General features: G+C 37.6%; 3 protein-coding genes and 1 long non-coding RNA gene across 5 annotated transcripts; all 4 read right to left on the bottom strand.

The window, feature by feature from the left end:
• Nucleotides 1–14,687: 14,687 nt before the first annotated feature.
• Nucleotides 14,688–16,964, bottom strand: LOC121981318. 2 transcript variants are annotated; one of them, XR_006111796.1, is made up of 5 exons: nucleotides 16,598–16,964; nucleotides 16,399–16,489; nucleotides 16,207–16,299; nucleotides 15,901–15,963; nucleotides 14,688–14,915 (listed from the first exon to the last, which is right to left on the bottom strand). It is a non-coding gene; the product is annotated as an uncharacterized LOC121981318 (long non-coding RNA). The 2 variants fall into 2 exon arrangements; XR_006111797.1 differs by having other exon boundaries at nucleotides 16,399–16,529.
• Nucleotides 16,965–28,928: 11,964 nt separating this feature from the next.
• Nucleotides 28,929–30,130, bottom strand: LOC121981319 (late embryogenesis abundant protein At5g17165-like). Its single transcript, XM_042533773.1, has 2 exons — nucleotides 29,878–30,130; nucleotides 28,929–29,368 (listed from the first exon to the last, which is right to left on the bottom strand). Exons 1-2 carry the CDS (start codon nucleotides 30,042–30,044, stop codon nucleotides 29,089–29,091), a joined length of 447 nt encoding a protein of 148 aa, XP_042389707.1. The 5' UTR covers nucleotides 30,045–30,130; the 3' UTR covers nucleotides 28,929–29,088.
• Nucleotides 30,131–31,641: 1,511 nt separating this feature from the next.
• LOC121979866 (TATA-binding protein-associated factor BTAF1-like) lies at nucleotides 31,642–45,571 on the bottom strand. The gene is made up of 11 exons (XM_042531851.1): nucleotides 45,468–45,571; nucleotides 42,189–42,678; nucleotides 42,015–42,083; nucleotides 40,397–40,501; nucleotides 40,086–40,310; nucleotides 39,749–40,012; nucleotides 39,617–39,666; nucleotides 36,787–36,896; nucleotides 36,633–36,715; nucleotides 32,224–32,436; nucleotides 31,642–32,089 (listed from the first exon to the last, which is right to left on the bottom strand). Exons 1-11 carry the CDS (start codon nucleotides 45,569–45,571, stop codon nucleotides 31,922–31,924), a joined length of 1,881 nt encoding a protein of 626 aa, XP_042387785.1. The 3' UTR covers nucleotides 31,642–31,921.
• Nucleotides 45,572–54,230: 8,659 nt separating this feature from the next.
• Nucleotides 54,231–64,091, bottom strand: LOC121981320 (TATA-binding protein-associated factor BTAF1-like). The gene is made up of 5 exons (XM_042533774.1): nucleotides 63,866–64,091; nucleotides 63,637–63,731; nucleotides 61,082–61,302; nucleotides 60,935–60,992; nucleotides 54,231–54,454 (listed from the first exon to the last, which is right to left on the bottom strand). The coding sequence occupies exons 1-5, from the start codon at nucleotides 63,912–63,914 to the stop codon at nucleotides 54,368–54,370; spliced, it is 510 nt and encodes a 169-aa protein (XP_042389708.1). The 5' UTR covers nucleotides 63,915–64,091; the 3' UTR covers nucleotides 54,231–54,367.
• Between the last annotated feature and the right edge of the window lie 7,998 nt (nucleotides 64,092–72,089).

The following is a 72,089-nucleotide window of genomic DNA, read 5'->3' on the forward strand; positions in this document are numbered from 1 at the left end:
ACTTATTTGATCACATCAAAACTACTTTGGGGTACCAACAATCTCTCCCTTTTTGATGTGAGCAACCCAAGTTAAGTTAGGGTAAACCAACATAAAGTAAAAGTAATAAATTTGTAATTAAAGTGCAAAATTTTGAAAAAGTTTAAACTACCTTCCCCTACACTTAATCTTCCCTTCTCCACATTTAATCATATAAAAAATGGGGTACCCAACAAAATCTAAGGGTGACTTTTTCAAAAATAAGAAAGTTTTTAATTAAAAAAAATTGATTTTCCAACATTTAAAAAACTTATCAAGTTTTTGAAAACTTTAAAAATAATTTTGATATCACTTTAAAAAAAATACAGTTATTTTAGAAACTTTAAGTTTTACAAAAAAAAAATCTAAGTAAAAAAAAATTGAGTAACTATTTAAAGCATTAATTACAATTAAATACTTTATCAGTTAGTCAGTTAAATATTTATTTCATTAATTGGCTTCCAGGTTATGCCGAGGTACTAGGTCTTCTTAGTTATTGGAGCAATAATCACTTTCTAGACAAAGCCTCTTAAGGAAATTAAACATTTAATCTACTCTCTGAAAGCCCCAAGTCCAATTAAATTTTAATTTAGATAAGATTTTGGAACCCAATATAGGTTCCAACCTACTGGATTAATTAAAAATCTTTTGGGTATATATTTCTTTGAAATTGTCTTAATTTGTCTCTTGTGGTATTTAACATATCAGTTCAAATTATTATATCTTTTATTATTTTGATTAAACGAGCATGCACGATTTTCAAGTATGCTATTTCTATTTGTAAATTATCATTTTCCAATTTTATTTTGTCAAACTCTTTTAATGGACAAGATTTGGCTAGAATTAATTTTAACTCTTGATTTTTTTTTCTAGCTTACAACAATTTTTTGACAATAATTTAACAAACTTGAATAATTTATCGAGAGGCAGAGATCGTACCTGACTTACCTTGTCGATCCCATCATCTGTAGTTCCCTCTGAACTGTTGTTTTCTTCCAATGTAGCTCCCCCTTCATCGATGCTCATTTCGGACGAGTTTGCTTCGTGTTCATTTTCTTGATGGCTTGCCATTAACATAAGTCCGGAGAAAGCCTCAATCTCTGATTCGGACGATGTTTCATCCCACATAGCATTTAGTATTTTGTACTTGTTAGATTAGACAGACTTCTTGTTCTTGCCCTTGTACTTGTTCTTCAACTGAGGACAGTTGTCTTTAACGCGCCCTTCTTCATTGCAGTGGTAATTTTTTAAATCATCTTACCATCATTGTCGTTTTGTCATCGTCGAGAGAGGATTCTGAATCTTGTTCGTCCATTTTTGCCTTAAAGCCAATGTTGTGCTTTGGCTCCTTCTTTGAATATACACATCTTGTTTCATAGATTTCAAAAGTTGAAAATAACTCTTCTAAGGTAACAGATTCTAAATCCTTAGATATATAGTAGGCATCTACTAATGATGCCCATTTCGCATTTCTAGGGAATACATTAAGAGCGTACCTTGGCGAATCTCTATTGCTTACCTTTTCTCCGAGATTTGAAAGTCTGGTGATGAGCTCCTTGATCCTTGAGTGAAGATGTGCTATAGTTTCGTCTTCTTCTAATCGGAGGTTGCTGATCTAGTTGCAAAGTAAGTTTCATCTCGCAAGTTTCGCCTCCGAGGTTCCTTCGTGAAGTTCTAAGAATTTTTCCCAGAGCTCCTTGGCGAACTCGTAAACTTTGATCCGGTTGACTTCTTGTGGTGGTAGGATGCTCAGCAGATGAAACTCTGCTTTGTCGTTTGCCACAAAGTCGGCTTGTTCCTTCTTCATCCATTGATACTTTTCTTTGACCTCGGGTGTTTCAAAACCAAATTCCATTATTAACAATAAATCAAAGTTTGTTTTGAAAAATACCTCCATTCTCTTTTTCCAGCTCGCGAACTCCCCCTCGAACTTTGGTGGGTAGATGTTTGGTCCGGTCATCTCATGTGCTTCGTTCGGCGATTAGTCCTCCTAAAGCGTCCTGGCTCTAATACCACTTGTTAGAATCCTTAGTAGCTAGCTAGAGGGTGGTGAATAGTCTTTGCACAAATTAAGCAAACACAACCTGTTGGTGCGGGAAGCATCCGACGATCGAACTCGTGTTTTGATAATGGCAAATGATTCAAAGTTAAGATGTTTTGTAATCTAACAAGTCTGCTTGAGGATTTCAGGAAAGTCCTAGCTACGGTTAGGCAAAGGGAAAACCCATGGGGGTGGTAACCCTAGGTCATAGGGGGTGGTAACCCTATGCGGAAAGTGTCGGCAGGTCGATGGCTTCAGACAAAAGTCCTAGGGGGTGGTAACCCTAGGTGGAAAGTCCTGGTGTCGCGAACCAAGTGAAAGACTGGACTAGCTGGGAAGCGGATGTCCAGCAGAAAGTCCGGAAGCGTCGAGTGCTGAGCAGAAGTCCAGTCGATCTGGAGGATCGCACTGGCAACAGGTAAATCTCCTGAGTGGAGTAGGTGAGAACGCGTTCCCCGTAGAGGGAACAGTAGGCGTCGGGTCGACCTAGGGTTTCCGGACGGAAATCCGAAGTCAAACTCGGACAGTCCGTAGACTGTCATTATCATATCTATTATATTTTATGTGCTAACTTTGTGCTGCAGGGTATATTTGGGACTAATGTATCTTGCAGGGACCAAAGTGCAAAGATTAACCTCGGATGAACAGTGTCTGAGGCGCCTCTATGGAGCTTGGAGGCGTCTCGGGTGCAAAAGCTGACCTGGCTGTGAAGCTTCAATGGAGGCGCCTTGATGGGAGTATAAGGCGCCTTGGAAGGCGCCTTGAATAGGGTTTTAGGCGCCTTAAGCAGATGAAGTTCGACCAGATCAAGTTTAATCCACGCGGAGGACTCGGCAGCATGGAGGCGCCTTGAACAGCCTTCAAGGCGCCTTGAACACCCTTTATAAGGGGGTTTCGACCAGCACTTCAAATCAACAACTTCCAAGCTTCCATTCTGTTGTGTTCTACTCAAGTATTGCTTTCGAAGTGCTGTTGCAACATTCTGACGACCCGGAGCTCAGATTTCTTTTCTACTACTGTTGTCGGTATAATCTTAATTGCAGTTACATTTGTAATTAGTTTGTAATATTCATACGAGCTATAGTTGTTGCCGCGGAAAGCAATCAAGGATCGCGGGCCTTCGAGTAGGAGTCGACTTAGGCTCTGAATGAAGTAAACGACCGTGTTCTTGTGTTTGTTTCCTTTATTCCGCTGCTTTAATTACTCGACGAACATTTTACGATTCCGATAATCGAACGATTTAGCCGCGAGCGCTATTCACCCCCCCCCCCCTCTAGCGCGTCTCGATCCAACAATTGGTATCAGAGCGGGGTTGTTTTGAATTGGTGCAACCACCATTCAAAATAGTTTTTTCATGGTATTTTGTTTATTTTTCTTTCGGAGTCAATTAGAAATTAGCTAAATAGCTAAAATTCTAATTCTTTTCAAATCGGTGTTGCTCAAGGTTGGTCAATACCACTTGAGCTCGTTATTTTTTCTTCTTCCCGCACTACTAATCCAAGACTCAGTCTTGGAATAGATTTTCTTGTTTGTGTTTTTTCAGATCTAAATGGCCCAACAAGAAGGATATAGCACTGTTCGTCCCCCACTATTTTCCAGAGAAGACTTCGGATATTGGAAGGGGCGAATGGAGATATATCTGAAGATCCAGTTCGACACCTGAATGATAGTCAAGACAGGACTGCAACTACCAACTGATGCAGACGGCAAGCCTACATCCTGTGAGAACTGGGAGTCAGCCTTTATCAAAAAGGTGGAAGCCGACGCCAAAGCCACCTGCACCATCCAGTGCAGTCTTACCAAGGAAGAGCTCAATAGAGTCGGTCCGTTCTCTTCCGCAAAGGAGCTGTGGGAAAAGCTGATCAAACTTCACGAAGGCACCTCGGAAACCAAGGTAAGTAAGCGTGATTTATTACTTAATAAACTATACAATTTAAAAATGCAGGAAGGCGAGACGGCAAGTTCATTACACGCTTGAATTCAAGATATTCTGAACTCCCTTCATGGAATCGGACAGAAGGTAGAAAATAGGGACATTATAAGGTATGCTCTTAACTCGTTTCCTAGGAGTACATTGTGGGCATCGATGGTAGATGCCTACAAAGTTTCCAAGGATTTGTCTTCCTTAAAATTAGATGAATTATTTAGTGAATTTGAACTTCATGAACAAACTAATGCACAGCCATCCGAGAAAGGTATAGCTTTGATTGCAGGTACTAGTCGAACACGCGAACCGAGATCCCGACGAAAAATTGAACCGGAATCAGAAGACGAACCTGACTCAGAAGATTCAGAAGACGAACTGACCAGCAAACTAGTGAACCTCGTCAAGAAGCTCTACAAGAAGAAGAAGGGCTTCAACAAGAAAGACCTGAAGAAGGCAGTACAATCCAAGGAGGCCCAACCTAGCTCGAAGGTAAAGTTTGAAGTTACTTGCTACGGGTGCAACCAGAAGGGGCACATCAAAGCCAACTGTCCCAACCAAAAGGAAGCCCAAAAGCAAAGAAGAAAGAAGGCCCTGAAGGCAGCCTGGGACGAATCTTCTTTGGAGGACGACGACGACGAACTCGATCAAACGAGTTTACTCGCACTGATGGCCCGGGACCAGATCGTCGAGAGCGAGAGCGAGTCAGAGGCCGACTCCGAGCAAAGCCACGGATCCGCATCCGTTTCCGAAGGGCCAGACTCCACTGTAAGTATTCCGAGGCTTAATAATTTAGTCAATTATTTATTACGCAAGTTAGCTAAGTCAAACCTTAGGATTAAATCACTTCTAAAGGAAGTAGTTGTCCTTAAAGAAGTGACTAATACTAAATCCTTACCTGATCAAGTTCAGACTGGAAATTCAACTCAAGTTCAAAAACTTGAGGAAGAAAATTCTAGTTTGAAAAATCAGGTAAAAGATTTAAAAAATACCTTAGAACGGTTTTCTCTGGGCTCCAAGAATCTGGACCTAATTCTTGGGACACAAAGAGCCGTCTACAACAGAACTAGACTAGGATATAAAAGTAAATATAGATCTTATTTATCCTTAATAAACAAACAAAGTAGTAATTCAGTTCAAGCATGGATCCCCAAGTTCAAATTGATCAATCAAGTTGGACTTGGCCAATACTGGGTTCCGAAGGATCAAATACACTACCTCGATAGACCATATCGAGGCTATGATCCAGGGGGAGCTAAAAGAAAAATGATTTTAAAAATTTAAAATTCAAAATTCAAAATCAAATTAAAAATTTCAAAATTCAAAATCAAATTAAAAAATCGAAATTAAATTATAAATTCAAAATTCAAAATCAAACTAAAAATTCGAAATTAAATTATAAATACAAAATTTAAAATTCAAAATTCAAAATCAAATTAAAAATTTCTAAATTCAAAATCAAACTAAAAATTTGAAATTAAATTATAAATTCAAAATTCAAAATTCAAAATCAAATTAAAAATTTCAAAATTTAAAATCAAACTAAAAATTTGAAATTAAATTATAAATTCAAAATTCAAAATTCAAAATCAAACTAAAAATTCGAAATTAAATTATAAATTCAAAATTCAAAAAATAAATGGAGGATCCAAACTAGCTGGCACCTCCAACTGAACTACCCGACAATGTAACTGAACCTAATCTACCCGAAATGGGTAAACAAGAGTAGACTACCCGGTAGGGTAATTAAGGTTAGATTAAAATAGGCTAAGTTGAATTTGAACCACAGTACTGGTGAAGTTTTTGGATGATAGTACGTTAGGGAAGCTTGGGCATCGCATGTCTAGGAAGATATGGCTTCGACCTGGTGCATTTGGCCAAGTGGAACTGACCGAAGCTACCCTTAAATGGATCCTAACTAGTTAGACCAAGGATTAGTATTAAGTTCAATGCGTAGGACTATTTGGGAAACCTCGAAGGCATGGTTACTTTAATGAGCTCCTTGTGACTCACCATAGCCCAGAAGTTTATCCAAAGAATGTTTACTTGTTGAACTCAAAGCTAAACCTGAATCTAACACAAAGTTCAACTAGACCCTTAATTCCAACAATAATTCATCTCACAACAATTATAGGATTCCCTGATTAACAATTTAGATCGGGTGAGATGACTAAGAAATAAACTATGAAAATTGACTTAAACTTAAATCAAGTTAATCAACAATTAAATTATCTTTAATTAAAAAAATTAAAATATTTTAAAACTCAATTTCAAAATTATTTTAAAACTCAATTTCAAAATCATTTTAAAACTCAATTTCAAAATTATTTTAAAACTTCAATTTCAAAATTATTTTAAAAATCAATTTCAAAATCATTTTAAAACTTCAATTTCAAAATTATTTTAAAACTCAATTTCAAAATCATTTTAAAACTTCAATTTCAAAATTATTTTAAAAATCAATTTCAAAATTATTTTAAAAATCAATTTCAAAATCATTTTAAAACTCAATTTCAAAAATATTTTAAAACTCAATTTCAAAAATATTTTAAAACTCAAAATATTTTAAAACTCAATTTCAAAAATATTTTAAAACTCAATTTCAAAACTCAATTTCAAAAATATTTTAAAAACTCAATTTCAAAATTATTTTAAAAATCAATTTCAAAATTATTTTAAAAATCAATTTCAAAATCATTTTAAAACTCAATTTCAAAAATATTTTAAAACTCAATTTCAAAATTATTTTAAAACTCAATTTTAAAATTATTTTAAAAATTCAATTTCAAAAGTTAATCAACTATAAAATCTTTTTAAACTTAATTCTTTTAAAAACTTAATTCCAAACACTTCTCAAAACGTTAATTTAAAACAACAATAGGGTTAATTCCTACTTAGATTGGATAAGATAGAAAATCTAAGGAGTCTACTTCAATTTAGCTATCTTTAAATCCATTAAACTGATTCAACTACTTCATGTGTAGGAATTGGATCAATGGATGTTGGATAGTGGATACTCCAGACACATGATTGGAGATAAGTTGAAGTTTACTAAACTCAAGTACAAGAATTTAGGATCAGTTGCATTCGGCAACGATGGTAAACTTAAAGTAATCGGAAAAGGTAATATTGAACTTAGTTCCGATTTCATTATTCGAAATTTTTTATTGATTGAGAATTTTAATTTTAATTTACTAAGTATAAGTCAATTGTGTGACAGTAGATATCTAGTCAATTTTGATAAATCTGGGTGTCTAGTTAAAAACATCGAAAACCCTGAGATTAGACTTAAGGGACTTAGAAAGAATAACATCTACACAATTGACCTATCAATCTCCTCAATAAAGTGTCTCTTGACACAACAAGAGGAAACCCAACTGTGGCACAGAAGACTAGGTCACACTCACACTAGACTCATTTCAAAAATGAGTCAAAATGGTCTAGTTAGAGGGTTGCCCAAATTAAAATTTATTGAAAACTCAATCTGTGATGCATGTCAAAAAGAAAAACAAACCAAGTCAACCCACAAATCAACCAACCTAGAAAGAACTAACTCCATACTTGAGCTCCTTCACCTTGACCTATTTGATTCACATGGAGCCAAATCACTAAGCAAGAACCAATATTGCTTAGTAATAATTGATGACTACTCTAGGTATACATGGGTAAAATTCCTAAAAATAAAAGATGAAACCTATGAAATATTTAGTAATTTTTGCAAATTAACGGAAAATGAGAAAGATACTAAAATCAAAAGAATAAGAAGTGATCACGGGGGGGAATTTGAAAATCATAGGTTTACTCAATTTTGTAAAATAAATGGATACCAACATGAATTTTCATGTCCTAGAACCCCCCAACAAAATGGTCTAGTGGAACGTAAAAATAGAACACTACAAGAAGCCGCTAGGACTATGCTAAACGAATATAATTTAAATCATCACTTTTGGGCTGAAGCAATAAATACTACAAATTATATTCAAAACAGAATTTTAATTAACAAACTTCACAATAAAACACCTTATGAACTTTACTACCATAAAATTCCCAATTTAAACTATCTAAAAGTATTTGGATGTAAAGTTCACATTTTAAATACTAAAGATTACTTAGGAAAATTTACACCCAAGTCTAATCAAGGGATATTTTTAGGATACTCCTCTACCAGTAGGGCCTTTAGAGTACATAATCAAAATTCCTTGAAAGTTGAGGAAACAACTAATGTAATATTTGATGAAGAAAATAACCTATCCAATATAAATGAAAATATTGACATCACCCCAAGAGCTATAGAAGATGATGAAATCCAACCTAACCTTAATGAGTCAGAAGAACCAATTTCTGATCCACAATTGAGACTAACTAGAGTAAATATCTCTCACCCACCTGATCAAATTTTGGGTGACCCAAACCTAGGAGTCAGAACTAGATCATCCTATCGAAACCTTAGTCAGATTGCCCTTATTTCTAAAATTGAACCTAAAACTATAGGAGAAGCCCTACCTGACCCAGACTGGATCATAGCAATGCAGGAAGAATTAGCACAATTTGAGAGAAACCAAGTCTGGGACCTTGTACCTAAACCCATAGATAAATCAATAATAGACACCAAATGAGTTTTTAGGAACAAGTTGGATGATCATGGTGATATAATAAGAAACAAAGCTAGGCTAGTAGCCAAAGGGTTTAGTCAAGTCGAAGGCTTAGACTATGATGAAACCTATGCTCCAGTAGCTAGACTCGAGTCCATTAGGATGTTATTAGCCTATGCAGCAAATAAAGGGTTTAAGTTATACCAAATGGACGTTAAGTCAGCATTCTTAAATGGATTTATCAAGGAAGAGGTCTACGTAAGCCAACCTCCAGGATTTGAAGACTTAGATTACCCGAACCATGTATTTAAACTAAAAAAGGCATTATATGGACTAAAACAAGCCCCTAGAGCATGGTATGAAAGATTATCTAATTACTTAATATCCAAAGACTTTAACCAAGGACAAATAGATCCGACCTTGTTCGTAAAAACTATAGAAAAAGACATCTTTATAGCCCAAATTTATGTTGACGATATAATTTTTGGCTCAACTAACTCAAAATTTTTAAAGGAATTTGTTAAATTAATGGAAAGTGAATTTGAAATGAGTATGGTTGGGGAACTCAACTTTTTCCTATGCTTACAAATAAAACAAACCAAAGATGGAATCTACATTTATCAAACTAAATATACTAAGGAGTCAATTAAAAAATTCTGCATGGAAAATTCAAAAATTATAAATACTCCAATGGCAACCAACATTAACATTGACTCTGACCCTGAAGGAAAACAAGTAGATCCAAAATACTATAGGAGTGTCATAGGTAGTTTACTTTACCTAACTGCAAGCCGACCCGACATATTGTTTGCAGTAGGCATGTGCGCAAGATACCAATCCTGTGTAAAAGAGTCACACCTAACATATGTTAAAAGAATACTTAGGTATATTAAAGGAACTCTAAATGTAGGACTTTGGTACCCAAGAACTTTCACCTTTGACCTTTATGGCTATTCTGATTCAGCCTATGTCGGGTGCAAATTAGATAGAAAAAGTACAAGTGGTAGTTGCCAGATTCTAGGTCAGTGCCTAGTAAGTTGGTCAAGCAGAAAGCAACATTGTGTTGCTCTATCTACTACAGAAGCTGAATACATAGCCCTAGGAGAATGTGCATCTCAACTGTTGTGGATGATGCATACGTTAAAAGATTATCAGCTCAATTAATCTGACCAAAAATCTTATTCACCATTCTAGGACTAAACACATAGAGGTAAAACACCACTTTGTAAGGGATCACGTAGCTAAAGGTGAAATTGCACTCAACCATGTTGAGTCCAAATCAAACCTAGCTGACATCTTTACAAAATCCTTACCTGAACTTGAGTTCAGTGCACTTAGAAGACAAATAGGAATGTGTTGGGTAGAGTAGGTGTCTCATTTTGTTATCTTGTTTATTCTTCAAAATCTAGGAAAAATAACTTTCAAAATTCCACCTTATTAGATTTTTCAAAAGTTGGACTTAGCCTAAGCTTTCCCCCTAGAAATCATGTTCCCCTAGAATTAAGCCAGAGCATCTCACAAACACCTAGGTATACCTTGATTGTGTTTCAAAGACTTAGAATGGTGTGAGATGCATAGGGTACAGCCTGGACTCAAGAATGCTGATATCTGTGCATCAATATGAGTCTGGGCATTAAACATACAATATACATCAATCAAGTCAAGTCCTCCAGCTCTAGTCAAATTTAACTGGACCAAATTGACTTAACTTGACTAACCATGTGAAAGCTGTTGCCCTATAGGCAATTAAGCTAGTAGCTAAAGGTTAGACAGTTGGTAAAGGATACTCAGTTTTCTAGTTAAGCATGTTTTGATCTTTAAGACTCTGATACCTCTTAAAGTCAATCTATTATACTTGACTCATGCTTGGACTTAAGGATCAACTGACTTTGGACTTAAGGACTTAAAGATTCCACTTCAAACTTTAAAATTTTCTCCTAAGTAAAAATCAGATTTTTACTAGCTTTTAAAATCTATCAAAAAGATCCACTTCCTAACAGTTTTATAATTTTAATTAAGTTTCCAAAGAGCTAACCTCATCTTTTCACTTAACTAAAAATAAGAAATGACTGTTAAGTGGTCGCAAAATCTAGTTAATCAAATAACTATTCTCGCTTATTTTTTGATATATGGCAAAGGGGGAGAGTAGCAAAAATGTAAAATTCAAATTTAAAATAATATAAAAGGGGGAGAAACAGTTAAGGGGGAGCATATAGTTAGCGCTAAACTTTAAATTCGTAGGGTTTACTTTAGCAAATTTGTTGTGTTAAAAGTGTTCATTTATTCTTAGCAAATTTGCCTGTGTTAAAATTGTTCATCTATTCGTTTGTTTACTTAACTTTGAATTTGAGTTGTCATAATCAAAAAGGGGGAGATTATTGGTGTGGAAAGCATTCGACGATCGAACTCGTGTTTTGATAATGACAAAGGATTCAAAGTTAAGGTGTTTTGTAATATAACAAGTCTGCTTGAGGATTTCAGGAAAGTCCTAGCTGCAGTTAGGCAAAGGGAAAACCCTAGGGGGTGGTAACCCTAGGTCATAGGGGGTGGTAACCCTATGCGGAAAGTGTCGGCAGGTCGATGGCTTCAGGCAAAAGTCCTAGGGGGTGGTAACCCTAGGTGGAAAGTCCTGGTGTCGCGAACCAGGTGAAAGACTAGACTAGCCGGGAAGCGGATGTCTAGCAGAAAGTCCGGAAGCGTCGAGTGCTGAGCAGAAGTCCAATCGATCTGGAGGATCGCACTGGCAACAGGTAAATCTCCTGAGTGGAGTAGGTATGGGCGCGTTCCCCGTAGAGGGAACAGTAGGCGTCGGGTCGACCTAGGGTTTTCAGACGAAAATCCGAAGTCAGACTCGGACAGTCCGTAGACTGTCATTATCATATCTATTATATTTTATGTGCTAACTTTGTGCTGCAGGGTATATTTGGGACTAATGTATCTTGCAGGGACCAAAGTGCAAAGATTAACCTCGGATGAACAATGTCCGAGGCACCTTCATGGAGCTTGGAGGCGCCTCGGGTGCAAAAGCTGACCTGGTTGCGAAGCTTCAATGGAGGCGCCTTGATGGGAGTATAAGGCGCCTTGGAAGGCGCCTTGAGTAGAGTTTTAGGTGCCTTAAGCAGATGAAGTTTGACCAGATCAAGTTTAATCCACGCGGAGGACTCGGCAGCATGGAGGCTCCTTGAACAGCCTTCAAGGCGCCTTGAACACCCTTTATAAGGGGGTTTCAACCAACACTTCAAATCAACAACTTCCAAGCTTCCATTCTGCTGTGTTCTACTCAAGTATTGCTTCCGAAGTGCTGTTGCAACATTCCGACGACCCGGAGCTCAGATTTCTTTTTTACTACTGTTGTCAGTATAATCTTAATTGCAGTTACATTTGTAATTAGTTTGTAATATTCATACGAGCTTATAGTTGTTGCCCACGGAAAGCGATCAAAGATCGCGGGCCTTCGAGTAGGAGTCGACCTAGGCTCCGAACGAAGTAAACGACCGTGTTCTTGTGTTTGTTTCCTTTATTCCGCTACTTTAATTACTCGACGAACATTTTACGATTCCGATAATCGAACGATTTAGCCGCGAGCGCTATTCACCCCCCCCCCCCTCTAGCACGTCTCGATCCAACACAACCTTTCTCGAACTTATAACTTAATTAAAAGAACACTTGCATAAGACTAATAAAGAAACTAAAAGGAAATAGGCACCGAGAATTTACTTGGTTACAACCGGAGAGGTTGTTAATCCAAAGCATATGAAAAAACACTCTAAAAATCTCCTCTAGGTGGAGAAGCCTCTTACAGCATTCAAAGCTCACAAAGCAAAGCTAAACTCAGACAAACTCAAGCACAAGTGTTGTTACTATGTGATTCGTATTCTTTTTAGCTTATAGGAGCAAGGCTGCATATATAGGCCTGCTCGGGGCGCCTGGAAGGGTTCCAGGCACTTGGAATGAGATAAAATTTTATTCCTGATGCAACGGTACATGCCACATCAACTTTGGATTAAAATTGGGTTTTGGGTGCCTCGAATGGGTCCGGGGCCAATGAATCTCTTATTCATTTTGGTCGGCCACACATGGAATGCCAAGGGTCTTTGGCTCTTGGCATTCCATGCCTCTTGCTCTCCCTTGATGATGTGGCAAGGATGTATTGGTTAGTCATGCCATGTAGAATGTGTCAACCTTCATCAAGTGGCATTTGGTCAAGTCAAACTTGATGTTTCAACTTCCCATTTGGTCAAGTCAAAATTGACCACTTCTCTTCCTTGTTGAGTTAAATCCAACCTTTGATTCAAGTCAATTTCAATTTAATGAATCTTATTTTATTAATATAAATTGACTCAATGAATCAACTTTAAATTAGACTCATTCAACAATTGAATCTAATTGAGTCTAACTCAATAAGTCTAATTTGAATTAATCCTAATCCAATCTTTGGTGCATCACATGAACCTAATCCATTTGGTTCATCATATGAACTTAATCTCCATCCACTTGTTCTTTGTGTGTGACCCAATAGGTTCTTGCAACGTTGGCAATGTTTCTAATCCTATTTAGAAACATAAGCAATGAGCGGTATCTAGCAATACATCATTGCTACCCAAGTTACAAGAATGTTGAGATCCAACATAACTTTTGTGACTACTAATTGTGACTCTCACAATATGTGACAATGCCCTTCTATCCTTAACATCTAGATTGATTAAATTGAGACATAGACCGTGTTATCCTCTAATCAATCTATATCTTGAACTCCAAGTAGACTCACTCCAATCAAATGAGCTCAATATCTCATATTGACTCATTTGGGCATGGTCACGCACTTAGTGATCTCACTCTATCAAGAATAATGATGTCACTCCCGTCATATAAGAGGGATAGATCTCATCTACATCACTCACATCCCTCCGCATAATTTGTTACATACCCAGTAATCGTCTTTATAGTCCACCTAGTTACGGGTGACATTTGACGAAGCCAAAGTATGTAACTCCTTATGTAGGAAACCATGGTGACTTCAGGTTCAAGGACTCATAGTCATACTAATAGTCACATGAGAAAGTATATGACACTCATATAACGATCCATGATACTTTCTCATGGCGGGTCATTCAGTATACATTCTCCAATACATACTCATGTGTCAACTTGATATCTCTATATCCATGACTTGTGAGATCAAGTCATCGAGTTGACCTACATGCTAGTCTCATCGCATTAACATTGTCCCTGAATGTTAATACTTGATTAGGAATGATTAAGAGTAGTGTTCTCTATATCATCTCACTATCGATTCAACCAATCGATTGATATAGATAAGAACTTTCTATTCAAGGACGCTATTATACTTAGTTATGTGGCACCAATACAAGTAAGTATAATAACCATAAAGAAATGCTTTTATAAATATATAGGAATATGATACATCGAGTACATACAACAATCATCATATGATTGGCTCTAGGGCTCTAACTAACACCTCCAAGGCACCTCCGTGCCATGAAACCTTATCCGTAGACCTTATCTCTTCGAGGGTGCCTCCACCCTATCCAAGGCACCTTCCACGTGGATCCGAAGCACCTCCAGATTGGTCATCCAAAGTTAATTTTTGTCATTTAACCCTACAAAAGTGCATTAGTCCAAAACTAAAGTATAACTTATAAGACAGAGTTAGCATAATATAGAAATGCCATTATTAATTAGATCTCATCTTACCAAGACCAGGATCTAGTCATGATCTCAGTTTATATTTCTAAAATGAACCTAAACTGGACCAACGTCTACAGTCTCAACTAGGGCTCATCCTCACTGGATCACTCTCATCCAGTGACCATTTGTCATCCTTGACTTGCCCTTTGATCCACCTGCTCTTTCCGCCAGTTGTCAGATCCGTAGATCCAACTGGACTTGTCACGTCCCGAGAGCAAGGTTGTCCGACGAAAATCGGACAGCACCTCCCCTGAAGTGGTGACAAATGAAACCAATATACATAGCCGACAGATATACATATGCAAAACACAGCCAACACGGCTGGAATAAACCATAACCATGCAGATAGCATGCATCCCACATGGCTGCAAAATCAAACACAGTGGAAAACAGATAACAAACATAAAATAACAAAACTACTCACCGCGGGTCGTCCCGGCTTGACTCTTCGACAAAAACAAAACCAAATACAAGTTAACACAAAGTCCACAATGGGTTATTACAATACCAAGTTCACAAGTTCAAATCACAACAAAACGATAAACCAAAACCAGAAATTCATCCTCGGTAGTGACGTGGGACTGGTAGTCATGATCCTCCTCCAAGTGTACTGGCATCATCTATAGGCTACCTGGCAAAATAACCAGTTTACGGGGTGGTGAGTATTAAAACTCAGCGGGTAATAGATAGATAGTGCACGAGTAAATAAAGAGTCAGGAATACAACAGGGTATAGTCTCTGAAAGATAAATAGTAGATACTACTGTGTAAACAAAGTGTGTATATCCACACCTGATACCATATCCTAGACTAGTAGTATAAGGTCAGAAGTAACACAAACTGCTACAATACTGTTCATAACTGCCAAGATCACATGTAAGGTATATTGTCAATGTAAATAGTGTCCAAGCATATATAATAGGTATGTGGTAACAGAACTGCATAAGTAAGCATATAACAGCATAATCAAGTATAACAGAAAATAACGTATGCACGGATGGTCACTCCTGCCCACCCCTCTAGTACCATGACCCCAGTATGGTCGAGAGGTCGGGACAATGACAGACTGTACACCACTCCAGCTACCACTACTCACGAGTGGTAGAGGGGGTTGTTGCATAGTAGCTAAATAGCTATGTCTGCAACGGGGGTCCCTGCTGTCCGTGACTCCAGCTATCACTATCCATGAGTGTGCGACTGGGGGCACGACAGAACAAGCGGCACGCTGAGTGGCCGAGCATGCGTCCCAGGCCAACGATCCTCTCAACCACAAGGGAGACATGATCGCCGACATGCATGCTATGACATGATGCGTATAATACAACAGTCATCATATATATATAACAGAAATCAGGTATGCTACATGAAGTTGCATGCTTAATACTGAACGTAAATAAACAGTAGTCAAAATAGGTAAGCATGGTGTCTAGTATCTGCTAATTATCAGGAAATACAACGTGAGACTATATAGATACAAATTCGAGCATCATGAAGATTGAGTGGATAAAGTATCAAGCACAAGAAAATAATACGAGTGGAGTCAAGGTAATTACTACATTTATCCGAAACCAACTCATGCACTAAGATCAATAACTAAAGAAATAAGTCAAGAAGTACCTTCCTCTAAATGTAGGCTAAATCCAATGTCACTTCGTCACGACACCCACCTCGATCAAAGTCCTGCATCAACGTAATCAATTTTAGCTAATCCAATATACAAAACAGATAATTAATCCGGCTCATTCATTACCCAAATAAACCCACACTGATCTACCCAAACACGAATCCATACCCCTAATTTACACTACACCGTTAGGGTTACTAAATCATGAGTTTATTCCCTACATACAACATAACATTAATATAGATTCAATCCACACTAAGTGTTCATAACTCAACACTTTACTTCTACTATAACCTCACCTCGGATTGACCCCCCAGCCCAGAGCTACTATTTCCGGAACAAGCACAGTGCTCCCTGCTGCCAACAGATCCACAATCAGAGCCTCTCCAAAACTACAAACAGATGCAATTCACTCTAATCAGCACATGAGTCATACTGGAACCCAGCATCTAGAACTACTGATCTACAATCTAATGCTGTAGATACCTTACCTACTGCCTCACCGCCGGAAATCACTTGTTGAGGATGCCCGCCGGATGATAGTTTGTTGCTGGAGATCTTGGTCGAGTCTCACTGTGAGACCTTGCCAACACACAAACCTCAATCAGCTAATCCTCCCAACCTGGCATCAAATCACAGGCTTTCCAAGGCTAAAGAACCCTAACCGAGACAATCCATAACTCAACCTACCTTGATGCCGGAACCTCCACAATCGACGAAGAGAACCCTGACCAGATCAGCCCAGCTGTAGCTCGGGAAGATGAGACCCCGTTTGTAGCGCACCCTCTCCACCAAGATCAGGCCCTTGGGACCGACAATTCAACCACAGCAACTCCGGAGCTCGGATTTTCTCCTCTTGGCCGAAGGTTCCTTGCACGAAGCAGCAATCCGAGGAGAAGAACCTTTGGTGACGCTATAGACGAGGGGTAGAGGGCTGGGCGGCTTCGGCGCACGGCGAACTAAGCGTCGTCGTGAGCTCGAGTGCGGATATGTCGTCGCAACGATGGGTCGGTGAAAATCGGGCAAAAGGCAAACAGGAGAGGTGGCGGTGATAACTTAGGGCTACTATTCCTCTTTATAAGGGTTTATAAGGTAGGGTTTTGATTAAAATTAATCTATTATTAACTCCTCAATCAATCCCTCAAATGGTGATTTCCGTACCACTTAATTCTTGACGATTTATCCCCTTAAACTCTACCATACAACCTCTAAATAGCTCCAGAAAAATGTGCAAAAATTCCCATAAATTTCAGTAGGTTATTCTCCTATAACCCATTATTATTTATTTTGTCGTATCTCACATTCTCCCCCTCTAATAAAAAATTTGGTCCCCAAATTTACGTCATAACTGCGTTAAACAACAAATAAAACGTGTAATCAACACCACTAATTAAATAACTTTACATACCTTCATTAAACAAATGTGGATACTGCGCACGGATCTCATCCTCCAGCTCCCAAGTTGCTTCGTCATCTGAATGATGTTCCCATCCAACCTTGACGAGCTGGATTGTCTTATTTCGCAGCCGGTGTTCTTTGCGATCCAATATCCGTACTGAAACCTTCTCATATGTTACATCTGGTTGAAGGGTGATCGATACATCTGTCAAAATATGCGTAGGGTGTGGCACGTACTTCCTCAACATAGATACGTGATATACATCATGCACCCCGGCAAGTGATGGTGGCAGTGCCAATCGATATGCTACCTCACCAATCCTCTCAAGTATCTGAAAGAGTCCGATGTAACGAGGAGCTAGCTTCCCTTTCAATCCAAACCTCCTAACTCCCTTGGTAGGAGACACTCGCAGGAACACATGATCATCTATAGAAAACTCTAAAGGTCTTCGTCTCCGATCTGTATAGCTTTTCTATCGGTCCTGGGCTTCTGACATTCTGCGTCTAATGGTGTCTACCAACTCTGCATCTCACTGAATACGTTGTGGGCCCAAGACTTATGATTCTCTAGCCTCTTCCCATAAAGTAGGCGATCTACATGCTCTGCCATCCAAATGGTGCCATCTGAATCGCTGAGTGATAATTGTTGTTATATGCAAACTCCACCAAGTGCAAATGATCCTCCCAGCTACCGCCGAAGTCCATAACACAAGATCTCAGTAGATCCTCCAATGTCTAGATAGTACGCTCTGACTGCCCATCGGTCTGAGGGGGAAATGTTGTACTAAAACGGAGTTCCGTACCCATGGTCTGCTGAAGACTCCGCCAGAATCAAAAAGTAAATAGTGGATCTCTATCTGATATAATACTCAGAGGTATATCATGCAATCTGATGATCTCTCTGCAGTATAACTCTGTCAATCGATCCAACGAATCTGTCCTACGGATCGATAAAAAGTGTGCAGATTTAGTTAACCGATCAACGATTACCCAAATCACATCATGTCCCTTCCGGATCCGGGGTAGCCCTACCACAAAGTCCATCGTGATATGCTCTCATTTCCATTTCGGTATTTCTATCTTCTACAGTAAACCAGTTGGTCTCTGATGCTCCGCCTTTATCTGCTAACAGACCAAACATTGCGCCACAAATGTCGCAATGTCCTTCTTCATGCCATTCCACCAGTATGATCGTTTCAGATCCCTGTACATGCGAGTACCTCCTAGATGAATCGCAAATCTAGATCAATGTGCTTCCCGTAGCAAGTCCTCCTGAACAGGATGCAACTTGGGAACACATAATCTTCCACAGAAATACAAAATTCCACTATCATCACAGGTAAACTCTGTCTATTGTCCTGAGATAATTCTGCTACGTAAAAACTGTAGATGCTGATATGTAGCCTGAACCTCTTTGATACGCTCCACTATAGGTGACTGGGCAACCATGGTGACTAGCAGGCCTCGCTCTGTCTATGCTTGCTCCATCAACCCCAACTTAGAGAAGCTCTGTATCAATTCTGTAACCATCACTCGGTGGCAAGCCAAAACATCTCGGGATTTCCTGCTTAAGGCATCGGCCACTACGTTGGTTTTTCCCGGGTGATAATTAATTGTGCAGACATAATCTTTCAAGAATTTCATCTATCTTCTCTGTCGCAGGTTTAGTTTCTTCTGGATAAACAAATACTTGAGGCTCTTATAATCTGTGTAAATCTCAAAGGTGATCCCATACAAATGATGTCGTTAGATTTTCAGTGTGAAAACGATAGCTGCCAACTTCAAATCATGGACTGGATAGTTTCTCTCATGATCCTTTAGCTGACATGAGGCATATAACACCACTCGCTCGTGTTGCATAAGTACTGCCCCTAATCCCTGATATGATGCATCCGTGAAGAGTACAAATCCATCCACGCCAGAGGGAAGCACTAATACTGGTGCAGTAACGAGCCTCCACTTAAGCTCCTGGAAACTCTTCTCACAAGACTCTGTCCGGCTGAATTTCTCTCCCTTCCGGGTTAGTCGTGTCAACGGTAGGGTCATGCTAGAAAAACCTTCGACGAACCTCCGATAATACCCGGCTAATCCCAAGAAGCTACGAATCTCCTGTACCGTCTTCGGCTGCTCCCAGCTAGTGATGGCCTCAGTCTTCTGTGGATCAACTGATATGCCTCTGCTGGAAACGATGTGCCCAAGAAATCCCACTGAAGGTAGCCAAAATATGCATTTACTAAACTTCGCATAAAGGTGTTCTCACCGTAGCATCTCCAAAACTATGTGAAGGTGTCGCTTGTGTTCCTCCTCAAATCGGGAATATATCAGAATATCATCAATGAACACAATGACAAACTGATCCAGGTACTCAAGGAACACTCTGTTCATCAGATCCATTAACACTGCTAGAGCATTGGTAAGCCCAAATGGCATTACCAAGAACTCATAATGACTATAACGAGTGCAAAATGTTGTCTTCGGAATATCTACATTTCTAACCCTGAGCTAATGATAGCCTGAGCGCAAATCAATCTTAGAATATACACAAGTATCCTTCAATTGATCAAATAAATCCTCTATACGTGGTAATGGGTATTTATTCTTAATAGTCATCACATTCAGCTGTCGATAATCAATACATAATCTCAGTGATTCATCTTTCTTCTTAACGAAGAGTACTAGGGCTCCCCACGGAGAAACACTGGGACAAATAAATCCTCTGTCCAACAGCTCCTGCAACTGAACCTTCAGTTCCTCTAACTCTTTTGGCGCCATGCGGTAGGGGGTCTTGGATACCGGTGAGGTTCCCGGAACCAACTCAATCGTAAACTCGACTTGCCTTTTCGGAGGCAAACCGAGAAGTTCATCAGGGAACACCTCTAGAAATTCTCGAACAATAGGAACGTTCGAGAACGGTGGTAATGCATCCGAACCAGCTTTAACCATGGACTGCAAATATCCCTGACAACCCTGTGACAATAATCTCCTCACTTGCATTACTGATATGACTGATATTTCATCACCCCTGATCCCAACGAATACCCATGATGGTAGACCAGGAGGTCAAAAAGTGACTACTCTCGCTCTGCAATTGACTATGTCATGGTTCATGGCCAGCCAATCCATGCCCAATATAATGTCAAATTCCACCATTTCTAATACCTGCAGATCCACCATAAGAGTCTGACCATTGAAGTCTAAAGGGCATCCCTTGACTTCCAGACTAATACTTAGTACCTCACCAGATGGTAGAGATACTGTTAACCCATGAGTCCATCGAATAGGCAGCCTCCCGATTTTACCCAGAAACACCTGAGATATAAATGAATGGGAACTACCAGTATCTATCAATAGATTTGTAGTAAATGCATAACTGAAATAGTACCTCAGAAAATCGATCCTTCAACCCACTGTGCCTCCTCCCATGTGACAGCATAAACACGCCCCACCTCTGAGCTCGACTGTGACATACCTGGGGTGGTCTGCGCTGGAATCGGAGGTGCGGGAGCCGGCTGTTAATACTGAGACTGAGGCTGCTGCTGATATGTTGAATAAGGCTGAGGTGGATGAAAATCTTGCTATACTGGAAATACCTGATGAGAAGATACTACGGCAGAATACTGCGTAGTCGCTAGTTCTTGACCCTGGATATGATATATCTGTCCCTGAGAAGGCGGCGGTCGCTGCTAACGTGGAGCACTCTGTGTCTTCTGAGATCTTCTCTGTGGTCGTGACTGTGAGGGTTGTTCCTCCTGAGATGTAACTTTAGGAGCCTCCAACTGTGCTTTCAGAGTACAATTCTGACTCTCATGCCCTGGACGTTTACAGTAGAAGCATATAGAATGATCCAATGGACAGGTGTTCCTGGTGTGACTCTTGGAACCACACTGAAAACACATGGTTCCACCAAAGTCCTTCCGGTCATGATGAGAGGAACAAGAACCTCCATCCGATGTTCGCCCCATCTTCTAAGGCCAAGAAGATCCTCCGGGAGTAGTTCGCGAACTATGGCTCCTATTTCCCCTCTTCTGAGACAACTGTTTATCATTACCTTTCTCTTGAGCCACCTGCTGCTGCATCATCTCGATAAACAGCGCACAATCCAAAACCTCTCGGTAGGAGCTACCCGGAAATCCGGACATCCAAAGCTGAATGTATGCTGCAAGACCCTGGGTAAACTGCTGCATACGATCATAATCTTGTGCCACTAAGTGAGGACAAAATTCAGCCAGTCTACAGAATTCTGCATTGTACTCCATCACTGATCGATCACCCGGCTTGAGATTCAGGAATTCCTGACGTCGAAGTAAACAGAATGTGGCTGGAAAATATTGTCGCTCAAAAGCATCTCGGAACATCGACCACATGATGTGATGCTCCCCAAAGATCTTCTTCTACATGTCCCACCATGTGAGTGCCTGATCCCGGAGGTGATACGCTGCCAGTTCCACTTTCTCCTCATCCGTATAACTCATGTACCCAAATTGCTCTCCAGATTCTTCAACCAGCTACGAGCAGCCCAAGGATATGCTCCTCCCTGGTATAAAGTAAATTTGTCCTTAACGGACCTCGCCAGTAACAATATACAAGCTCTATCCCTCATCCAATCTGTAGTAACAGGTGCATGTTCTACTGATGGTACCACAGAAGGAATCCCCTGTGGCTGAAATCCCTGATCTCTGATAGGTGGTACAACAGAAGGAATTTCCTGAGGCTGACGCCCTTGCTCTCTATTAGGAGTCGGATGGCCCTGTCCCCGACTAACAGTTTCAACATCAGTTGGATCCTTAGAAGAATCCGCCTCCTGGGTCACTAGTTCCAGCTCCCTAAACTCGGTAGGTTGTTCCCGTGGTCGTCCCGGACCATGGCGAGAACCAGCTACCGGCCGACCTTGTCTCATACCTGATATCAACAACTAGTAAGTACTACCAACAATATATGATTATACTTACAAAACTTACATCCAATAACTTGGAGGTGTTCCGCCACTGCCTGGTCCCAAATCCCAAAAAGTCACTTCGAAGAATTAAATCACGGAAAATCAAAAACTTGCAAAATAGGCATCGTAAAACCTGTGGCTCTGATACCAATAAATTGTCACGCCCCGAGAGTAATGTTGTCCGACGAAAATCAGGCAGCACCTCCTCTATAGCGGTGACAAATGAAACCAATATACATAGCCGACAGATATACATATGCAAAGCACAGCCAACACGGCTGGAATAAACCATAACCACGCAGATAATATGCATGCCACACGGCTGCAAAATCAAACACAGCGCAAAACATATAACAAACACAAAATAACAAAACTACACACCATCAACCGACCCAGCTTGACTCTTCGACAAAAACAAAACCAAATACAAGTTAACACAAAGTCCACAATGAGTTATTACAATACCAAGTTCACAAGTTCAAATCACAACAAAACGATAAACCAAAACCAGAAATTCATCCTCAGAAGTGACGTGGGGTCGGTAGTCAGGATCCTCCTCCAAGTGTACTAGCATCATCTACAGGCTACCTGGTGAAATAACCAGTTTACGGGGTGGTGAGTATTAAAACTCAGCGGGTAATAGATAGATAGTGCACAAGTAAATAAAGAGCCAGGAATACAACAGGATACCGTCTCGGAAAGATAAATAGCAGATACTACTGTGTAAACAAAGTGTGTATATCCATACTTGATACCATATCCTAGGCTAGTAGTATAAGGTCAGAAGTAACACAAATTGCTACAATACTGTTCATAACTACCAATATCACATGTAAGGTATACTGTCAAAGTAAATAGTATCCAAGCATATATAACAGGTATGTGGTAACAGAGCTGCATAAGTAAGCATATAACAGCATAATCAAGTATAACAGAAAATAGCGTATGCACGGATTGTCACTCCCGCCCACCCCTATAGTATCATGACCCCAGTATGGTCGAGAGGTCGGGACAATGACAGACTATACACCACTCCAGCTACCACTACTCACGAGTGGCCGAAGGGACAGCTGCATAGTAGCTAAATAGCTACGTCTGCGACGAGGATCCCTGCTGCCCACGACTCTAGCTATCACTACCCATGAGTGTGCGAGTGGGGGGCACGACAGGACAAGAGGCACGCTCCAGCTACCACTACCCATGAGTGGCCGAGCGTGCGGCCCAAGCCAATGACCCTCTCAACGACAAGGGAGACATGATCGTCGACATGCATTCTATGACATGATGCATATAATGCAACAATCATCATATATATATAACAGAAATCAGGTATGCTACATGAAGTCGCATGCTCAATACGGAACGTAAATAAACAGTAGTCAAAACAGGTAAGCATGGTGTCTAGTATCTGCTAATTATCAGGAAATACAACGTGAGACTGTATAGATACAAATTCGAGCATCATGAAGATTGAGTGGATAAAGTATCAAGCACAAGAAAATAATATGAGTGGAGTCAAGGTAATTACTACATTTATCTGAAACCAACTCCTACACTAAGATCAATAACTAAAGAAATAAGTAAAGAAGTACCCGCCTCTAAATGTAGGCTGAATCCGATGTCACTTCGTCACGACACCTGCCTCGATCAAAGTCCTACGTCAACGTAATCAATTTTAGCTAATCCAATATACGAAACAGATAATTAATCTGGCTCATTCATTACCCAAATAAATCCACACTAATCTACCCAAACACGAATACATATGCCTAATTTACACGACACCGTTAGGGTTACTAAATCATGAGTTTATTCCCTACATACAACATAACATTAATACTGATTCGATCCATACTAAGTGTTCATAACTCAACACTTTACTTCTACTATAACCTCACCTCGGATTGACCCTCCTGCCCGAAGCTACTATTTCTGGCACAAGCACAGTGCTCCCTGCTGCCAACAGATCCACAATTGGAGCCTCTCCAAAACTACAAACAGATGCAATTCACTCTAATCAGCACATGAGTCATACTGAACCCAGCATCTAGAACTAGTGATCTACAATCTAATGTTATAGATACCTTATCTATTGCCTCACCATCGGAAATCACTTGTTGAGGATGCCCGCTGGACGATGATAGTTTGTTGCTGGAGATCTTGGCTTACTTAGTCAAATTGATCAATGTTGAATGTTGATATGAGGATAATTACATTAGTAATTTAATGAGAAGAAAACTAGTAAATTATCGTTAGGACACTAGGCTACAAAATAGGAACCCAAACAACATTTAAAAAAAAATTATATCTCTTGTGCGAGTATTTTTTATTCTCTTTTCTATTTTATTACTTACTAATCTTTTATAGATAAGCACACAAACGGACACCACGAAGAAAAGCACGGTTCACTTCCCTCTAGTAACGTCAATCATCCCAACAAATTTTATCGTGTAGTGTTACATTCATTATCCAATTATTTAGTTTAAATAACACACAATTTTTTGAGCAAGAAGTCAATGCATGACGAGGTGATTCACTTGTACCAGTGCTCTCGTTAATTCATTTTTAGGTTAATATTGAGGAAAAAAATCATAGATGACTTAGATACGGTGAATTTCGATCTATGATTTAATATGATAACATCTCTCTTTTAATTATCGCACCGACCCGAAGGACTCGGAGGAGGAAGTCAAAGCTCTTTGACAAACGAGTTACGTACATTTATTATCTTGTTCATTTAATTTAAATAATCACTCAGCCTCTTAAGAGTTTGGAACCGAAGATTTATAATATAAGTATTCCATTCTTATTAATTTAATTTAAGTAATTATATAATTTCTTCAAGTGCGAAACAAAAACTATATAGTATAATTTTTTAATGGTCGTTGGGACTATACGGTTGGCTGGTAGCGACGAAATATCGGTGATGGTCAGATAGACGGTGATGTGGATGGCTGGTGATGTGGTTGGCTGTTGAATGAGGAGAGATGTGTTTAACGGGCAAAATCATGAGAGGAAAAGGCCTAAAAATAAAAAATAGAAGGTAGAGTGGTTTGTTAATAATTTTTTCGCAAATAAGTCCTTATAATTTGGTCCCACTAAATGAATACTATAAGAGGTAAGCTATTTCATAAGGTAGGGTAGGACTAGTTCATCTTTGAGCACCTTGGCAGTTCTTGTTGGATCATAGTCCATTGTTTTATTGCAAACATCAAAATCATAATGTCATAATTGCGATGTGTGACTTTGAGGATATTACCAATTGTAAAGAAGACTCCATCCATGATAATAAAAAAAAAAATTCAACACAAAATAATTGACAAAGCAAGATATAAATGAACCCCTATCCAATTATTTATGAAGCAATAATAATTTATTTACTAATTCATCCACCACCCTTGTTATGATGCCAACCACTTTGGTGGTGCCTTTGACTCCCAAAGGTTTGTCGATCGACAACCCCTCCTCCGAAGCGACAAACAATGTTGAAACTCATGGGTAATAATAAAAAGAAAAGCCCTTTACGAAGATAATTAACATATTATTATGATTATAAAGATTATTAGGTTAATTGTAGAATTAAGTCTCTTCCATTTGATTTGGGAGGGCAAAAAATAAAAACTTTTCACTTCGACTTGTTTCTCTTAAGCGATTTATCCTTTCACGACATTAACATCAAACGTTTTATAATTGTGTACACCAACTTTGAAGTTGAAAAAAAAATCATCTACCGAACCTATCTTGTCATAAACAACACTAACTCAAGAATTTCTATATTTTTCTTGCTTGAATTTAAGAGCCTCTAATTAATTATATGACGTCAAATGTCTCATGCTTCACACATGATGGTGTGAATCATACGCGATATGAGTTACACATATTTTAAAGTATCAAGCGGTTGAATTATACTTTGATTTTGTTAAAAAGATTATATATTCAATGTATCACATGTATATGGAATTTTATAGTTTCCTATGGTTGATGTATCTAAATAATGTTTTTATTTTTAAAATAGCTTTTAGGTTTTTAAAATTCACACTTTGAATTATGTTAATTTGTAAAATTTTCTAAATTATTAAATTAAATTTTGATAACGAAATAATATTGGATTGGGCCAAGACCAACTTGCATATTTGTGGAGTTCAAGGGGGAGATGATTAATTATTTGCATAAATATTTTGATGATATTTTATATCACAAATGAGTTTCTTGACAAATATATTGTAACTCTACTTTCTGTAGTGCCAACAAAAATATTTGGTGTCGGGAAGACATTTGTTCGTCGATCTCTCTACAAAAGAAGGATCTTTAATTACTTGTATCATTAGAGCTATGTTTACTCCGAAGCACGATGATACAATCGAAATATTTTTCCTTATTTACATGAGCAAAAATAAAGGATAGATGGATTTCAAAACAATCAACTCATTATTTTTATCTCTATTTTTCATCCTTTCGAAAACGAACGGAAGTGAGCTAGCCATCTCAAAATCCCCTTTGCCTTCTCTAGGACTCTTCGCTAGAGCACTCCGCCTGCAACACCGCTTCCCCATTCCAAAATCGATCCGATCATCGCCGCCTCCTCTCGCTCCTTCAAGATAGACGTCCTTTCCCTCAACTCCGAATTAGAGAGGTACGATATACCTCCTTCAGGTACTAGGAGAATCATGAAAGTAACTCGTCTTCTTTTCTCAGATCCATTGCCATTGTTTGCATCGTCCTCCCCGCTTGAAGAGTCGATGACATCGGGTCCTTGAAAAATTGACATCTTGTCTTATCCTCGCCGAACTTCTCAACATTCTAGGCGAATTGAGATCAACCGACATGGAACCTTCCGATTATACAACAGGATTCAATACAGAGATGTCGAATTTCTCCAATTTCATCATCTTCCTCTTACTTCTCTAACAACCAAAATCTAACTGGTTGATCACAATACTAGAATCAACGAACTGCTCGCCAATGTAGGTCCCCGTGAAGATGCCACCTAACAGACCTCCCAAGGCTGCTGCCCGCGGGCAAAACCGTCGCTAGACAAGGAAGATCCATGGAGCTTGTCGATCGGAGTTGTAATCGAAGAGAGCGGCCTCTCTCTCTCTCTCTCTCCTGCAGCCACAGCAAGTCCGAGCTTCAGGTCCAGCAAAGGTGAAATGCACAGATAAGATGAGGAAATGAGAAGGAGTATTTTGTGGCCATAGTACTTTCACCTGTGTAGAGGCTAGCGAAGAGCGAGAGGGCCTTGGAGTGCTCGCCAGTGTGTGCAGTGAAAAGGAGCATATCTAAGGTGACATTGTCGGCATCCATGAGCATGAGCTCGGAGTGAAAGGTCACAAGCCGTAGATTCCTTTCCCTCCTTCTTTGTCGTTTCCTTTCTTTTATCTATTTTCCTTTGACTTTCTCTTCTCTTCTCTCGAGAATAATTTTCCATGGATGATTACTTTCCTTTTTACATCCATGCTTCAGAGTAAACATAGGATAAGTCTAAGAAGAAATTATCAACTTGGAATTCCCTCTTATTTCACAACTTAAGTAAGCGTTTATTTGTAGAGACCATAGAAAGAAAAGGATATGCACCTTCTCATTTTTTTTATAATCTAGGCATCCACAACTTTAGTGTTTATTTGTAGAGACCATAGAAAAAAAAAAAAAAGATATGCACCTTCTCATTTTTTTTATAATCTAGGCATCCAACTCTTACAATCCGACTAAGCCAATCCAGTCCCACAAACATTTTCCATCAACCACCAAAAAAAATCAAAAAGTACAAATGAATTCTAACGAACGATCCAATGTCACAAATAATTTGAATTCCTCAAGTATAATATATCCTGGATAAAATTTGAACGTTTGTTATCTAAGGAGCTCATTCTATCACTTACCATCACACCGTAACCTCGAGAGCAAGTGGACATTCTCATATATTTTTTTAAATAATCCAAGTATTCAACTATTTGAACCAATTAATCCTAAATGTGATCGGTCTAATTCCACAAAAAATTTCCTCCGGCTCATCATTCCACAACCAACATTCTAGGATTATCTCCCCACTAAAAAATATATTCTCATACATGATTCTTGTACTTGTTTATCATCCACTTAAAGTGACTACCCATGCTAGCTAGGTAGCCATGTTATTTTACTAGTGGATCAAGGATGGATATCTATTTATAACTCCACTAGATCAAGGGATCTAGCGGAGTGCAATGATTTGAAATTCTACCACGTTGTGCCATTTTAAAACTTCCATTAAGACGAAGGGATGCACGAGAAGATCAAGAAAACACCTAGGCACTCAACATACAAAGGCAAATTGATCTCATACTTGTTCACAAACCTTTCCCACAATTACAGGTTTCTTATAGTTACACAGTTAAATGTTTGTTCCTCTCCCATTGCCTTTGTGTGGGCAATGACAACTAGCTAATCAAAAGAAAATCAAGCAACAAAGAGTTTTTGATTGATTATATCACATATCCTGATTGCTACATTAATTTGATGTATGGTAAATCTCTACACACCAGAAGCAGGTATCACGAGTCGAAATCGACAAGGAAACCAAAAAAAACAATTTACAAATTGCTTCTTCCATTCTTCGCCTCCATTCTCGATTCAATTCAATATGAATCTAACAAGAAAAATATGCAACAAGAGGCAAAGAACTACTGCGACAACGGTAATACCGTAGCATTCAGCAAAATGCAGCAAGCCATTAACCGCACCGTCATGATCGTTATATCATGTTTAAGAAAACAACAGGGAAGAACAGAAAGAAGGCGAACATATCATTTACCACATAACGTCGGCACGATTTATTATATCATTTACCACACATAACGCCGCGAAATTCTCAGGCGTAGGGTGCCTTGTCAACGCCCTCCTGGGGGCGGAACCACACAGTCTGCTCCGCGTCGGAGGTGCCGCTCCCTTCGGTGACCGCCGGGCTCCCCCCGCTGCCGGCGGAGGCCGACTCGCCGCCGTCGTCAGTGGGGCCGAAGACGCCAGTGGTGGGGTGCGGTCCCCAGTACTTGTCAGAGCTGCGGGAGTCGATCACATGGTCCGGCACCACGGTGGGGCGCGCCTGCTCGTCCACGTTCTTGTCGTACGACGACTGGTGCACTGCCCTGGCCCTGTGTAAAACAAATCACAAGTAAGAACGTGTCAGCCAGATGTGGCCTAGGGGCAGCCTTTCGCTATCCGGAGGTTGCAGACGAGTAATCTGGGGGTGCATTATCAGTGTGCTTCCCGTCGATGATGATCTAGACGGTCCGTATTCTACGACTCGTATCGTACGAATTACTTTGGAAAAGCAAAGAATTCTTACCGGGGCACGCAGTGGAACACACAAAAGCAACCCACCAACAACTGCCAGCCCCGATACCCTAATTTTTGTTTTATTTTCGAGGAAGAAGCATATGCAAATGGATATTCGATGGATCAGAATCATCAGATGCAATGCACAGTATACGATCAAAGCACTATATCAAAACCAGAGAAAAATCCATCTCCAAGTAGAAAAGTTTGATCTACTCTAGTACCGATTTGATAAAGAATAAAAAAAAATGTTCTATCGGGCAAAACTGAAGCAGAAGAAAAAGATGGATAACTACAACAGCGGATCGACTCGAGCAAGAAGTACCTCGAAGAAATCGCCGGAGCGGCCCAGATCTGGTGGAGGAATCGCTTCCCGTGGTGTGCAGCGACTGAGCGCCCCTTCAAGTAGGCTGCCATGGAAGGAAGTGAAGGGAGGAAAGGAAGAGCACTGCGATGGATCGGCGATGGAAGAGCAGGAAGGAAAAAGGGCATCTAGAGCGGCATCTGGATATCCTCTTCCTTCTCTCGTAGACTAATATAAAGAAGGGGGAGAGCCCAGTGACACGGTAACAGTGACGGACGGCTCCGGCTCGTGCCGTTAACAACCTCACCTAACCCTTCTCTCTTGAATCGACGTCCGTCCCGAGTAACAACTAACGGTCTCGGCTAAAATGACGGCAACGGCCTCGAAAGAGAAAAAGAACTGAAAATAAAATATTGAACAATTTTTGGATTGTTATGAATAGGAAATTAATATTTGGGTAGAGATCTCTTTTAAAAACTATTTACTTTCTTTTTAAAACTTCTATAATAATTGAAGATAACGCTTCAAGTATTAATAAAAAAAATTTGCCTCCCCTCCGTACCCATCGACTCTTATTGGTCGCTTACATTGTTTCTGTCTGTCGCTGTCAGGTAGAAGCATTTTCTGTTACACGGCAAGGATTCAGATGGGCACACCGGATAAATAACAGACTGTAACTGCTATCATGGCTACTATAATAACAAACTCTCACAGTTGACACTGTTAGTATTTATTTGGATATTTACTTTCATAAATTTAAAGATTAATTTTCATTAAACATAAAATATTCTATTAGTATTTGGCCTTTCTGTCAGTGTACTAAGTAAAATTACGAGTTTTCTAAAGATGGTACTATAATTAAGACATAGAATTTTCAAATGAGTTATTGAAGTTAAAATTCAGAGCGTCTCAGTATGTCTTTCTTCATATTTTGATCATCTGAACTAATGATTAGTAGTCATTCGTAATTTACTTTTTCTGTATTAACCTAGGGACGAGTTGACGAAGACGTTAAAAATAAACGAATCACCTTTTGCAATCGAGTAAAATTACTATCCGTGATTTATCTATCTATATTTTATTATAAGACCAGTGATACTGAAACACTAGGAGTGAATGATATCACTTTTTCCAATAAGCACTATAATAACTACTACAATTTATAATAATTAAAATAATAATTTAAATTTTATTGGAGTGATTTTAATTAAATTTGAATAATTTTGATTAAATTTATTTTTAAAAAACTTTTGAAAATTACAATCGATCTAATTCTATAAAAAAATTTTATCAATTATCAAAATAAATTTAAAAAAAAATACTCCCAACGAACGTCTTATTAATCCATTATTCTTAAATTAACCGTCTATTAAAATAAATTTATCCGTTAATTCATCGAAATTAAAACTTAGTGTGCTATCTTTTTCGGTACATACAAACTTGAAGAGAGGAATTTAATGAAAAAAAAAACATGAACGGATCCCAATCCCTGCCTAGTATCAGACAACAAAGAACCAATCCCAAATTATGGCACGAGACGTATTACTAATTTTTGTGATCATCACAGATTTCTTCCTCGATGACAAACGGTTTTTACAAACATAAAACAAAATCAATACATTACAAATGCAAGGGCAGTTGAACAAATCTAAAATCGCCTAGTCTTTTAAACTGAGACCAGCTTAGGATATATACACAATCATTGACAGCAAAACTTCGTTTAGTGTGTAAGAAATCAGCAATGGCAAATATGTTAATCTTCTGTAATAATCTCTGGGACAGCACTAACGTGTGGAATGATTAATGGACATTTAGATAACAAGATAAGTTGTCATACAACTGAAATTTATACATGAAATGCCCATCGTGATTCTAGTGATCCATCCCTGCCCTCCTAAAAATTTGGATCACCTAGATGTTAGCAGCTGCAAAAATTAGCATGTTCGAAGAACAAAAAAATCACGAGTAACACATTCAAAAATGGCGTTGATGGACTCTCCTGAATCACCCTGTACATTGCAATACCTAAGTCATTGAGCTTTTCCAACTGCAATACTCTAAAGACTCAGCTATTGAGCTTTTCCAAGAATTGGTTTAGGTTGTACTCTTCATATTGCGACTGATCCCACAACTCCCCAAGCCCACTGATAATGGATTTCAAGCCTTTCCCACTGATCAAGGACTTTGGATCATTGTCCATATTGCTACCAATGCTTGTCGAAGCTTGGGTTCCCTGTTCAATAACATTTGAAGAAACATATGTACATGAGTGTTAAAGTCAAAACTAGGATGAGGCATGCCATATGTTTTTTTTTAAAAAAACAATATTAGAGAAAATAAATGCATGTGACAGGAGATGTGAATCACCATTCGGACAGTTGATGAAGAAGCAAAAAGATCAAGCAACTGGTCTGTATTCATGGTTTTCAAGCTTGCATTCTCAGCATTGATAACAGCATTAGCAACAGTTACTTTGAACTTCTGCAGACTCATGACTTTCTCTTCCAAAGTACCACGCATAATGAGTCGATGGACGTTGACAACTTTCCGCTGACCCAACCTGTGTGCTCTATCCATAGCCTAAAATATTAAGCATATTAGCAACAGAAGTAATTCCATGCTCACCAAGAAAGAAAACCTGTTTTATCACAGATGTATTGTGTGTATAGAGAAAGTCCAAAGAAATATTTTATGTAATGAGGAATAGCAATGGTCACACTGAATCTGATCCAGCTGAAGCAGTTCAACCTCACGAGGATCCAACCAGAAATTTTACCAAGAGTCCATGAAGTTAGTGCAATGCTTTATAAAACATATGTAGGAATTACTATGTTAGTTGAGTCGACGTGTAAAGCGTAAGACGTATGGGACCACATATTCTGAGTACAAATGCACCCCATATTTTCTTCTAAAACAAAACATTAGTTATATTGACAATGCGTACCTTCATGTGTCAAAACATGAGTTTACATCATAATATATACTCAAATCAATCAACAAAAGCAATCAATATAGACAATTTATTTCCATCATTTAACAATTAAATTAATTTTCCTAAGCTATACATTTAAAATAAAATATATGATATACATAATTTTTTTCTTTGTGAGAAAAATTGATCGAAATTATACAAAAAATATGTTTTATGTTTGTTTGTTGGGAAAGTTTGATTTAACTAAATCAACAATGCCTAGGGTTTATGCTCTTGCAGCAAGACGATAACATCCACCAGAGTGATACTTGAGCTGGTTGACTATAGGGTCATATATGGCATCCAGTTGCATCCCTTTCACAAAGCTAAAAATTTTGGTGCAATCTCTTAGCACTGTTAATGGGCAAGAATGAAGACAATGACTTTAAATTACACTTGAATTTAGGGTTTATAATTTACAAGTATTGGTCTGAGTCTGACATTTGAATTTGTACTTTTGTAGATTGGTAATTTGATACTCTGATATTACTTGCTGAACCAATAGCCATCTCAATGGTCAAGAATCAAGACAATGACTTTAGATTGCACTTGGATATAGGGCTGACAAGTATTGGTTTGACCATTGAATTTTGTACTTTTGTTGATTGTTAATTGATACTGATATTACTTGCTGAACAAATAATGATCTCAACCTTTTTTGCTCTTATTTTATTCCTCGTGATGCTAGAATGATTGTTCATAGACTTAATAATATGGAAAATTAATGAATACATGATAAGATTAAAAATGCCAAATATAATCTTTTAAATATATTTTAGTTAGTTCCTAGGGTTTAATGAGTCTACTGTTCCTATCCAGGATGTTGATCTTCCCAACCCTGGTGTTAGTTGAGGAATAAAAATGGAACTTTAGAAGTAGCAGAAAAGCTACATGTTAAGCTTCATCTATGGAAAAAGGTGAAACCGTCACCTTGACAGCCCCTCCAGAGAGGCCCCACACTTTCCAAAAGAGGGTAAATAACGGGGGGCTTCGCCCAGCAACAATAGGCCATGCAGGAGAGTGAGGCAACCAGCGGGCTTTCCGCACCCATTGAGAATCGATCCCAGGCTTATATGTGGCAACACCCCTACAAGTTAAGCTTCATGATTCAATTTATGGTGTTTTGATGCAAGAGGATCCGAATATCTTTCATACTATTTTTAATAATTTTGAAAAAAATTTTATATTTAAGATATTTTCGGTATTTAGAGTAATTTTGGTAATTTTTGTCTTTTGTATTTTTCGAATTTTGAATCCGTTTATAAATTTTAGAATTGTGAGTCTATTAATAATTTTTCCTTTCTTTTAGAATTTCTTTCCTTTCTTAGGAATTGAGGTTTATATTATTTCTTTTTTTTGTGTGTCTTAGGGTTTGAAGTCTATATAAACATATGTTTATGTGTTTGAGAGATTATCCTCGATTATTAAATAAAATTTCCTTTTTTGGAAAAATCTGGAGGACGGCAGCTTTTTTTCTTGTGTTCTCCTCAATTCCCCCCACTCCTCGTCAATCCGCAGGATAATCGCTATTCTCCCCGGCCTTAGTTGGTATCAAGCTGGCAGGTTTCGATTGAGGAAGCCAAGCATCATATCCAATGGAAGGTCGTCATAGTCGTAATAGCAATCGCAACAATAGGCAGGTTCCGATTGAGGAAGTTGAGTACTATGATCATAGCGTTCAGGACATGATGACGATTGAGCATTTACAGAGATAAGTCGCAGATTTAACCAAGCGTCTAGCGACGACAACACAAAACCTTGAAGATTGTGAGATCTCATATCGTGGATCTAAGTCTAACTTCGAGAACCCTTATCACCAGCAGACTGCATACCAGGAACGTCATGATCAGGAGGAGCCTTATGGAGACCTCAGTTTTTAGATTGATTCGTCCAAAGTTTTTGGTACGTTACAAGCAGAGGGCTTTATTGATTGGATCAACGAAGTAGAGAGAATATTTTATTATGAGAAAGTGTCCAATTGTATGAAAGTAAACTTGGTCGCCATCAAACTCAAAGGCCAAGCATTGGCATGGTGGGAGCAATTGTAATGCTCACGAGACCGACAAGGCAAAGCGAAGATCAAGGATCAGGTGAAGATGGAAAAAAATAAAAGGTCGTTTTCTTCCCTTTAGTTACACTCAACCTTCATACTAGGGACGATTAAGTTTTATCATGGAGGACGATAGCTCTAACACCCGAGATGACCTAGACGGATTCAAAGATGTTATAATTGAAGAGGAATCTCGATCTCAAATTGGAGACGAGACCAAGGCGACTAATGATCAAGTTTATAATGATGATTAGATGGATGATAATGAATTTGATGAAGATGTCTTGGAAGAAGAGGATGATGACAATGAAGAATTCAGATTTGAAAGTGTTGTTAACACAAGGGGTTTCTTCAAACCGTATCAAGCGTATTACTACTGAGAAGCTTGAACTAAATCTTCTAGAAGAAATAGACGAAGCCCATGATGAGCAAGTGATTACATCAAATCAAGAGGCGGTGAGCATAGTCTATGAGATGGAGAAGTACGAGAAAACCCTCCCATTACTCACGGGTGTACTTGATTATGAAAGTTTCGAAAATATGGATTTGGTCATTGAAGCAGTTATTGAGAAAGTATCCTTGAAACAACAAATATTTTCTGATCTTGAGAAATATTGCTCTAGCAGTTGTATACTTGCTTCTAATACAACAACAATTGATCTCAATTTGATTGGAGAAGATCAGGTCCCAAGCTCGAATTGTGGGTGACATTTCTTCAGTCCTACTCATATAATGCCACTTCTAGAAATAGTATGGCCAAAGAAAACATCTCCACAAATTGTTCTAGATTTACTCGATATTGGGAAAAAGATTCGAAAAAACTCCATTGTAGTTGGCAAATATACTGGATTTGCAATTAATAGGATGTTCTTTCCCTATGCTCAGTTGGCAATAGCACCTAATAGCAGTCTCCTAACTTTTGTTGATTTGTAATGATCTTCCTCCTGGACTATCACCTGACACTACTATAAACTCGAGGATGAGTTCTTTTGAACTCAGGGTGACTGGCGCAGGAGGATCCGAATGCCTTTCATACTATTTTTAATAATTTTTGATATTTTTGGTGTTTAAGATATGTTTGCTATTTAGGATAATTTTGGTAATTTTTGGCTTTTGAATTTTTTGGATTTTGAGGTTGTTTAAGAATTTTAGGATTGTGAGTCTATTAATATTTTTTTTTCCTTCTAGAATTCTTTTCCTTTCTTTGCATCTTAGGAATTGAGGTTTATATGTTAGGATTTATTTTCCTTTTTTGTGTCTTAGGATTTGGAGTCTATATAAACGTCTGTTTAGTTGTTTGAGAGATTATCCTCAGTTATTAAATAAAATTTCCTTTTTTGGAAAAATTTAGAGGATGGGAGTTTCTCTTTTTGTCTTCTCCTCAATTCTCCCTCATTCTCATCAACCTGCGAGATAATCACTATTCTACCTGGCATAATGTTTTATTCAAATCTATAAATCTCATTTCCGTGTTTCATCAAAATCGAAGTTTTGAATGTATACTAAAGATACAACCTTTTTATTCAAGGCCTTAATTGGAAGGGAGAGGAAAAACCAATCAAGAATTTACATCTAAGTTTATTTATGGCCTTGATGAAAACTTTAGGACCAAACACAAGATAGAGACTTTTATGCAAAATTTAAGCAAAAAAACGTCAATTTAATTCTTAAAAGCATCTCAAGAAATCCATAAGCAAAGATATATAATGAAGCAACAAATGTCCGACCATAATGAACATATGCAAGGACAAAAACCTGCAGATCTTTCATTGGGTTCCAGTCATGCTCCATAAAAACAAGTGTATCAGCAGATGTAAGATTCAGTCCAAGCCCACCAACTGCAAATAAGTCAATCATCATCTTTTTATCTTCCAAATGTGTGAAAATAACAGCACCATATCATACACACCATGAGTTGTGAGCAGCAGAACATCAATTGTTGGGTCAGAATTAAATGCTTTGACAATATCATATCTCTTTTCAGATTCAACAGAGCCATCTAACCGCAAGTATGCCACACTGTTGTAACACAAATGCATGCTATTAGTGAAAGTTTGTTGAAGGTTTATAAGCAAAAAGATGAGAAAAGCATAAAATTAATTATTCAAATAGTTAACTATATATTCTGGGCAAAAGATGATATATGAATCGTATAAAGTCAGATAAGATGATTGAAGCATCATATAACAATGTAATTGCCCCACCAATGACAACTTGTACAATGACTAAATTTCACACTTGGATAAAATATAATATCTAGGATCCATTATGCTTCACATAACTTCATGACTACAACTCTATTAGGCAAAGCCTTCAAGATCGTCATAATCAACTCCATGTGTCATACTGTGTTTCACGTTTGACATTTGAGCAGCAAGCAAGGCACCAGATGACCCACAGAGAATGATACAAGAACTTACTTTTTTTGTGATAAAGATACAGAGGATTGTAAGATTAGCTACAATCAAAAACTTTAGCAAAATTGTAGAGAAAAAGAAAAGACAAATGTAATGTAGATGGGAATTATACAAGAGGCATGCTAGCTTAATATCGAGGAGCAATCTTTCAGAATTTCAGTCCAAACTAAATGGTACTGATTCTTTTTCAACTATACATGAACTTTTAATGGCGATAAAGATGACAAAATAATCAAACCTAATATGAAATGGAATTTGTTAATCTCACATTACATTGAGGATTGAGTGAGCTATACAAAAGCTTTATTTATTAGAAAGGTCTCATCTATATATTTGTACTATTAACAAGTAACACTTGAATCCCATGGGAAGTTAGGAACTCGACTGGCTGGCGAGAGCCAAACATGTAGAGAAACTACAATAATAGACAATTAGAAAACTCAACTTTGGTGTCTTCAAGGATCTATTTGCAATATAATATGTGGGCTTATAATTTCACATTGATAAATAATACGCATAGGTAAAGAAGACTACCTAAGGGATACAAGACCCTAATTTTCTTCGTAACATGACATCAAAGCCCAGTGATAACTAGGTCTCATCAATCTTTGGGTGTGAGAACACATTGATCTTATTACATATTTGAGCCCTCAGCCTACAACAATCCATGATCACCTCACATACACAATTGGACACTCGTCAACCGCAACCACATTTGCTACTGCAGATTGTGGAGATCCCTCAGCATGGAACCATGTGACTATCCTCAAAAGCAGCCTCAGAGTGGTCATCACCACCTCATCCTACTTTAATGTGCTCACCAACATTCCTACAATAACACCTCTTCATCTTTGCACTTGCGGTGCTCACACTGCTCATGAGGGCATATTACAACAAGGAATCCCTACAATCAAGGACGCATTTAGTTAAAATGGTGTTCTACCTAGTGACCATGATTGAAATCCCGTATTGTGCCAAGTGACACAGTTGAAACATATCATTCCAATAAATTTCTGAAACTGAATACGACACAGCACAGGTAATGTTTGTGTCAATCATGTTAACAAACATTGCATCATGCTGACACTCGACATCCTTTAGCATGCTACAGTACAGTTCAAGATAAATTGAAATGATATTATTATTTTTTTAATAGCTTGTATTCATACAAACTAATGTCAAATGTGTACCATTTCAAATGGAACACACTCCCAACTTTAAGTATATACTTATTTTATTTTCTTCTTTTTCGTGTTTATTTCCTTCCTCCATCCACCTCTAGTTGCCATTGGCACCATACATAAAAAAAGTTGGTACAATTCTGAAATTCCAGCCAAAAACTGTAACTCCAATGTAGCTGGAGATTTTGAACCCAACTAATGACAACCTATTCATGCACCATCTCTGTAATTTCTTCCAATAATGCCTTTGCCTCTACAAATTCTCCACATGCAGACGCCTGACTGAGTCGAGCAGCAGGGAAGGATGGTTTCTTCTAATGGATTGCCTCTTCACACCTCCACTTGCAGAAGACCGATCATGGTGCCAACACGACCTAATGGCAACAGCAGACTGATGAACAACTCCACCTTCTAGAAAAAACAATGAATTTAATCATTCACCTATCTTGTGAGGTAGCTTCCTCTTCATATGCACTGACAGTGATCTATTTAATATCAATTAGCAGAGTCTAGTGCCCTGTTTGGTGAAATCTCCACCTCCCTCTCTCTGCCCATCCTGACAACTTTCTTCACACAAGCAACTGCTATCCAAGCTTGAAGCTCCCAACTCATTTTCTCTAATTCTCTATTGGTATCTTGAAATGGATCAATTTAAATGTCTTCCCAAGGCTGATATTCTCACCAGCACACCTCCAACAATCCAAATCCCTATTGATGATTATACCCATCTTCTCGTCTCCCAACTATAGATGCCTTCTTGCAATCACATGTTATCTAATCTGTGGGATGTAATTTTATTGCATTTTTTTAACTGCACATCTGCATAGATTGCAGTTGTTACTTCAGAGCACCAGATTAGCCCAGGATACTGGTAACATTTTAAACAAAATTGAACTCCCAAGTAAAATCAGTAGTATGATCCACAAAGTAAGTTCTTATTCCATCATATATAGGGTTGGTTTTCTATATGATACTGCTCCAGACCCACAAATAAGAATATCTCATGCCAGGTCACCCTTATTTTCTTGAGCCAGAAATAATTTGTCATTGAGTAGCCATCAGATAAATAGTAGGTTGCAATAGCAGTGAATTTCACAACATCTATATTATGTGAATCAAAATATGTCAGTAGACAACTCACCTCTTCATATGGGTCCTAAAAAGATCCTTCTCAATGATATCCAAGACAGCCTGCAGGTTTCACAATGAGATAAGATAACCGTCACATAAAATATGATGAAGACTCAAAATAACCTGTGAAATGGGAGAGCACCTTGCGTTGAGCAAAAATTAATACTCGATGTTGGCCAACAGTTAAGGCATCATCAGAACTTGATTGATCTAAACCTATTCCACATTCTTGAAGAATCTCTTGAAGAGCGACGAATTTAGGAGAATGACGAAGTTCATGGAGCTCACGGTAAAGATCAGTGCAGCCTGGAATAACATCTGATAGAAGCGAGACAAGGGAGTCGTGTGTCTTTTCACCAATAACAAGCAATGGGTGACTACATAGTTTTAGTAGATATTGCATGGCCTGTATTAAGACACTGTTAAACAGGGAAAATTAAAGTTTGAAGCGCAAGCATTTTCCAGTCCAACAATTGTACCTGAAAGACATGAGAAGTTGCTTTTGAAGCAGTAGATTCTCCTACAGAGCTCGCCTCATATTCTTTAACCAAGCTTGTTATTTCCTTTTTGGCACTTGAAAAAGAAAAATGTTCATACAATTTTAGTTGAACAGGACTCAGGTCACAGTATCTATCTTGAATAATCTTCTCAGGAAGATCACTTAAGACTTCATCCTTAGTTCGACGGAGGAGGAACGGCATGACCTGTGGTCAATAAACATGAGAAAAGGCAATTTGAGAGAGATACAGAGAGAATCCTTAATCTTAGTTAAACTAAAACCTATTATGACCTGCTTATGCAAAGCTTCCATGGCAAGAACCCCAGCTTCAGCATCCTTAGCAGAACATTTTGAATCTCTTGCAGCCGACAATGGTTTCCCATAAGTAGTCTGGAACTGTATATTATCTCAGGATTAGAGACTAGGAAAGTAAATTCCTTTTTGCACAGAAGATGTCATCTTCTCAGAGTAGCCTTGAAGAATCAATAAAATAGCAAACAAAAATAGCAAGTTCTACAGCCCTTCGCAATCATTCCGACTATTCCATCACTGTATATTTAATTATTTATTGCACTTGTACTGCTACAAATAGTGAGTCCACGTGAATAATAGTACTATGATCTCGATGGTCATATTTGTAAAGAGTTAATAATTATATATGAATATTAGAATATCTAGATTAAATCTCACATATATTATGTCATATGTTATGTTAGTCCTATCAATGTAATTGTGAATATGGTAGTTCATCCCTCTGAACTTGGTAACAAAGGTAGTGTCCTCTACATGGTTCCTGTTCATCAACATTGGATAAGACGTGTTTGATTTGGAGGCATAACCATATTAAATCCATGCTTCTTCCGCAAGACTTTTCTAAAGCCTTCAATGAGTTGAAGGTTGAAGGGCCCTTCTTCTTGATTTTCCTTCATGTTAGCTACCCACCAACCTCACAGCACATTGTGCAACTCCATACTGCCACTGAACAAACAAATCTTCTATCCACACCTCTCTAGATCCTTTTATTTGTTTTTTTTTATCTCAACATCACGATAGAGGAAGCCTTCTTTGTTGGGAAGGGCTTGCACAAGATGCTTATGTGAACGAGCAGGGCATTGTTTGCAGGAGAGGTGTCTTGCACCGGCTACTCATTCAGTTGGTCTCACTGTTCGGTGTTGAACGAATTGAAGGTACAGAAGGAAAGAGACCACTGCCTAAGTACCAGCTGAAGGAAAGAAGCTCACACAGTGTCAACTATGTTGATGGAGATGATTAAAGGAACAAAAGGAAAGAGGCACTTCCTTGAGTGTCAACAGGTGGAAGGAGGCTCATGCTATGTCAACCAGGGAGACGTCTTCGATATCTACAACATTGACAATTAGCACTACCACTAGGATCAATGACAAGGAAAGGAGAAGTGAGATTGAGGCAATTTCCAGGGTTTTGAGTAGCCAAGTGAAATCAGATCCTAGAATGATACATGCCAGTAACTAGTATATCCAGATTTTTAATCACAAGGTTCGATGGTATTATGTCTCAATAATCACAATTTAGTATCAGCGAAGATACAAACATAGATAAGACAATATGTAGGCTAAGAAGCACTGGTTCATTTAATAAAAATTTGGTATATTGGAAACTAATATATTCCAACACATTATCCGAGTTACAAGCCAACAATAATCCCATCAGATAAGGAGTGAGATAATGTAAATGTAGGACAAAATAATGAAATAGCATGAACTAGACATACACAATTTCTGTACTAGCTGATAAGGTTGTGTTTCAAAAACCAATTGGAAGGTGATGGTCATGTATTTGACCACCATATTCTATAGGTAAGATCATTAGAGAAAGAAATACAAAAAGGAACATTATATGAAGATGTTGCATAGTAAGATCCTTGACAAACCTGTCTCTCTGTCCCAAGAAATCCAGGCATTAAGAAGTCAAAAAGAGACCAAAGTTCTAAGACGTTATTCTGCAGACAAAAAAATATACAGAAATCCAAGTAAATTTTCAGTTACAAGCTAATGTTCTGCTAAAACTAGAGAAACTAAAAACAGAAGTTAGCTAAGTGGGCTACCTGAATAGGAGTGCCACTCAAAATAAGACGGTGCTCAGCTTTCAACTGTTTCACAGCACTTGTTATTTTAGATTTTGAATTCTTGATAATATGGCCCTCATCTAAAATGCAATAGTTCCAAGAAAGGTTTCCCAGGAAATCAATATCCTTACGAACAATATCATAAGATGTTATGACCACATTGCACTTTTCAAATTGATCACGAAGCAATGCCCTTTCTGGGTTAGAACCAACATACTGAAGGGTAACCATTAAGGAATTGTCAATATATTTTTCTATTTCATATGCCCAATGACCAACTAGCGTGGATGGGCAAATAATCAGAGACAGAAGGTCTTTGGAACTGTCGTGGGCGCGTTGTTCCACGATATCAGATGCCACTATTGCTGATGCCTGAAGTGTTTTACCAAGGCCCATGTCATCACATAGAATTCCATGAAGCTTGAAGCGTTTCAGAAAAGCTAACCAGTTGATCCCTTCTTGCTGGTACCTGTTTTTGACCACAAAGTACAAGCTAAGGAAAGAAATATAACAAAACTAAAGTAATGCAACATACAGTAAATTTCCAATCAAAAGATCAATTGAAAGTATTATGCACATCATTTTTTAACAGATCATGCAACTTTAATCATCCAAAAATTGATAACCATTGCCTATTCTTCAATGCAGAGGCTTCAAAAAAATAATCCTTGAGATGCATATAACGTGAAAATTATCTCATAGTGCTCAATCATAACCAATAACCATTCTCATTAACATCTTGTGCATATCTAGTTGTTAGAGAAGCATAAAGGTGTTTTGGGGTGATTGATGATTAAGTGGATTTCTCATTCAAGGTGGGTGTTTTTCACTTGTTTAATAAGTACATCTTGTACATGATTAATTATATGACATTTATTATACAAAAAATTGTGAAGATGAAGTTTTCCGAAGGAGATTATTCAACGTGTTGCTTAACTATAAAATAGAAATAGATAAAAATGTTGTGGGCTTAAACACGAGAATTGAAAAACTGATTTACTTTCTTGTTTCAGATGATATTATTTTTCCATACGTGAGCATTATACATGTGGGTAATGCACACAGAAGAAATTGTTTTTAAAAGCTATTCTTTCTATCTGTCATTACTTATCTTTCAGAGCCTATTTATATATAATTGTTCAATATTTTTGACCCTTTCTAAGTGAAAAAAAATAATAATAAATCATCTAACTAGAGTAACTAAAAAATGACAAGCACACTGATCCTGTCCGAGTACTAAATCAACGGACGCTGGGCACGTGACGCTCTCCGGGTCGCCGATGTAGATCTCCGGTTAGTCTCACGAAGCTCCGGCGAAATTCCGGGTAGCTCATGCGTCGACCAGACGAAGACATCACAATTTCTCTGGAGGCATTTGATAACTTCCTCCTTCTGGTTGGCCTCCAGATCGGACGCAATAAAGGTCGTGGCCTCCAATCGGGTCGGGTGTATCTGCACTTCCTCTTTTTCTTCATAAATTAAAGAGGGTGGTTTTTCAGTTATAGCATTCACCTCGATTCGTGGCGACTTCCGAGCGGAATTTGTTTCGGCTCGGACCATTTCAACATAACACCGCCGAGCTGCTAGTTGATCTCCGCGTACTTCTCCCACTTTATCCTCCACGGGGAACTTGATCTTCTGATAGAAGGTGGAAACGGCTGCTCGGAACTCGCTGAGCGCCGTTCGTCCCAAAATGACGTTGTAGGACGAGGGAGAGTCGACCACCACGAAGTTTGCTGTCCTCGTCCTCCTGAGCGGCTCTTCTCCCAGAGAGATAGCCAGCCGGATCTGTCCGACCGGCTGAACTTCGTTACCCGTAAACCCGTATAGGGGGGTTGTCATGGGTAGCAGCTCGGCTTGATCAATTTGTAGCTGATCGAACGCCTTCTTAAATATGATGTTGACTGAGCTTCCTGTGTCAACAAATACGCGGTGAATAGTGTAATTGGCTATTACCGCTTTGATGAGGAGAGCGTCGTCGTGGGGTACTTCAACTCCTTCCAAGTCCCAGTTCAAATCGATTTCAGTCCGCTCACTCGCTCTTGGTCGCAAATGCATTGCATGGATTTGGAGCGCCGGACGCCGCTTTCTTGCTCGGTTGAGTCTCTCCGGTCGCCAAGAATAATGTAGATCTCGCCGGAAGTATTACTTATTCTCTTCTTCCGAGCGGATGGTCGAGACCGTTCTCATTTGGAGTTCGGTGCCGATCGAGAGTCTGTTGCTGTCGCCTATCGGTTCGAGTCCGATCGGCTTCATGAGTTCTCTGTCGCCTGTCGACTGAGGGAGACCGTCGGCCGCCATTCCGGGGAACGGGATGAGCAATTAAGGGAAGACTCCGACAATCCCTTGTGTTGTGCGTATCCGTCCGGTGGAAGGAGCAGAACATCGAGGTCCATTTCTTCTTTGGCTTGGGCCGGACGGCAGCTACCTCTTGCACGTGAGACCTGGCATGAGGGGAACGGATTGCTTCGGCCCTCGGCCCTCTGGACGGCTGATGAGCGGCGTGTTGTTTCCGCTCGGCAGGAGGAGCCCGCTAGGTTGGAGTTTCTTTTTTCCTGGCCGCCTGCGCTTCTTCCACGTTGATGTATTCGTTGGCCCGGTGTAGCATGTGATCATAGTCTCGGGGCGGCTTTCGGATGAGCGATCGGAAGAAATCCCCATCCACTAGGCCTTGTGTGAAGGCATTCATCATGGTCTCCGAGGTGGCCGTTGGAATATCCATGGTCACTTTGTTGAACCGTTGTATGTAAGCTCGGAGCGATTCACGGGCTTCTTGTTGATGGCGCAGACTAACGCCGGTTTTTGATAGCTGACCGCTTGCAAATGATGGAGGAAGGCCGTCGAAACCTTGAAGCTTGTGATGGATCCGTCCGGAAGCCTCCGAACCACCGCTGAGCCGATCCCGAGAGAGTGGTGAAAACTCGGCACTTTACTCCATCCGTGTATTGGATAAGCTTGCATGACTTACCTGCTTAATGATCATCCGGTCGGTTGTCCCATTGTACTCGCCGATCGTCGAGGCACGATGCTTGGGTAGAGGGTCTCAAAATATCTTCCGAAAATCGACGATTAATCTGCCGGCGATGAGTCCGCCGGGGCTTTTCCTTTTACGCTATCTCGCTCAGGCATTTCATCCAAGAAGATCCCCGATCTCTATGAGTTGCTGCTTGGGGGTGCGAATAGGCTCGATGAAATGCACCGGTGGCGCGGTGCTCCGCCCACCGTGACGCCGTTGCCGCTTTGCGCCCTACCGCTTACCGCTGTTGCTTCTTTTGCCCACAAGTCATGGCGGCCCTTATCTCGATCGAAAGCGAGTTCCTCCGTCCGAAAGCGTCCAGGTGTGTTGTCGCCCGGCCGCCCATTGTTTCCGTTCGGATGCGTGAGCGCCTGACGACGGCGCCAATTGATCCTATCCGAATCTTAATCAACGGACGCTGCACGTGGCGCCTCCGGTCGCCGATGTAGATCTCCCGCTAGTCTCACGAAGCTCCACGAACACCTTGAAATCGGGCGGGAAGGGTTCTGGCGACCCTCCGGCGCTCAGTCAAGTGGCGGAAAAAAGGTGGCTCCAAAGGTCTTGAACGCGTACCTCCGGCGAAGGATGAGGGCCTTTATATAGGGTAGCGAAGAAGCGAGTGTACACATACCGAGGTGTACACGTGTCCATGGCCCATACCCCAGTAAGGGCTTGTCAGTGAGCTTACCTGACCCATACTGCTACAGTCCAAGCATGTCCCCGATGGGACAGCGGAACCCCCTGTCATAAGATTTGGAGTATGGTCTACACGTGAAACATACTTGCTGTCAGAAAAAGGGTGTCCCTTGTCCTTTTCCCCTTTACTCCAGATATGGCGTCCGTCCGGCCAACTTCAGCGACATCCGGCCGGACATATACAGTGGTTTACTTGGGGAGATTCTCAATCACGTGCTTTGCGGAGACTATTAGCAATATGTTACCTTGTGGCTTTAGCCGAGCGTGCAGTCCGCTCAGCCCTGCGATCTTTTCCACTGAGCGCCGGAACCCTGACTTCCGACAGGGCGCCTTTAACCATCAGCCAGACACCGGTGCGGTCGGCCTGCCGGTCGGACCCATCCCTCTCCGGACGTTGACACCGCCGGACGGCCGGTCGGCCGGTCGGACCCATCCCTCTCCGGACGGATACCTGCCCCTTTGACTTCCACGTGACGTTGACTTCACCGGACGGGGTCCCCTGTTCTTACCACCGGATCACACACCATGATACTTTCATAGAGATAACATGATTACATGAAATCTGGTGAAATTAATGTACAACTACTTATATTGAAATAAGAGAATACTTGGTGATAAACTTATTGTTGAGCTTCGGCTCCAAACTACAGAGGGACCTCAGTTCCATTTGCATGTTATGTGGACTTCAGCCATTTCTTATTAGGTGGATTGCAAAACGTTCACCTATTATGTGAGCATGTCTTTACTAGGTGGATTGTATCATTCACCCTTCCATATAAGATGTATTTGCTAAATGGTTGTGTTGTAGGAAGTTCACTCTTCTATATGAGATGTATTTCGTTACTAGGTGGATTATAGATCATTTGTCCATCTTATGAGATATATTTCTTTACTAGTAGATTGTGGGTGGGATTGTTTGCCTTTCTATAAGAGATTTGTTTTTTTTAGATAAAATAGAGAGGAATAATTAGAGAGCTAAAAAGGAAAACATGAGAAAAAGATGAAGCTTCCTTTAGGAAAATTAAGATCTGATTGTGATAAAAGATTAATGTTTTAATTAACAGGGACGATAACTTCGTGAATATAAATGTTATGAACTTAAATATCGCAAATAAAAGCAATAAAAGTGTTTAAATCACTAAAGTGATGAGTAATAAGAATAATGCAAATTGAAAACATGAGCCACTTATGGGAACTGTGATGATTATCTAATAAACGATTAGAAATGAATTAGAATATTGATGATAATAATAACTGTGATTATTATTGCCCTTTGGATTCTTTATATGAAATACACAAACATGCACATCTTTCTCACACATTTTGCATTTTATGCTCGCATCTGTAAGTTTCTAGCCTCCATTGTGTTGTACTTGACTTTGATGATTATCTTAAATACAATTAGAAATAAGCAAGAATGTTAATGATGACAATTATTATAAATATTATTACCCTTTGGATCTTTTTATGAAATATACAATCATACACATCATTCTAACACCACTTAGTATTCTATACTCACGTTCTTGAGTTTCTTACACCACATTTATAAAGCTTGAACCACTTATGGAAATTGAGATGATTATCTAATGTGAACTACTTATGACAAACTGTAATGATTATCTAATATACAATTAGAAATTGATTTACAATATTGATGATAATAATAACCATGATGAATATTGGCCTTTGGATTCTTTTTATGAAATATGCAATCTAATCCTGAAGCCAAAAAAGTTAGGAGTGAATTCTGAAAATAGTGTAATAAATAGAACAAGAGAACTCAAAAAGGAGACGGAATCAGAGGGTTCTATTTTTCATTTTTTTTTTTTTTTGCTTGCTCCTAAACACAAGGGCAAAAGGTTTGAAAAAAAATAGTAATTCAGAACCACTGGTGAAGGATTCATCAAAAAGTTAAGGATTAGTAATCCTTTTTAACTCAATCAAAATTCATTTAAATTTAACTGAATTTCATTTCTACTTCCAAGGAATGCTGATAGAACCAAAATGTACCATTCTGGTTGCCGACTGATACCATACCATCATTTCATGCAGCAGGCTCAGGTTCACACATGAAGAATTCTTCTACTGTCCTCTCGTTTCCAAGTTCAGGTCAGCAATACATGCATCCACTCTTAGTTGTCTCCATCCTCAGCCCTATCATCCCTTTTCTTCTCTCATTCATTATATGGTTCTCCCACTTAATGCACAACTACATTAGCTCTCCATTTGTTGTTTCACAGATGGAGAAGTGTAATGCAGGAGGATCCAAAGATTTTTATTATTATTTTTGATAATTTTTATTTTTTGGTAATTTTTGTCTTTTTGATATTTTAGGTATTTTTGGTAATTTCTATGTTTTTGTATTTTGAGTTCGTTTAGTAATCTTAAGATGGTAAGTATGTTAATAATTTTTCCTTTCTTTAAAATTTCTTTCATTTCTATGTATCTTAGGGTGGGAATTTATATAAATGTCTGTATAGCTGTTTGAGAAATTTATCCTCGAATATTAAATAAATTTTTCCTTTTTCGAAAAGATAGGGAGGACAATGGTTACCTCTTCTTGTCTTCTCCTCAAACCGCCCTACTCATCAGCCTGCAAGATATCCTACCCGGCGTCAATTGGTATTAGAGCTGGCACGTTTTAATTGAAGAAGTTGAGCGTCAGATCAAATGGAAAATCGTCGTGATCATGATTGTGGTCGTGCTAGGCAGGTTAAGGCTGAGGAAGCCTCGCACCATGATCGTAGAACCCAAGACGAGATTGAGGATTTACAAAGGTAAGTTGCATATTTAACCCAGCATATGTGGTCGAGAGGATCAACATGGAGACCTCGGATGTCGAGTTGATCTACCCGAATTTTTTTGTATTTTTGTACGTCACATACAGAGAATTTTGTTGATTGGATCAACAAAGTGGAGCGGATCTTCGGCTATAAGCAAGTTCCGAATCAAATGAAGGTGGAGCTGATTGCCATCAAACTCAAGGGTTGAGCATTGGCATGGTGGGAGCACTTGTTGCGCTCACGAGACAGACAGGGCAAAACCAAGATTACGGGGAGAAAATGAAGAAAAAGATGAAAGATCACTTGCTTCCTTTTGGATATACTCAAACTGTATTCCAAGGACGATTAGATTTTACCCTGAAGAACGATAGCTTCGATGTCCAAATGACCTTGACAGATTCGAAGATGATTTGGAAGAAGTTTACAACGTACTTTATGGAGAGGAGCTAGGCTTATGCAAGAATTAAAAAGTACCGGACTTCAAATCCTAAGATAACTGAGCAGTTTGCAGATCTGAAAAGAAAGCTCAATGTGACTCCAGAGCAGTGGGATAGCATCCCGGACATTGGAGATCACTCCCTAAAGAACAAGGAGAAGTGATTTGAAAGTTTTGTGCCAGTTTCGTATACCCTCCTCGAGAAGGCTAGACAAGAGCAAGAGCTTGTCACGGCCCTAGATTCTAAAAACTGTGGGGTTGGAGGGACGGCAACACCCTGGTCGCAAACTCCTGTCACAGAACGTACTGCAGTTGGAGAAGGAAGGGGCACTGTGCTCTGTTTGAAGCTGGATAGATTGTCAGATTCTGTCTCAGGGCAATCTGTGGTTGATCCAAAGGGTTATCTGATAGATCTCAAGAGCATGAAAATCACTAGTGATGCAGATATTTCGGATATCAAAAAGGCAAGGTTGTTGCTTAAATCTGTAGCACAGACAAACCCAAAGCATCCCCTGGATGGATTGCTGCAGCTAGATTGGAGGAGGATGCCGGAAAACTCCAAGCAGCACAACAGTTGATTCAGAAAGGATGTGAGGAGTGCCCTAAGAACGATGATGTTGGTTAGAAGCTTGTTGGTTGTCAAGCCCTGATGAAGCTAAGGCTGTCATTGCTAAGGGTGTGAAACAATTCCAAATTCACTGAAGTTATGGTTGCTGGCAGCAAAATTGGAGACCAGTGATCTGACCAAAAGCAAGGCTGTAGTTGAACTAGCTTGTAAGGAGGATGGGCAATTGCATCAGACTCTCAAGATTGTAGAATTATCTTGTTCACTTTATGGTTCAATGCCTAAACATCTGAAGGATGCACAATTTATCTCATCTATCGCAAGTACGTCAGCATGTGAGCTCAAGTTTGACAAAGATACTACATATATAGTAACAGATGCTGTAGCAGATTTGAACACAATGCTCAATGAGGATGCTTGTTCTAGTAGTCAACTTTCTCCTACCAGCTTATTCTGCGCTAAAGTATGGACACTTGTTAGGGTGTATATGTGGAATATGATAGAATAAATGGTAGAGATATATCAACTCAAGCTAAAAACAACACATTGAGAAGTGAAATGTGAATGCCAAATGAAGTTGTGGAGGAGGTTAAACGTTAGAAGGAGACCCTGAAGGAGAAGTTCACAAGGGATGCGAAGATGAACAAGAGCAGTATCCACGATGTCGTTCTCATCGGTGGATCCACCATGATTCCTAAAGTCAAACAGCTACTAGTGGATTTTGCCGATTTAGTATAATCTTCCTCATGGGCTACCACCTAAACTCTAAACTCGAGGACGTGTTCTTTTTAACCCAGAGTGACTGATGCAAGAGGGCCCGAAGATTTTTATTATTATTTTTGGTCATTTTTTTAGGTATTTTTTGGTAATTTCTATCTTTTTGTATTTTTTGTATTTTGAGTATGTTTAGGAATTTTAGGATTATGAGTCTGTTAATAATTTTCATTTCTTTTAGAATTTCTTTCTTTCATTACCATATAAGAATTGTAGTTTATATATTAAGATTTTTTTTTCTTTCTTTTGTCTTAGGGTTGGAGTCTATATAAGACTCTGTTTAGTTGTTTAAGAAATTAATCCTCAAATATTAAATAAAATTTTCTTTTTACGTAAAGATCTAGAGAACAACCCACAGGATAGTGCTATTCTGCCCGACGTCAAAGTGCCTACACCTTCTCCGTGCCAGCTGGTCCATCATGTGTCATATGTTTAACATTTTAATTGTACTACATTAATTATAATGCCAAATTTGCAAAACTTTGTCAAATATGTGATAAAATAAAATGTGAAGAAAGAAAAAAAAAATCAATATTTTATTAATAACTTGGCATATTATATATAATATTTATCTATGCAACTATCTCTAAAAATATTGCATAACTAGAAAGTGGTAAACATTTAGAAACTGTACTGGAATGATTTTCAATGTCGTTTGAGCAACATAACCAAAAAGGCAAAATAGCAGAATAAACAAACGGCGTCATATTAATTCAACTAGAATCCAAAAGATGTTAAAGATGTTAAAGATATTAAAATAAATATCAAATGTAATTAATATGATGCTGTAAAATTATCCAGCATGACAAATCTAATTAAAATGACATGCTATAAATTTATCAAACAATACAACAACAACAACAACCAAGCTTTATCCCACTAGGTGGGGTCGGCTATATGGATTCTTTTACACCATTGAGCTCTATCTCCTACTATATCATCATCTATATTTAAATAAATTTTATCTTATTTTATTATTACAAACCAAGTCTTTTTTGGTCTTCCTCTTCCTTATTTGATATGCGTGTTTGTCGTAGTTTCACATCGCCTAACCAGAGCATTTATTGGTGATCTAAATATATGTCCGTACCATCTTAAACGTCTCTCAGAGTTTTCCCTCAATAGATGCAACTCCGACTTTCTCTCTAATACTCTCATTTCTTATTCTGTCCATTTTCGTATGTCCACACATCCACCTTAACATCCTCATCTCTCATCTTCTGCTCATGTGCTCGAGTCATAGCTCAACATTCAGCTTCATATAACAAAGCAGGTCTAACTGCAATTTTATAAAATTTTCCTTTAAGTTTTAGAGGTACTTTAGGATCACATAAAACACTCGATGCTCTCTTCCATTTCAACCATCCTGCTTGTATTCTATGTAAGACATCTCTCAATCCCTCCATTTTACAAAGATGATCCTAAATATCTAAAGTTCTCGGTTCCGGACAACTTGTCATCTCATATTTTAACAATTATCTCATTATGTCTAATATTACTAAACTTAAATTCCATATATTGTCTTTATTCTACTAAGCCTAAAATCTTTCCCTTCTAATATTTTCTGCCAAGATTCTACTTTAGCATTTACTCCTTCGCGTGTTTCATCTACCAAAACAATATCATTTGCAAACAACATGCACCACGGTACTGTGTCTTAAATGTGTGCAATGAGTTCGTCCATAATTAGTGTAAAAAGATGGGGACTTAGAGTTGTCCTTGATGTAACCCTATCTTTATGGGAAATGCTTCAGTTACTCCGCCTAAAATCTTTACTCTAGTCATTACATCCTCGTACATATTCTTAATTAGTTCAATATATGTTACGCTAACACCTTTCTTTTCTAGAATTTTCCATATAGTTTCTCTTGGGACTCTATCATAAGATTTTTCTACGTAATACCATGTGTAGATCTTGTTTTTGCTCCCGTTATTTTTCAATTAATTGTTTAAGAAGATGAATAGCTTCTATTGTCGACCTTCCACGCATAAACCCAAATTTATTTTCGATCACTATAGTCTCCTTCCTTAATCTTTTTTCTATTACTTTTTCCGAAAGTTTCATGATATGACTATTAGTTTAATACCCATATAGTTTGCACAATTTTGTACGTCTCCCTTGCTTTTATATAAGGGCATTAGAGTACTTATCCTCCATTGATCAGGCATTTTTTTCGTTTTCAATATCATATTAAATAATTTTATAAGTCATTCAATACCTTATTTCTCTAAACACTTCCATACTTCTATCGGAATATCATTTGGTCCAACAGCTTTTTCCATTGTCCATCCCATTTAAAGCTTGTTCTACTTCTGAAATTTGAATTCTACGATAAAAATTAAAATTTCTATGCTCATTTGACCTACTTAAATTTCCTAAGTTAAGTTAGTTACCTAAACTTTCATTAAAAAGTTGATGAAAATACCTCTTTCACAACTCTTTTATTTCTCTATCGTTTACTAATAGCCTATTACATTCATCTTTAATACATTTTATTTGGATAAGATCTCTTGTCTTTCTTTCTCTCACTTTAGCTATTCTATAAATTCTCTTTCCCCTTCTTTTGTATCCAATTTTTTATATAATCGTTCAAAAGTTTCATTCTTTCCTTCATTCACTACTATCTTAGCTTCTTTCTTAGCTATTGTATATTTTTTTAAGTTTTCCTCGTTCTTATAAATATATAACTCCTATAAGCTATTCGTTTTTTCCTTCACTTTCTCTTGTACTTTCTCATTCTACCAACAAGATTCCTGACTTAGTGGTGCATGTCCCTTGGATATCACCGAATACACTCTTAGCTACAATTTTCAACTTTGATACCATCTTATCTCATGTCATATTAAAATCACCATATTTCACCTAATATTTGTACTCCTACTTTCTCTTTAAATATATTTTGCCTTCCATCCTTTAACTTTCACCACTTAATTTTAAAACTCGTATATATTTTTTTTCTATCAAGCAATAAAAGACAAATTTTTATCTGCATTTTGTTTATGTAGAAGGGCATGGTTAACTTCGATCATTCTTTGACCAAATCTACCTAGTTCTGTGACCAGGCAAGGTCATCCAGTTTTTCTAAAAATCCTCCAAGATGATCTGATCAACTTTTTTTTTGTAATTTACGATATGATTTGACTTGAGCCAGTAAAAGATCTGCTTCAAGGTATTCCCAGAACTAACCATCAGTCTGAGTCAACCTTATAATTATGGTCTAAGCAATTAAATACTAATCTCCGGTAATACCCACCTTTCTCAATCTTAGGTGACACTTATTCAAATGCCCTCGACCAAACCCAACAGGAGATGAGCCCATCAAACGTGACAGACATATATTGTGTATTTCTTATATCTATCAGTGTTGAAGGGAATATTTACCAGATAATTTTGCATCATCAACGTGAGCTGGTTTCAAACAAAAATACAAGGACGGTAGTAATAAAAGAGAAAGGAATCAGAGATCAGGAGTACTGGATCATCCTCATACCCACCTACAGTAAGAAATTTTGATTTTACTCCAGGACATCCTGCCTCAAACTATAAAAAATTACATGCATGCTACATCACCATATAGGCCAAAATTGACAAAATAGAATCTTACACTTTGCCAAACACTAGAAAATATATTTAAGATTTAAATGAATGGCAGAAGATTAAATTAGAAAACAATATGAAAATGCAATGCACTTCTCCAACAACTAAAGGAATGAAAAGTAAAGAAATGAAGGTGAAACTTTTTAGTTTAAAAACCTGGAGGTATAAATAAAGCACAGTCTTAAGATTTAAAACAATTAGTTTTGAGGTAGCTCACATGTTCACAATAGTAGGCAACTTTACTAATACAAGATGTTATAAAGAGTAACATAAAAATTAAATTTATGCTAACCCAAACGACGGCGAAGATTTTGCTTCTGATGGGCTAAACGTTCTGTGGGATTCTTGCTACTATCACTTGCAACATCAAACTCCTACAGATTAAATATAATATATGAGTACTTATTTCATTTCAATTTACCATAACACAGGAAGCCTTAAAATGGAAAGTAAAACTGAAAGTAAATAAAAATCAAACAAGCAATAAAAAACAAGGTAGAAAAATTGGAAATGCATACAAGAACAAAGTGGAGTTGTCTAAGTCCTTTGCCTAGAAATCTTGTCAACATGGACTCTCAGGAATATAAGAGATAAGCAGCCTAAGGTATTTGGTTGGTGATTTTTTTTATTTTCAATTCTCAAAAAAATAAAGCCATTAAAAATTGAAAAGAAGAAATAAACATTTATCCCATCATTTACCTTTAATAAATTCAAAATGACTCAGAAAAATTAATTCTCAATATTTATTTATCTATTCAACTTGTAAATAACATTTTGTAAGTGGTAGAGAGTTATGTGAAAATATTTAAAGAATAAGGGTTCCTTGTAACATTACCTATTCATCAATTATACACATATAGAAGTAGAAAGGGGCTACCTAGGGATTCCTATGAGAAATAATTTTCCCCCTTTGATATGGTATCAAAGTTATCCTTTTTGTCTCTTGTCATTGTTGTGTAATCACCTCTCCCATGATCTCCTGCACATGTATCCTTCTACATCATCAGGCAGAGACAAGTTTTTTTTTCAGTCCAAAAAACTATTTGTGCTCTCTTCCCTGAGACCTTGACCTATTGGCTTCCCTCAATGCAACACCGGCATTGCATCTTTCTTACAATTTCACTAAATCCCTCTCTTGGTTGCACCTGCCCGCCTTCACATGGCATGCCCTCATTGTTTTTATTTGCAAGAGTCACACAGTGCCATGCATACTTGCAGCTTGTGGCCTAGCCACATGGCATTGTTGTCACTAGCGAGCCATATGTGATCACATCGTTGCTCTTGTGTGACTCTCGCTGCTTATCCAATAGCAGCAGGCAACCACCTTATCGACCCGATCACACCTCACGCCCTTTCTTTCCACTACTTTCTTTCCACCATCATTATCTAAGTCAATACAAAAGGTTTTCTTGTTCTTACCTTATTTTCCACCTCTACCTATAAGCCTCTCACCACCCATGCTGATCCACGACTTGCTCCTTTTGTTGTTGTTAATTGCCCTTCTAAAGCACCTCCTTGAAAGTGTACAACCAACAATCACACTGTGTAGAAACGTCAACACCTTCCTAAGACTCCGTTTCAAATCCTCAATCTAATTTGCACATTCCTATTGCATATCGCAAAGGCATTCATTAGTATTCCACTTCTAATCCATTTTTTATTTTATATCCTACATATCCCTGTCACTCGACTAATTTGCCTTCCTATCTTCTCTATCCTCACATTCCATTCCCATCGATATTTTGAAGGCACTTTAGTTCCTTATGATCAATGAGAGAGATGTTTTTCATTCAAATGTCACTTGTGAATTAGTTCCTTTTCCTCTAGGCAAGCCCACCATGGGCTACAAATGCATTTTCTCCATTAAGTGTTCACCAAATTGAACTATTGATCAACTTAAAGCTCGCATGGTGGCATAAGGATGCATACAAATTTATAGTGTTTACAACCTTCATACACTCTCAAATGCCAAGATTGCTTTGGTCTCCCTCTTTCTCTCACTAGCTAATGTCTTTCACTGGTTTCTTCATTGGCTTGACATGCAAATGTATACTTTTATGCTGATCCTTCAGGGAGATCTAACATCAAGAATCCTTTCTGCTTATGAATTATTCAATGTCCTACCTCATTCAATAATTTAAGGGGCGTGCCCTTATTGCCTATGTGAAAAATATTATTATAATGGTGATAACCCTATCAGGATTGCAACACTAAAAGATCATCTCCGCCAACACTTCCAGAGTAAATACTTGGGTAATCTTAAGTACTTCTTTGATATAAAGGTTGCTCGCTCAAAAGAAGTAATTTGCATCTCACATAACAAGAATAAACTTGATATGCTTGGAGAAGATACAGGTTTAAGGACTAAACATGTAATTTCTCCTATGGATCCTAATGTCAATCAAAACAAAAAAAACCACTAACTGGTCTTACGAAATGCATGAACCTATTAGGAAAACTAAATTAGTCAATTTCTAGAAAAATCTTATATCATGACTACTAAGCAGCAAATATAAGAATTCTATGTTCCTTAAAAAGTTTTTCCAAAAAAGTTATCAGAAAGATTCTTCCACAGCTAGACAATCTTAACCGCGAGGTCAAGGCTTCCTCTGTTTTTTGTTTTTGTTTTTTTATTTTTCATTTTTATTTTTTATTTTTAAGACGGTTAATTCAAATTCCTTCTCTTATCTTTTCTCTCTTATTTTTTTCCTCCTTGATTTGTTAATTTTTTCCTCGTTCATTGTTAATTTTTCTCTTCTTCATCCATCCACGAGGGTAAACGGACAGGGAAAAAACTCTTTACCATGTTAAGATCATTAATTGTTTTTTCCTCCATCCATCCACAAGATAAATAAAAAGAAAAAAAAAATCCCTCTTAAATGATGGTTAATTTTTTTTTCCCTCCATCTATCCATGAGAAAAAATAAGCCCCTAGATAAAGAGAATAGATTGTTATGAAAAATAAAAATAAATAAATATAATATGCTTTCTAACCTTGTAAAATATACTACTATGAATTAAATTATTATATATACATTTGATTTAATTTTAAATTGATTAAAATAAATCCAAATTAAATTCGTCATATCTACTTGGTGGACTTTAACTAACCCTAATTGATTTTTACTCAATAAGCATCAAATATTTCAAGAGATATATCAAAACTTAAACTCAACATTCAATATCTTAAATATAACTAGTACCAAGCATCTATGATAATCAAATATTAATAAAAATATTTTAAATTAATATATTTATATTTTATAAAGGATTGAAATTGTATTGGCACGGCAAGATACGGTACTAAAATTGTATCACTCCGATTATAAATTGAAACTTCAACAAGGCTCGAAGTTTTAAACCTTAGTTACACCATGCCTTCTTCCACCCATTGACAAGACAACAATGTTGATTTTGATAGGCATGGAAAATTCAATCAAATAAAACTCCAATTGATTACCTCCAATTGATTTTTGGATAGGATTCATATCTCAATCCTAAAGAATTCAAAGTGAGCAATAAATGCCCAAAACTAAGAATGTGGTTTGCTATATTTGAACAAACTTCAAAATATTGTTTGATCTTATTTGTTACTGTTTCTAGGCAAATGTGAGTTTGATCCTATGTGTTTAATTTAAAAAAGAACTCAATATATTGTAGGATACTTCTAAAACGTTTTATTGGGTATTTTTCTTAGCAAAGACTATGATACTCAAAATATGTTAAAGCTTAGCTGCAACTTCAATAGATGATAGCATGATAAAATGAAAAAAATAATAAATTGAGATGGTACTGACATGTTCAAAGAAGCCAAATAATTCTATAGTTAGAAAACTAGAATCTCATAGAATGGAAAGTGTAAGGGTGTAAAGGTACAAAAAAGTAAAAGAAAACAATAATGAGTGAAATAAAACCTAATTTAATTAATTTCAATATTATTAGTTATATAATTTAGAAGGATAAGATTCAAAGTGACGATATTGATGACAAGACTACTAGAGATGCAAACTTTTCTCCAATAATAATGTAATTGTCATCCACTAGTTAATCTAATTAAATTATTTTGGTTGATACAAACTCTAGTGATGAAGAGTCGTTCCATTTACTTGTTGCACATGAATTTTGGTAGCTCTTTCCTTAGGATAGAAATATCCTCCGTGTCATAGGGTGATAACAAAAATGAACGACTCTATTGATGAGTATATTCACAATATAAAAAACAAATATTGCTTCTTTCCTGATAGCTAAAGCTTTCGGATAAGTGATAAGAAAATTTACAATCTCTTCTACTATTGGAAGTTGAAAACAAAAAAGATACCCTTGTTAGTTATGTCTAGTGTTTAAAATATCGTGTTGTAGCGGCAGGGTAAAATTTATCGTTCCGCATGCCGACGAGCACGACACCAACACCAGCACGAGCTTTTGGCGAGGCTGCTAATTTATTTTTAAATTTCTTTTTTTTCTTTATTTTTTTAACTGTTAATTTCTTTTCTTTTTTATTTTTTTAAATCATTAATTCTTTTCCCCTTTAATTCCTTCTCCTTTCTCCTCTATTAATTTCAACTCTTATTCTTTTCCTCCTTAAGCACATGGGGAAAAAATTTCTTAAGAAAGTTGATTCTTTGTCTCTGTTAATTTCACTCTCTTTTTACCTTTCACATGGACCAACACAAAAGTTAAGAGAAAAAAAATCTATTTAAGGAAAAATTAGTTTTTAAGGACAAGATAAAAAGATAAATAAATATAATATAATTCCTAAATACTACTATGATTTGAACTAAATTATTCTACACATAAATTTAGTTTAATTTTAACTTAATCAAAATAAATTCTATTTAATTTAAACCTACTTGATCTTAATCATCGTGTCTAGACTTTGGTTAACCCTAAATTGACTTTTACTTGATCATAATTTTAAAAATATTAGTTTAATTTAACTTAATTATTTAATTTTTAAAAAATTATTTAGAATATAAAAAATTTAAATAAGATAAGATATAGCATTTAAAAGATTTTGTATGTTCTAACTTTTAAGATGTGAATAGAGATTGAAATTAAAGTCATCGTCTAAGAATTATATATATATTAGTGATCATCCCTTTATCCTTTTATTCTAGAATAGAAAATTTAACCAACATTTTTACATATTCTCAAAATACAAAAATTACATTAATCTATGAATAATAAAATTTTCAAATAAATATAACATAATCAATCCTTAAAATTAACAAAATATATCTAACGATGTTGAAACTAAAGATTGATTTTCATTACTATTATAAAAGTAAGGTCTCGAGCTTGATGTCTCTACAATAAAACTTAAAACTGAAGATCAATTTTCATTGCCAATGTAAATGCAAGTTCTTGGACTTAATGTCTTTAAAATAAATTAAAACTGACATCAAAACTTGAACTCGACATTCAACATCTCAAATATACCTAATAGCAAGCAGGTATAACAATCAAATATTAATAAAAATATTTTTTTAATTAATTAATTTTATATTTAAAAAAGTATCAAAACCAAATCGGCACGACATGATGCAATACCGAAACTCGGGCGAACTAGCACGGCTCGAAATTTTAAACCTTGGTTATGTCAATCCACATGTTAAGCTTGGAAAAAAGGTAAGAAAGTATAGATTGCATCATGTCTAGCTAAGATTGGAAAAATAAGCGCACAATCAAACTAAACATACAAAAAATTATGAGAATAAATCACGTCTAAACTTAAGAGCAACATAAAAAGGGAAATATCTAGACATTAAACTAAATGCTTGCTTAATGTTTTAAAGCACACAACAAACCACTCAACTAAAAGGATAAATTAGATGAATATAAATTAATGAGGGTAAAAGTTCTCTAATTCCAACAAGTTGATTAGGCCAATGAAGGAATCAAAATTCAGAACCATTTTTGTAAGTGCAAACAAATTCAAAGACATGCATAAAACCATCATTGATGATATACACCTACATATCCGCATGCATAAAAGATACCGTTAGGATCCGCAAGTATTAGTGAAATTTTTAATTAACAATTTTCTTTAATACTTTGTGGGAGGTTTTTTTGGGTGAGAGTTTTTCCTCTAAGTGAGATTTTATTTTCTCTTCATAAGACATTTATCTCCCTTCACTTCATCAATTTCATCCCAATCTTCTAGGTGATTTCAGAATTCAATTTTGGTGCTGTGGTGATTGGTACTAGAGCCTAAATTTGGTAGGTCAACCTCAATACTAGTTATGATTGGTACTAGAGCCTAAATTTGGTAGGTCAACCTCAATACTAGTTACCCTGCTGTTCTCATTCATCATCAAGATTGGCATCACCCTCATCCACAACTTCTCTAAAGGTTGCTCCTAATCATTTGGGTTCTAACTGAACTCTCTCATCCTCTCCTCATTTTCCCCCACAGCCTACCCCACACCCTTGGAGAGAAATACATTGTAGCAGGTCCCTCCTTCCTTTGAGCCAATGCCAACGAAATCATCTGACATCCATCAATAAGACCACAACCTTATTTCTGTCGCAACCACTCGTCAGCAATCTGCTCTGCCTAGCCAACATCTCCTCTCCCTCTAACGGCATCAGCATTAGAATCAACCATCGCTGCCACTGCTCGTTTTCAACCAAATTCAGCACCAGAATAGGTTCAGAATATGATCAAAACCCTAATTTTGGCACCTTTGTATTTATCCCAAGAAAACTGTAATTAAAAATATAAATATTCTGAAATAGTTTTTCCTTAAATGAATGAAACCTTAATTAAAGGCAAAAACAAATGAATTACAAGTAAAGAAGGGTAGAAGCAAGGTAACATTTGGATCAAGGAGGCTTAAATAAAGCACCATTACCTGTCCACCTGATGCCAACAATGGAGATCCAAATTCCAACACCTTATTAATGTCGAAACTGAAAGAAACAAAGGAATAAAGTACAACATTTCATATTCTAACCCATTTAATAAGGAAAATCAATAAATGAACATCGACAAATAAAACCTTTTAAAGGAGAGTCCTGTGGTAGTGTCAGGGCATATGTTTGAAAAAGACACTCCAACATCTCTTGAGGCATCAGAAAATCCAACTTCTGCCAACTCTACTTCTAGGGATTTTAGAAGCTCCTTAAGAGATATGTGTTTGACATTCTCAGCAATTGCTCCAACAGCATGAGCAGCAGCAACTCTTGTATCCCAGTTCTTGCTTCGGAGATATTGGGAAACCTACATTGTTCAAGAAGTATCAGTTGATTTGAGCTTGCTAACCATTTCAAAAAGTTTTGGTTATAAAACAGTAAAATGCATATCTATTCAAGTAAAAATAAAGTTGTCCACCCAGACCATGCTACTAATCATATTTCAGATCCTCTTTAAACTAAAATAGGCTTATAAAGGGAATTTTCAGATTCGTATGCAAACCCCAAGATAGTACTAGGTATGAGAAGATATGACGACAATAGGATATGCAATAAGATTTGACATTTAATTTAGTGAACAAAGTTGCTCTTTTAGACACTTAAATTCTCACTTCTCAATACCAATGACAATCATAATCAATTTGCAAAGAGCAATAAGCCCAGCCGGAGTATGGTGGATAATCTTAAATTTCAAGGTTACATGATGTTGAATAAGCAAATGTGTCTCTCAAACATTCTCAATCATAAACCAAAATGGTGCAAAGTTTGTATCGAAGCAGAAAAACAAACTGCATGCAGATCCAGCTGCACAGGCAGAGGCACTGAAAAGATGCACATGATTAAAAGGCAAATCACCACCTGACAAAAGCTTGACTTGAAAGACTCCAAAAAATATCTACAAAGAACCACAGTTGATAGCTAAAAGCAATCAGGTGCTAATCAAGTGAGCTCTCTTATATGTCAAAAGAAGTGCATGGAGTGGAGGTGATCTATTAGCATATCATAAACAGCCAATATGAGTATATCATCTATCAATCAATAAAAAGGATAGCCCGGTGCACGAAACTCCTGCCAATGAGGGGTCCCAAGGAAAAATCTATTGTACGCAGTCTTAAAACAAGAGACTGTTTTTGAAACTTGAATCTGTGACCTCTAGGTCATACAGCAGCAATTTACCGTTGCGCCAAGGCATCAATCAATAAATAAATATATCTTTATTGATCAATAGAGTAAATGAGTACATCATCATCAATCAATAGAATGTAAATGAGTATATCATCATCAATCCATTATTAATTGCAGATAAATAGCAAAGAAATCCTACTTAATACCCTAGGTAATTAGTGATAAATTATTGGTACTGATACCAAGTTAATGAGATGCCAAAAGAAAGGGAAGTGCATAAATAAAAAAAAATTAAAAAAAAAAAAAACAGGCACACAACACAGCAAAGAATGTCATACACTCTGCAGCATAAAGAAGCATTGTGACAAGATAACAATTATGTTTAAGGCTTCAGGCATATGATACAAAATTAATATAAGCTAGCCACAGTTGCTATATTGATGATGAAGACAGCAAAGATCCATATAAATCAATTAGTGGAAGATCTCAATCAAATGAGGATGAAGAAAGAAAGAGATCATGCATTTCTGTATAAACTTGAGAAATTAAGCAAAAAATCCACTTTCCATGAGATAAAATAGATACAGCAAAGTTACAATGGTAAATAAAAGTCAGAATCAATCAAAAAAATATTACTATTTTCCAGAAATAGATTTTACAATCTTAAAATAGCAAGCCGCAGATGACCATCCGTATAGAAGGAACAGACAAGGCATTGATAAAGAGACGGATCAAGAATCTATATTCACCAAAGGTGACCATCCAAATAATTGGATTAGCTGAATCTAAAATTAAAACAAGTGAATAGACACAAGATAAACACAATTTTTCATACAATAAAAAACATAAGTTCATGCAAAATGAAAGACAAAAGAAACATAAAATTCTATCTCATACTGTTGAGTACTCAGCATGTGCAAAAGAAAGATTGAGAACACAAAGGATAATGATAAGATGGATATGACGCCGCACTAAGAGGAGATGGATAAGAACCAAGATAATGTCATTAAAGAACATTTAACCTTAGTTGTTTCTTTGTCCATGTGACGATCTTAATAATACCGTATAGGAACAACAGTGAAAAACAACAATAGCCAACTTGTTCAAACTAAAAAATTCTATAAGAATTCTTTACGATGAGATGTGTTAAGTATGAATATATGTCCAGAAATGCTGAAGATAAGAAAAGAAGAACGATATCAAAATAATTAAAGAAAGAAACTTAATCATCTAGTAATTAAAATAAAAAAATGTCAATGTGATAAAGAACCATTTTCATGTTGGACATCAAGTTACATAAAGGCAAATACCTAAGTAAACTCTTCTACAGTAAAAAAACAGAAGAAAATTTAATAGCATTTAACTTCTTCAACATATCAAGCATGTTAAAATGGCTTCTCAGTGAGACAGCCACAAACAACAAGCTGCGAGGTAATCTAATGATAAAGAGACAATTAAAACTAGGATTTGGTAATAAATAAAGAAGAAATTCAATAAAGCAAGAAAGTGTCGATACCTTTTTTAGAAGGGAGTTCAACTCTTGAGGGTGTGACTTTGCAATATCCCCAATTTGCTTTGCAGCAGCAAATCTTGTGGCCTGAGTCGAACCAGCTAAATTTTTGTTAAGAGAAGTATTAGATGAGAACAGATGATAAGAAAGCTTTAAAAAAAAATCACTTCAGGTTAAAATGCAGGCCAAAAGTCTTATACATATATACATATGCAGCTTAAGATCTAAAGGATACTATCCAATAATGTGAGCAAACGATGAAGCCGAGATGAATGTTGAGCCATAAAGATGGGGAGATTTTGAGTTCACTCATTCAGCAAGAGAAGTCGTCCTTGCTTGACCAATAAACACGACTAGGCTCTGAGCGTCAAATTGGTTTTGCACACAACTCCAAATAACTCAGCTAGCTGTGCAGCATCTTGCACATTTTCAGCATGGAGTTGTAATCAGCCCACAATATCCTTCATTAGAATGTTCACAAAACAAGTATCAATGTTTTGGGCTAAGATTTACAAATTATTCCAGTATATAAATTATAAAGTACTGACAAAAGGAAGCAGAATATGCAAGATAAATGGAACAAGCCAACAGGTTAAACAGTATCATAGTGGTCATAATAGTAGCAAGAATAATAACTTAAGAAACAGCAACAATATTTTCACTGAAAAATAATGGTCAACTGAGTCAAAGAAGGATCAAGCCACAATGAGAAGATCTCGAATGCTATATACTTGGAAGTTTCCTTTTTTCCTGCAGCTATAAGACTAAGGCCAAGATGCATAATGAAACCTTGTATCAGCAAAAAAATCATTAGGAGCAATTCACAGATAGTATGCTTTTTGAATTTTTTTTTAATAAAAACAATGGAGAATTGTATATGCACCACTGTTCTCAAGATAATCGAGAACTTAAGTCCCTAAGTGCAAGAACTGTGACTAGCTATGAGATGAGAATGATGCAATTAAGCGAATAACGGGTGATGATGCTTCTTCTCCTAGTTATTCTTGCCCAATCAAGTAACAACCCATCTAAGCGTCCTGATCCAATCTCTCCTTTCAATTCTCACCCACCAACATAGCTTCTAGTGAACCAAAATTGATCACTGATGTTTTTTCACAGGTGGAGGATCTAGTTCCCATGCCAGCTGCACCAGACAACAAGATGAACCATCCTCAACTTCATATACCAACCAGCTACAAAAGTTATGTTTACTTTTGCAGCCATTACGCAAGTGATTAGCTCAATTAAGGCCCAAATCTGGAAAATGCTTCTAAGCTCAAATTGGTTGCAGTGAATTAATGCTTTGTCCCAGCTACAAAAGTTAGTTTGTTTACTTTTGCAGCCACTAATCAGGTGATTAGCTCAATTAAGGCCCAAATCTGGAAAATGCTTCTAAGCTCAAATTGGTTGCAGTGAATTAATGCTTTGTCCCATTGTGAAAACAAGAATGACAAAATTTTCAGAAACAATTTTGTATCAATTTAAACTGTATGGTCACTGGTCAGTATTTGTATGAAATATGGAGTAAAAACAAAACTTTTCAGTAAGGTTTCATCGTTGAACAATGTTCTTCTAGAATTGCAATGTTGCATGGATACGGGTACAGGTATCGTATTGGACACGACACGGATACGGCAATACAAAACATTTTAAAAATATAAGACACAATATGACTAGGATACGGCGATTATTAAAAAATATAAAAATTATATATATATATATATATATATATATATATATATATATATATATATAGTATTAAAAATTAAAAATCCTAGAATAGAAAACCATATTTCATCAATCATAATACCCATTACAAACAAAAGCAAACATAACAAAATATAAAATACCAAATCCATCTTAAACAAGTAAAAAAAATCAAGCATCCATATCTGTCTCATCACCAACACTTCTTTTGGCGTAACAAATTAAAGAAGTGTTATTCCATTGCATAATAGGTTGAACATTTTAATTTTTCTGCTATAAACAACAATTAAGAAGAAAAAGACAGATTCTGGAAGGCAGTGATATCAAAAGAAAAAACAAAACAGTCAACTTGCCAGAAACTGGAGAGTGGAGGGCAGCGGTGGGAAAGGGAAGCAGCAGGTCCGGCGGCACAAAGGGAAGCAACAGCAAGCAGCAGCAAACAGCAGGTTCGCCGGAGGAGGGAGGCAGGCCGGCGTCCAGTGGGCGATGGCAGTTCGTCCTTTGTCGACGGCAGAAACAAAAAGGGGCTGCCCTTTTGCTTGTTCGGCGGAAGAAGGAGAAGGTGTTTGTTCGGCGGAAGAAGGAGATGGGGAAAGAATCGGGAGAAGAAAGAAAGGATTTAGGGTATTTTAGGCCAAATTTGTTTTTATTTATTAATTAGTTCTCATAAATTTATTATTTTCCATTTAACCCTTAACGTTTTTTAATATTTTACAATTAAATCCAAAAGTATTTGAAAATGTGTTTCATTCGCGTCTAACCATGTCCAATTAGTCAATCTTTTAAAAACTCAATGACACCATTTTTACCGTATCCGATATTCATATTTACATACCGTATCTTCATCTATGTTGTGTCCATATCGTGCTATATAGTAGGTAGCAAAGAGGATATAAAATATTCTAATCCACCCACCAAGTGAAGCTCCTCCATGGTATATGGACAAATAGTTGGAAGAGTATTTAAAGCAACCAATTTTCTCACTGTGATTAACGAACTTCCATACTGCACAATAATATGTTTCTCACGGTTGGCTAATAAAGCTATAAAAGAGCAAAAGTTAAATTTTAGTTTTTAGATGCGGATGCATTTTGTCATGCTTCTCATTATAATCATAAAAATTCAATTTCAAAGTAATATAATCATCTTTTAATAGTAAAACGAAGAACTTCTGAATTTTTTTTTTATATGTTTGTTAAATGCACATGCAGCAAGGCCCGTCGGAACAACAGCAGTGGTGGCGACCAACTTTGTAGGGTGCGCAAGGGCGACGGAGGATACCAATGGAAAGCAAGCGGCGAGGGGAAGGGAAAGATAAGCTCGGAAATGGATTAGGATTTAGGGCTAGAAAAAATGAAAGGCCCGAGAGGCTCACAAATTTCATCAGTTGCATTTATATAACAAAGTTTGAAAATGGGGATTTGAGGGAAATGGGGAACGGTGAGGGTATGTGAAGAGAGATGGAAAGACAAATGAGAACATCGAGTGATTTGAAGCCGGACCATAGGTTTGTCGGGGATCCGAGTCCGACTCGACTTAGATGTCTCTTTGGGGTTGTGTTTTTATCACTATTTATGATCCATTTACGAAACGGTTCGAACCTGATTATATACTATTTATTATTGGTATTTAGGTGAATTAATTGCTGAATTTATTTTATTTGACATTTTAAAAGTTTAAAAGTTTACAATAGCGGCAAGTATTCGATTAAAATTAAATTGAATCGAATCGAATAAAGTGAGACGAACTGAAGTGATATTTTTTAAACAAACTAAACCGAAATGATTTTTAATAAAAATCAAATAAACCGAACTAAATTTTTGATAAAATCGAACCGAACAAACTAATTTTTCCTAAAATTTTAATTTGGCTTAGTAAAAATTCGATTTAGTCTAAAAATTCGATTTAATTTGGGAAAATTTGTCTGCCCACAAATAAATTTCATGAAAAATTTAACATTTACTCACCAAATATATATTATAAAGTAAAAATAGATATCAAAAAACAATCAATTGGATGGAAAATATACTAGATTTTCTTTAAATGATACTCAATTATATGTAAAATATACTAAATTTTCTTTAAATGATATGAAAAATATACTAGATTTTTTTCAAATGGTACTGAATTTAGGAGGAATTATATTAAATAGGAAAAAAGTCGTACTCAATTTAATAGAAAATATACTTGATTCTAGTTTAAAATACTGAATTTAATAGGAATTATACTCATTTTAGACTATTTATACCTAAAATATATAAAAGACAATTTTAATTAAAAATATACTCGAATATACTAGATTTTTTTTAAATGATACTCAATTGGATAGAAAATATACTAGATTTTCTTTAAATTATACTCATTTTTGGACCTTTTGTACCAAAAAAATCTGAGGGACAATTAGGTCACAATATTTGCATGAGGGAGTTAAAGCAAATAAAATTTTACATGCAGGAAATGGAAACAAAGTTTTTTATGAGTGAGGATTGCATGCAAAATTCAAATTTTGATTGGGGATTTTTCTCTACTTTACTCAAAATTTAAAGCTTAAAAATTTAATTTGGTTCAATAATTTGATCTGCTCAGTTTAATCGAATAATAAATTTCAAAAATGAATTAACTAATTTTTAAAAAATAAATAAATAAATTGAACTAAATTTTTAAATTGGATCAATTTGATCAGTTTATTTGAACTCATCGAAATATATCTTTCTCTCTATTTACAATAAGATCATCATTCATCATAGTGTTCAACGTGTGAACTTATCATCCATAATATCACTATAATATTACTAACGAAAATATAGAACATTTTCTAAATATGAATCACATCCATTATCTCTCATATTTTGGATGTGAATTTGTATGTATGATGATTTTGTCCGGAATCTGAGTCACATGAAGACCAGCGAAGATGGCACTGGTGTTGACGGAGAGGTGAGTTTGACGCACCCTGTGCATGTGCGTCAAAAAAGTGGACCCCCACGTGGAACTCAAGGATAGTGGTCATGAAACCAAGGGTACTTGGGCTCTATACACACTCAAATAAGCACACAGAGCGTTAAAGGTCATAAACCAAGGAAAGAGTCCTCGGCGCAGGCCTTCCGACGCTCAAGTCAAGTACTTTTTTCCCGGAATAGCGATGTACGAAAGAAAAAAAAACTGTAGAAGACGAGTGCATGCGAACGTGCACGTACCTGCTCAAGGGAGAGGACCTCCCTTTTTATATGACTACACGTACCTCTTAAGCCTGACCGATATCAGAGAATGTCAAGTGTTAAGACCTGTCGGGTGAGAGGGGATGTACGATGGTCTCTGATTGGTAGAAGGAAGGTTCTACTCTCAAGGAGTGGCCGACCACTGGAATATTCTTTAGCGGATGACAGTTATTCTCTGACATGAAGTTACAATTCTCTAATACTTGCTATCTGTCCAGCCTAGGTTTAGCTTAAGGCCTCTCGGGTTGACCGCTCAGGTGTGCTACATGATTGAGCCATGATGAAGAGGATGAGTTGTAAGGGGATGACCGGGTTTTATCTGAGAGTGTAGTGAAGAAACTAGCTTTCATGATCTGACCGCTGGGGAGCCTGTCGGGAACTATCTTAGTAAAGCACCGAGACCATCTATAAAGCTGAGTTGGGAAGATCTGATTAGTTAGGGGGCAGGCCAAGAACTAGTCCAAACCTTGTCTTATGTCTCAAATTTAGGGGATCGTCTTGGCTGTGACCGATCAAGAATTATGCGATTGATGATGCGGGGCGATATAACTCCTATCCTTCCTTGACTATTGACTGTCACGTCCTCTTTGACTATTGACTGTCACGTCGTCTTGACTTTTGACTGTCACATCCCCTTGACTTTTGACTGATATGTCCCCTTGGCTCCCGACTTCCTGGCCCCCTCGGGGCCCTCCTTTATACACTGTATCACAAGCCTCCCCTCCAAGTCTAGTCGAAAGAGACTCAAGTCAGACTGACTAGACTCTGGTCCCTTTGCTACTCACTCTAGCGTGAAAGGGACTGGGGTGTAGTCAACTATCTTAGTAAACGCTGAATCCTTCTCGAGTACAAAGACGGCTAGCACTCTTTGCACAATGGCTTAAGTACAACTGTTGGCTAGGTAATATTAACACTTACATTAGGTCGATAATCTAGAAGGCCAACCGAGAGGTCATTGGTTGCGAGAGCATGCTCGCTTATAACTAACACTGGGGCAAGAGTTTGGAACGTCAATCGAGAGATCATTGGTCGTGAGAGCATGCTCGCTTATAACTCGCATTGGGGCGAGAATCTAAAACGTCGGTCGAGAGGTCATTGGTCGTGAAAGCATGCTCGCTTATAACTCTTGCTGAGGTGAAAGTCTAAAACGTCGACCGAGAGGTCGTTGGTCGTGGGAGCATGCTCGCTCAGAACTCGTGCTAGGGCGAGAGTCTGTAACACTGACTGAGAGATTGTTGGTCATGAGAACATGCTTGCTTTTAACTCACGACGGGACGAGAGTTTGGAACACTGACCGAGAGGTCGTTGGTGGCGAGAGCATGCTCGCTTATAACTCGCGCTGAGGAGAGAGTCTGGAATGCCGACCGATAGGTCGTTAGTTACGAGAGCATGCTCACTTATAACTCGCGTTGGGGCGAGAGTTTGGAATGCCGATCGAGAGGTTGTTGGTCATGAGAGCATGCTCGCTTTAACTCGCATTGGGGCAAGAGCCTGGAATATCAACCGAGAGTCGTTGGTCACGAGAGCATGCTCGCTTATAACTTGCGCTGGGGTGAAAGTCTGAAACGTCGACCGAGAGGTTGTTGGTCGTGAAAGCATACTTGCTTATAACTCGTGCTGAGGCGAGAGTTTGGAACACTGACCGAGAGGTCTTTGGTCGCAAGAGCATGCTCGCTTACAACTCGTGGTGGGGCGAGAGTCTGAACGCCGACCGAGAGGTCGTTGGTCGCGAGAGCATGCTCACTTATAACTCATGTCAGGGTCAGAGTCTGAAACACCAACCGAGAGGTCGTTGGTCGCAAGAATATGCTCGCTTATAACTCGCGTTAAGGCGAGAGTCTGGAACGCCGACCGAAAGGTCATTGGGAATGTCGATCGGGAGGTCGTTGATGATCAAAGGAAATGCGCCCCGTGGACTTAAACTTGTGGCCTTTGGAATAACCTGTGATCATGACCTTGCCTTGCTACCCCACAATTGGGCCTTGACCAAATTTAAATCTTCCTCTAATTCTGAGATTGGGATGAGACGCCAAGTTCTAATCAACGATTGCTACTGCCTTTTAATCCTTTTTCCCAGATAACTACATGGAATTTTTAGTCCTCGAGGCATGCTGCCAGTGAGGCATGATGCCAATGCTCCCATATCATGCTTATGATTTTTCTGTCCTTTCTATCATAAATGCCCTTTCATAGAAAACTAATACGTGTACAACTGGCTTTCTTCAATACGATGCCTAATGCACGCTTTCTACACGCGACCCGATGGTACTTCCCTTCCTTTGATCTAATGGCTACTGTGCGCAGTATTGTTCTGATTGTTCAGCTCACATCCCTATGTGTTGGCACTACTCGGAATTCCGTTCTGTTTCCCCTGTACAAAAATTTGTACATGCACAGAACTTTTCTTAGCAATCCATGTGCTTTTCAGAAGTTAAACTTGGATTGCAAATGAAACTTGACATTATTAATCCAAGTTCAACCCATGTGTTCATCAGAAGTTAAATCATATTATAGAAGTTGATTAAATATCTATTTCAAGGATTGACTTTCAGGTCGTTGGTGAGACACTCGACCTTCTTGGGTATGAGATCATCCACCACTTCTTAGTCAAAGCCTTTCAAAGAAATTGAATATTTAAACTCCTTACAGTAAACCCTAGGTTAAACTACAGAGACCTTAATCAAAGCACAAGATCGCTAGCCTCTTGTGTTGATACTTCAGAATCCATACAAAGGAAAAATAAACTAGTACATAGCGGAAACAATTAACTAATTATATTTTTCTTTGTAGCTTAAAGACCTATTGATCTTCTGTTGTATTCCTCTTCTCCTCTTGGATGTCGTGTGGGCGACGATCTACCAAGACACAAAAACCACCCAAGTCCTTCTTTCTTCCAAAACTTTCGGCCACCAAGAGATCAAAGCTAGGAACACCACCTCTTGTTCTTCTTTTTTCCTTGCAACCCGCCAGCCACAAGATGGTTGAAGCCTCTTGATGTCGCCGGCCTTAGGTGAGAAAGCAATGGGAGAATAAGAATATGAGGGGATCGGCCACAAGGAGAATAGAAGAGGAATAGAAATTGTGTAGATGATTATTACCTCTAAGGCACCATCTATCCTCTTTTATAATCCTTGGTAATAGCTAAAAAGGAAAGATTTTAACAACAATTAAAATATCTCTTTTAAATTTCCTATTGTGGATGGCTACAAAAGGAAAGTTTTAAAATTAAGAATCTCTCTTTTAAACATTATAGATGGCTACAAAAGGAAAGATTTTTAAAATTAAAACCTCTCTTTTAAATCATGGTTACAAAAAAGGAAAGTTTTAACAAAAATAAAATCTCTCTTTTAAACCATTGTAGATGGCTACGAAAAGAAAGATTTTTTTTAATTTAAAACTCTCTTTTAAAACCATGTGGATGACTTAAAAAATGAAAGTTTTTAAAATTTAAAAATCTCTCTTTTAAAACATTGTAGATGACTAAAAAAAGATTTAAAAAATTAAAAACCCACTTTTAAATCCATCTTGGTCCGA

The sequence above is a fragment of the Zingiber officinale genome, chromosome 5A, assembly GCF_018446385.1.
Source record: "Zingiber officinale cultivar Zhangliang chromosome 5A, Zo_v1.1, whole genome shotgun sequence".
Classification (NCBI taxonomy): domain Eukaryota; kingdom Viridiplantae; phylum Streptophyta; class Magnoliopsida; order Zingiberales; family Zingiberaceae; genus Zingiber; species Zingiber officinale.

What these genes read in the sequence shown, in the direction of transcription:
- LOC121979866 (XM_042531851.1), bottom strand. Translation starts at nt 45,571, where the DNA reads ATGGGCGGCCGGGCGACAACACACCTGGACGCTTTCGGACGGAGGAAC. An exon ending in TAATTTTTGCTCAACGCAAG is followed by an intron (nt 39,667 to 39,748) that starts GTGCTCTCCCAT and finishes TGAAACCTGCAG; the next exon opens with GCTGTCTTGGATATCATTGA. An exon ending in CTTCATCAACTGTCCGAATG is followed by an intron (nt 32,090 to 32,223) that starts GTGATTCACATC and finishes GTTATTGAACAG; the next exon opens with GGAACCCAAGCTTCGACAAG.
- LOC121981319 (XM_042533773.1), bottom strand. Translation starts at nt 30,044, where the DNA reads ATGCCCTTTTTCCTTCCTGCTCTTCCATCGCCGATCCATCGCAGTGCT. An exon ending in GCTCCGGCGATTTCTTCGAG is followed by an intron (nt 29,369 to 29,877) that starts GTACTTCTTGCT and finishes TGTTTTACACAG; the next exon opens with GGCCAGGGCAGTGCACCAGT.
- LOC121981320 (XM_042533774.1), bottom strand. Translation starts at nt 63,914, where the DNA reads ATGGCTCAACATTCATCTCGGCTTCATCGTTTGCTCACATTATTGGAT. An exon ending in TTTGCTCACATTATTGGATA is followed by an intron (nt 63,732 to 63,865) that starts GTATCCTTTAGA and finishes ACAAAAATTTAG; the next exon opens with CTGGTTCGACTCAGGCCACA. An exon ending in ACAGGACTCTCCTTTAAAAG is followed by an intron (nt 60,993 to 61,081) that starts GTTTTATTTGTC and finishes TGTTTCTTTCAG; the next exon opens with TTTCGACATTAATAAGGTGT.